General features: G+C 37.9%; 3 protein-coding genes across 3 annotated transcripts; all 3 read left to right on the top strand.

Moving 5' to 3' along the window:
• The first annotated feature begins 13684 nt into the window (after nucleotides 1-13684).
• Nucleotides 13685-14629, top strand: LOC131902277 (vomeronasal type-1 receptor 4-like). Its single transcript, XM_059253305.1, has one exon. The coding sequence runs from the start codon at nucleotides 13685-13687 to the stop codon at nucleotides 14627-14629; it is 945 nt and encodes a 314-aa protein (XP_059109288.1).
• A 23873-nt stretch (nucleotides 14630-38502) lies between these two features.
• On the top strand, nucleotides 38503-39456 carry LOC131902269 (vomeronasal type-1 receptor 4-like). The gene has a single exon (XM_059253294.1). The coding sequence runs from the start codon at nucleotides 38512-38514 to the stop codon at nucleotides 39454-39456; it is 945 nt and encodes a 314-aa protein (XP_059109277.1). The 5' UTR covers nucleotides 38503-38511.
• Nucleotides 39457-69163: 29707 nt separating this feature from the next.
• LOC131902586 (vomeronasal type-1 receptor 4-like) lies at nucleotides 69164-70102 on the top strand. The gene has a single exon (XM_059253607.1). The coding sequence runs from the start codon at nucleotides 69173-69175 to the stop codon at nucleotides 70100-70102; it is 930 nt and encodes a 309-aa protein (XP_059109590.1). The 5' UTR covers nucleotides 69164-69172.
• Nucleotides 70103-72089: the final 1987 nt, after the last annotated feature.

Below are 72089 nucleotides of genomic sequence, written 5' to 3'. Positions count from 1 at the left end.
ATACTTCAAGACCTAGAGAATATGGCTTTTTAAATGTTTTAAAAATTTAGATTTTCTGGACAGTGAAACATGTCTGCTCCTGGCAGCAACAATTTACTTCAGAGACAAGGATGGGCATCAAAGATATGCAATATAGACTTTATCTTCTTTTTGGCAAAAATAACCATTTGGGGCAAGAAATTGTTCTTGCCTGGACTGCTTGATCAACTGGACATGCAGGACCCATAGAAAAATGACTACTGAATTTTGCATGTCAAAATAGTCCTTCAGGTTCCTACTTCACAGAGGAAACTGCCAGACAGTCTATAGGACACAGAGAGATGTGACTGAGAGACTCTAGGCCTGTGGGCTGAAGACAGATGCCCCCACTTTACAGAGGAACTTTGGATGACTGTCCAGGCTGCCAGCTCTCTCTGTCTACTCTTGCAAGACTCCTGAAAGCTGCTTTTGTCCTTCTCCCATTTCTCACGTAATGTTATATCCTTCTGAGGTCTTTGATGTAGTTGAAGACTAGATAGTTATAATTTTCCTTAGTTATGATAAAAGGTAAGTTAGATATAAAACCTTAGACTCACAAATATAGAATAGATAGGTTAACTTCTTTACTTTTGCAAAATACAAATAGACTAGATGTTATAAAAAGACAAGATGTTGTAACTATAATTATTGTTTGATAATTGTTTTGCTATGTGTGATTTTACTATGTTAAAGTTAAAACCTTCCTTTGAAAAAAAAGAAAAAGGGAAGAGCTGGGAATGTCTTTTTGTATATTGTGAAGGCATTGCTCTGATTGAATGATAAATAAAACACTGATGGGCCAGTAGCCAGGCAGGAATTATAGTGTAAGCAGGATAAGTAAAGAGGAGAATTCTGGGAAGTGGACGGCTGAGTCAGGAGTTTTTGCCAGCCACTGCCACCATGAGAAGTAAAATGTAAAGTACCAGTAAGCCACAAGCCATGTGGAAACTTATAGATTAATAGAAATGGATTAATTTAAGATATAAGGACTAGATAGCAAGAAGCCTATCATGGACATACAGTATATAAGTAACATAAGTCTCTGTGTGTTTACTGGGGTCTGAATGGCTACAGGCCCTGGCAAGACTGGAGAAATCTCCAGCTATAATCTCATGGTTACATTTCAATCTTAGGGGCACATATATCTGTGGGTAGTCTGGAAGATGACCTTTCATTTCCTTGTATAGTTTATATATAGAGAAAATATATGAGGACATACTTCATAGCCAGATCCATTTTCACTTGATACTGTATCACTTAAAGCCTGCTTTGTTCCTTTTGCTCAGACTAACAGAGAAAATAATATTCTCTTTTCAGTCTAACACAAACTGTACACATTTAGCTCATTTTTACCACAGAGCAAGTTCAAACTAGACTAACGGAATGTGTAGATAGACCATAAGTTTAAAACTTTATGGTTATGAGCAAGGTCTGAGTAGCAGGTGTCTCCGCAAGTCTACTAACACAAACATCCTAAGAAAACCCTGCCAAATCTACAATCGCCAAGTCTGCTGACAAAAAGCTATGTCTCACAGTTTGTCACACTGAGCTCTGTGTTGCCTCCCTCTGGTCCTAAGACTTTGGAACCTTGTGTTATTATGTTAATGGATCTGTTCCTTATCGACTATGCTAGAAAAGTGCTATGGCCTTGTGGGTTTTGAAACTTTTCTCAGGATTGCAAGGAGTCTCCTATAGAAATGTAAGGATAGTCAGATAAGAGAGGAGCTGAGAATGAGAGCTGAATAGAAGCTACAGACTTAGAGATACAATAGAACTAAGGTAGAACAATGAGAGAAGAGCAGAGAGATAAAAGGCAAACAATTATCTTACTTAGAACAATAAAGTGATGGACTGCAAGAGCATGGTGTGTGTAGATTCGTTTGATATTCATAAAATTAGAAATCCCACCGCTTGTAAGGGCCTTCCCCAGACTCAAGGATAAAGGTTTTTGGAGCATGCAGCCAAAAAGCTTTTGGTAGAGGAAATCTGAAAGAGTTTGAGCCTGAGAAGGGAAAAGAAGAAGTGACAAAATTATATTTTAGTTAAATGTATTAAACATTTTAAGACCAAAAAGTGGTTATATGTGTATTTAAGATGAAAGTACATTTGATCCAAGTAGACTTTGTCTTCAGTTTGTGTATGTTGTTCAGAAATAAATTATAATTATAGCTAATGAGGCAAAAGAAGGTTAATAATGTAAATTAAAGCAAAAGATACCACTGACATATTTGATATATTTTAGAATATTTGAAAATATGTGACTTGTATAATAATAAAAAATAAGATGCAAATCTATTCATTAGTGTTGAAATTACATACAAGTTAGGTGGATTAGATGTTCATTACTGTATCTCTAAGCTCTGTCTTTCATAAACCATGCTCTTGATATTCTTCAGGAATTGATATATAGAGGTGCTTATTCTGTAAGATAGCATATAAAATTACAATAGTAAGTATTATACTATTTTAGTTAATGCATTTTGATCTGTTTTTATTTATTTCTCTTATGTACTTAGGGGAGATATCATGTGGAATATGTATGTGTCATAAGACTACTGGCAGGAGTTGGTTTCTTCCTTCCACCAAGTGGGTCTTGGTGCTCAAACCAAGTTTTCAGGCTTGGTAGCAAGTGCCTTAATCATTAGTCTATCACTACTAAATTTTTATATTTATAATGTTAGTGTACATTAATTACAAATATTTCTAAATCAGTATTCTGTTCAACTCTCTCATGCTGTGTAATTAAAGGGAAGATGTTAAAATTATTGAAAGAGGCCAAAAAACTAGTTTGGTTAATAAAAAAATCTAGGTTGAAAATCTATACTTTCAAAAGCGAGGATACCTTATTGCTGAGTTGTAACATGTATTAAAATTTTCAATAGACAGGAATTTGCCTTCATTGGTCTCTGGGACTCTGGCAATAGGGAAGAGACAAGCCATACACCTCATGTCTGCTAGGAAACCAAGCAAAGAGAAGGACAGAGGCCAGGATCCTAATGTCTTCTTCAAATATTCATCCTAAATGTCCCAAGTTCCCACTATTAGACTATACCTTGTGAAGTTTCCACTATCTCCAAATAGCACTGCAGGCTGTTTAGCACATGGTGATTGGGATCATGAGAGTGGGAAAAGAGGGGTTTTGGGGAGTGACTAGAAAGAGACGAGGGACAGGAAATTGTGGCTGGGATGAAATATTTTTAATGATAAATAATGAAACAAATGAATATTTTAAAAAGCAATCCAATATTATTCAAGAACTAGAGATCTTGCTCAGTGTATTCAAGACCTTGGCATTGATTTCTAACACTTCAAAATTAAATGAGGGTAAAATTGACATTTCCTTGTTTGCACAAGACAGGTGCAAATGCTAAAGAGATTGTGAAAGGAGGACCAAGAGATCAAGAGCATTTATGTCTGCACCGATCCTCGTTGATTTTGAAACACCATGAACCACATAAAGCTATCGTTAGCTATTATCAATGGGGAATTAGATGAAGAGAGTTGGAAAACAATTATCAAACTATGGGAGTAACAGCCAAAAACCTACTTTATAGCAATGTAAAATAAGAAATGTTCCATAGCATAACTAGGAAAATATTCAGAATCTTTTGATTAAGCGAGTTATATTTAAACATTGAGGAACATATTTATATACATATGTATGTATGCATACATACATACATATGTGTGTATATGTATATATGTGAGTGTGTATGTACCTGTCTGTATGAGTGCTGTAACAGTAAGTAAATAAAACCAGACCAATAATTTGAGGAATATGGAGGGTGGCCATGGGAAGGAGGTGAGGGGAGGAAAATGAAAGGGGAAATAATACTTACATTTGAAAATTTAAAAAATATTTATTTTTAATGATCTAACAATTTTGTTTCCCAGCATAGTCCCTATTTCTTCAATTTCCCATTATATTTTCATACCATCATTATACAATCCACTTGTATTTCATTGTGCTATGTATTCTAATGATCTGCACTACTCATTGTGACTTCATGCTTTTCCTTTTATTCCTACTTCGTTGGATAGTTTCCCCAAAATTGACTATTTTCTCTGCTGAGTACTCTAAACTGGATCAGTGTAAGGGCTTGAGAGTTAAGAAATCAACTGAAGATAACCAAGAACAATGTCAATAGCCTGCAATGTTAAGTAGTCTATGGTCCTTAGGAAGTACAACCATATTTCAGACCATACCATAAACTTGAGTCATGTACCATGGAGAAATCACACTGGCCCCTTTAACCTTACTCGATAGATTTCACAGAGCTAGAAGCAATCACCAATAGTACCCACATATGAACACTGAGAATCATGAAAAAAAAAAAAACTGGAAAAATAGTGTCATGAACATCATGGGAGTAACCAATTACTTGACCTCAAACTTGCTAGCACGTTCCTTACTACCTCAGTTAACCTTCAGTGATGTTGAAAACTCATGCTCCTTCAACACACCTTGACTCTTTAGAGATATTCAGAAAATCTCTTAAGTATCTTGCTTAATTATCAAATGGAGTATTTTTTTTTCTACCAAAACGATTTGGTCTCCCAAAGCCAGGTCTGTCATTCCTACTGTAGGTGAAATGAAAATTACAGTTCTGGAGGGAGGTGAGGTCACAGAGTCACACTACAGGCTTGAGCTGACGGTCACATAGCACTGTTTATTAAGAGTTAGGATCTGTGTAAGGAAACCACCACTCTGCAGAAGCCAAAAACCAGATGAGTACTTTGTAATTCAGTCTTAGCAGCAGATCCAGCAAAGAAGAGAAAGAAGCCTGAGTAAGTGCCAATGTCTAGCAATGGGAATCTAGGGCAAAAACAGATCTGTGGAACAGACAGAAGTTGCAGCAGAATAATTCTGTATCTAAGAGGTTAGTCAAAATTAGGCACAACTAACTTTGTGCTGGTCCCTGTCAGTACTTACTGTAATATAAATCTCTGACTGAGGGTGACTTTGGGTACCACTGGGGTAATGAAATCTATCTGTGAGAGTGATGAAGGATTGTGGTAACAGGTAAATGTGATAATTAACCTTCCTCTACATGATGTGTAGACTATCTTTGCAGTGGGATTATTACAGTTGAACTAAGCATAGTTTTATGCTCATAGTAAACAAACTAATAGAAATGTAAAAATCGCACAGCCCTGAAAGACATAGCTTGTGAATCTGTTTTTGGACTAAAGGGTATTCTTATGCAACACTACATGAATAAGTCAGAGAGTCAGGAACAGAGTCTGTATAGAAGACAGTGGTATAGTGACAGGCTTGAAACCTGCCTCTTAAACTTGGGAAAGTAACATTGAAGGGAATTTATGAGTTATATGTCAATAAAATGAGCATTGGAAATGACAGCCAGGAACAAATATGTCTTGGGTTATCTCTCCTGGTTGAATCATATTCTATTGTTAAGCACCAAGTGCTGCCATGCCTTCCCTCACTGGTTTATCCCTGTTGATATTAGAACAAATAAGTGTCATGTGCCATGGTAGGCCAGGACTCTACCCATAAGCTATGCTTGCATCCACACTCAGCTTATTTTTATTTCATATTGGTCAATGTTTACGTTCTGGCATTATTCAGGTTCCTTATTATCTCTCATGAATCCTTTATATTTGAGTGGAATACAATATTTATTATAATGGATTCATCAATATAAGAATTAGTAAGCAACGGCCGGGCGGTGGTGGCACAGGCTTTTAATCCCAGCACTCAGGAGGCAGAGGCAGGTGGACCTCTGTGAGTTCGAGGCCAGCCTGGTCTCCAAAGCGAGTTCTAGGAAAGATGCAAAAATACACAGAGAAACCCTGTCTTGAAAAAAAAGCAAAAAAAAAAGAAAAAGAAAAAGATAATTAGTAAGCAAATACAAGATTTAAAGGAAACATTTTAGTATTTTTATTTTCTTCTCAGCTATTTCAGAACACATTAACATCTTATGTCACACTTACACAGAGTAATAATGTTAGTAATTCATCTCTACTTACCACTCTAGCCTTCCCCCCTCATTAGAAACAATGCAGATTTTCAGTGGTATCATGAACATCAGGTTTCATCTTGTACTTGTGCAGTCAAACTGGGAGTTAGGACAGCTGTCACCTCAAGTCACTGTTAGATCACTGCATTTTATTAAAATCCCAAAAGCCTTTTGACTATGAAAGAAACAGTTATTTCAAAATGAGAACTAATTTTTTTTTCTTTGGTTTTTCGAGACAGGGTTTCTCTGTGTATCTTTGCACCTTTCCTGGAACTCACTCTGTAGTCCAGGCTGGCCTCAAACTCACAGAGATCCGTCTGCCTCTGCCTCCCGAGTGCTGGGATTAAAGGCATGCGCCACCAACGCCCAGCTGAGAACTAATTTTTACAGATATTTATTTACTTATCTACTTTTATTTTGTGTGTATGAATATATTGCCTGTACATATAATGCTGCACTATGAGACTACAGTACCTGCAGAGGCCACAAGAGCTAGTCAGAATCCCTTAGACCTGAATTTGGAGTCAGTTGTGAGCCAGCACATCATTGCTGAGATTCAAGCTCAGGTCCACTGAAATACCATCAAGTGTTTTGTATGACTGCACTATCTGTCTCCTCTCCCAAAGAAAACTTCTTCCCACAAAAACATTCAATAAAATATCAACAACATGTAAAACATGTCATGTGGGGCACACAAACTACATAAAAGACTGCAGTGTGTTTGAGAATATTTCTCATGGTTTTATGATCAGGAGGTCAGGTGACCGTGTTTTAGGCTTACTAGCCATGTTTTAGACCTTCCAGTATGCACTCTGACAAAAACAGCTTTATATTTAGGAGAGACACTAACCTTTTCTGTTTCTATGTTCACGTCTTAACCATTGAAGTAAAGCTACTGTACACATCAGACAGGTATAAAAAACCTAAAGAAAATGTTAAACTATCAGGCAAGCAGTGAGTTATAAATTGTTACTGCTGTTGGTAATTTCTACACTTAATTAAGAAAAATAACAACGTCTATTTCTTGTATTGTTCAGGGTGCAAGAGGAGAGAGTAGAGATGAAACAGAAGGAAATAACCATTAAGTAAATCTAAGCTTTGATGCATAGAAACCAAAAGATTTCAAATTGTTTATGGATATGGAGTCTTTATCACTGAAATGCCTGCACTGTGGAGTCCTCTAAACTATGAATCTATCAACAATCATGCCCAGCTCATCCTTCCCTCATCAACTCCTTTTTCTTCTCTGGGACATGGCCCCCAGAAATGTGGTACTAGGGATATGTTATCATTTCTGGCTTAAATGTCAGTGAATATAAGGTACTGGAACATAATAGGAGACAATTGGGCATGATTGAGGGTCCTGGACTCCTGAGATGCACTTTTGTTGTTCAGTTCATTGAGTGGAATAGGACTGTGTTCACTATTAATGGACCAGTCACATCAGTGGGATCTCAGCACTGACATTGGTTTTTAGTTTTGTGTTATTCCAGACCATTGCAAATGATCAAGTAAGAAAGGCTGTAGGTTTTGAATTGTACAGGGTGATATACATTCAATAAAATGAAACTTTTTTAAAAGTTAGATTTGCCATTATACATTTAAATCTTCACAAAATGAAATGAATTTTTATAAGTGGATATCTGTGAACATGACCTTTGTAACTGCAACACATTTTTTTTTTGCTGATGCTATTGCTATGAATACAAGCATGCATTTCATAATCCAGCTGACGGACTTCACAGACCTGAACACAAAATGCTCTCACACTGTGGTGGATAGTGGTCACTGTTTCTTTTCTTTAAAATTTTCTTCTTAGTTCACTACACTGAATGCAGGTGAATACCCAAATACTCAAATCTCAAGTAGTTGGTATAGATACTCCTTAGTAATTGTCATTCAAGCCATTACAAAGGCCACAGCAACTCTTAGGATGAAGCATCACATTAATAATTTAAAATTTTTCCATCCTCACAGATGTGGCAGGTTTGGTCCACTGGCATAATCTTCCTAGGAATTTGCCTGTCCTCTTAGTAAGGATAATTCCAAGCAGATAGAACGTTAAACATTTCCAGTTTTGTTGCAATTTTACTTCCTCCCTAATGGACAGGGTATAGCTTAAATGATATATTTCCTATGTATATATTATTGTTATATGAAACAGCAAATGCATAAATTAAAAACATGTTTTTATAGTGCTCTGAGGAACATTTCAGTGAACTCACACCACAGGTAGTATCAACATTCACTAACATTTGATGATGTTTGCTGGGATCATGGTTGGGAACCATGATTTTCTAAGTTTAATGTACAAATACCAGCTCCATACAACCAACTTTAACTAAACCTCACATCTATTTTTTTCTTCCTTCCTTCCTTCCTTCCTTCCTTCCTTCCATCCATCCTTTTTTCTTACCTTCCTTCCTTCCATCTCTCCTTTCTATTTTCCTTTACAGGTACTTTCTCAACTAATGAAACGAAAATCATAACCATACAACTAATAGGAATTTTACAAGTGAAGCATAACTTGGAAAACAGTGGAGAGAACAAAAACCTGTTGTGTAAAATGACAAAAATTCCCTTTAACTAATTAATTAAAACATATTTCTGTGGCACTGTTGAAGGGAAGAAACTTATTGGTAATTATTTCAGAGGTCTGACCACATTGTAATTGTGCAGGGCTTTTGTAAATGGAGTCCTCCATTAATAACTCTTGTACCTTTTCATGATTGTCTCAGTCCATATAATTTTGGGATCTATTATTGTCTTCTTCAGTACAGGCATGTGGAATTCTGTTTGAAAAATGATCTAAAATTGTTTATAATTAGAAAAATGCTAAAGAGTAACTCTTCAGAATGGCAGCATAAAGACAAACTACCAATGTGGAATGAATTGTTTATCATATAGTAATGTTTGCTGGAGCAATATCAGTTTCAAGGCAGATATTTTAATTACTATTTGTTTTGGAGGACTCTGATTTTGAGAAATGGCAATGGACACTATGTTTATATGTCACATGGCTGTCATCCAGATCCTCAAGGTCTATTGTTTAATTGGTGGTACTAGAGAGGGCCTGTCAATTCTACAAAATCATGCCCATCACCATGATTTGATGCTGAGTATATTGACTTAGCTGCTTTTACTTGCACCTACAGTAATGTTTTCTTTTTCCAAGGATGACCTTTCTCACTCCTGTAGTATCTTGTAAGCTTTCTTTTCTTCAGTCATCAGAAATAGAACAATTTAAAATATTTTCTTGAATTTCTGGTCAATTTCACCTTCATATAAAGCCTGATCCCTGTGGGTCACCTGTGATGGGGTGGAGGTAGCTTCTTTCTTCACTCTTGATTCCATTCCTCCTTCTTCTCCATTGTAACTGCTGCCTCCAGACAACTCTGTAAGCTTCTTTTTCCATTTCCTGTAACCTACTCCCTTTTTGTAGAAGAAAAAAGCACTGTGTCCCCATTTGTCTTTTCCTGAATGCCCCACCTAAGCCTCAACCACCAGCTTCTCCTGATTCCCTTTGTAGTTTCTAGATCTTTTAGTTCACGATTCTTGTAGCACTCCTGGCACTGAGTTTGGGTTTTTAGTTCTTCTTGGAGTTGCTTGGCTACCTGCAGATGATTCTGGACTAAATGATTCTGCTGAAGGTTTGATGCCAAATGACGCACAACTTCTTTTTTGCAGTGTGCTATGATGGTGTGGTCCCGCTTCACTGCAAAATCTCCATACACTTTCTCTGTGCTGTGGAACCATCAACGCCAAAATTAGTCATGATCTTTGTTGATTCACCTCTCCTTGGTGACCTCAGCCCGCACTCATCTCCCTGCTCAGTAGCAGTCTCTGTGGAGCCACTAGCAGCAATGTTAGAGATTCCTGTCAGAACAGAATTATCCTGTAAAAATCTAATCTGTGAGTATTCATTAATTGATCATAAGTTGTCACTAGGCATTCTGTGTGTTCAGCAAATTGAAACTCCCATGATTGTTACTGGATGATGTGAAAAGCAAATTTAGTTGTGTAGTTATTCTAATAAGCATGATTACTATGGCACATTTAGATTTCCCTTCCATGTTACTACATGTATTGATTCCTTTTTTAGGCAGCCATGTGGAGACTTTATGGGTGTAGCCTCCCTAACATTTTCAGTAGTTGTAGTTTCACAGCAGATATCTGTTCCTCTGGGTTCTTCAAACTTCCTACCTCCTCTAACACAATGTTCATTGAACCCAGAGGGCAGGACTTGTACTGGTTGTTGATCAGTTGTGGGTTTTTTTTTTTTTTTTGGTTTTTCGAGACAGGGTTTCTTTGTGTAGCTTTGCACCTTTCCTGGAACTCACTTGGTAGTCCAGGCTGGCCTCGAACTCACAGAGATCTGCCTGCCTCTGCCTCCCGAGTGCTGGGATTAAAGGCGTGCACCACCACCACCTGGCAGCTGTGTTTTTGTAAGGTTTCCTTTTTCAAAGAGAATTTTCTTTGCTAAGAGGTGAGAGCTACAGCAAGGTTTGATTGCTGAGAATGGAAGAAAGCAGTCTTCTCCAGGGAGGAATCCCCTAATTTGTTATCAGTACTAATATGTGAACCCTGAAATCAGGCAAATACAATTCACATTAAACAGACACACATACACACAGACACACCCAAACACACATATGCATGTAAAAACAATTAAAGCAAATGTCTGAGGTCATATATTTGAGAGGAAGTTTATGTGTTATTACTTGGAAGGGGATGGAGGAAAGAAAAAATGGTAAAATTATGATAGTTTCCAAAAACTAAAGACATTGGTCTATAGCCTAAATGTATTATTTATATTTGTACCACAAATTAAATTGTAATCATATAATGTATTTCTCAGAAAAATTAAGAAATGAATACAGTATTTAAAAATAAAAAAGTGTGTGAATACTGGTGTATAGAGTAATGTTAGCTCAACTTAAGCAGATATAACCCATTTTCAAATATTAGTTGTGGGACATTCACAGACTTTGCCATGGCTTATGATTTTTAGTTCACCCAAATGAATACCAAAATTTAATAATTTCATTATTTTCTTCATTATTTTTAATTGATGATTATTATATTTGGTTCATTTTTTATTCTCTATACTAAATTGGTTTAAAATTAGCAAGTTTCCTTAAGGCACTTTCTTACTTCCTGTTTTTTATTGGTCCAAAAATCTCCCTTCTACTATTCCATTGTCCTCTTCCAAGCTTATACTGTCCTGTGTCCATTATTCCTTCTTTCACTTCCAAAACCCGTGTATTGTTTTACACTACCCATCCCACACTGAGACCCTCTAATGGGCTCCTTTCAAGTTTCCTGGCCTCTATACACACTCACTCTTACATAAACACATATTTCTAAAAGTTAGAAGCTATGAAATTACATTTGGCCCAGTGATATTTGTCTTTATGAACCTGGATTACATCACTTAGTAGAGTAGTTTTCATTTCTTCTGTAACCATTCCCTAGGGTGTTCTACAATGCCAGTGAATGGGGAAGGGGAGACTGTAAATACATGGTAGCTCCTTAGGATCTCAGCTCATTTCCCTACTCTGCTTAAACTACTTTAAATCCCAAGTTCCACTGTTGGTTCTTTCTCAGTTCTAGCTGGCTGTCTCTACATGATTGTTGAGTGTGAAAAGGCAACAGTGCCCATCCTGGGGATGCTTGGTTCAGCCTGGTACTAATTCACAAATACACTGTCTGCTTCTGCAGGGGACCTTACCTGATTAGAGACTCCTTCCTTTATAGGAACAATGTATGATGTTTTTGTCCTACTGCACCAGTAGGTTGTCTCACCCACTGCCTTCCTTCCTTTAATTTCCACTGTAGACTTTGGAGAGGTGCATTATTATTCCATACACAGTTTCAATAGAAATATGAATCATTAACCTAGTAGCTATCATTTATTAGGTGTTATATTTATCTGTAACTTTTTTTGTATGTTTGTTTTTGTTTGTTTTTTCAAAACAGGGTTTCTCTGCAGCTTTGTGCCTTTTCTGGAACTCGCTTGGTAGCCCAGGCTGGCTTCAAACTCACAGAGATCCGCCTGGCTCTGCCTCCCAAGTGCTGGGATTAAAGGCGTGCACCAGCACCCCCTGGCTTATCTGTAACTCTTTTCCTCACATATTTTGTCTATTTTTGTTCAGTTATGCATTCTGTGTGATTTCATAAAACCAGACATCCCCACCTCTCGAAGATCCCTGACCAGATGTGTACATATGCATGTCTTGGCTATGTGCTGTGAATTATCATAATAGATAGCTCTTAAATTATTTTGATTTAAGTTTTCACTTGAATCCACATTCCTATGATTTGTGTTCTTTGTGTGTGTGTTTAGTTTTTATTTATCTTTATTTTACCTTTCTTTTTCCCTGCTTTTTTTAATTAAGAAAATTTTTTGTTCATTCTACACACCAATCAAAGGTACCCCTCTTCTTTCTTCCCACTCCCAAAGCCTTCACCTCCCAATACAACCCCCTCTCTCACTCACAAGAAGGCCTGGCCTCTCCTGGGGAGGCACATCCAGTAGAGGCAAGTCCAAGATGTTTTGCATTCTAAATATTTTTTCTTATATAAAACAATTGCAGGTTTGAGACCCGAAGACCATACAGGAACATCAAAGTTTAAATTGAGAGTCTGCATTAAGCAACTGCCTGAGGAGAAGGGATTCTCGCACAGCTGCCTCAAATGCATTGTACAGTGAGCTTTAAAAGACAAAGAACTCAGAAAATCTATATCCTCACTGGCAATTGGCAGGGGAAGTAAACTAACTAGCAGTTTAATATAATACAACAGCATTCAGGTACCTGCACATTATGACCACCAGTTTTTAGAAAAAGTTTGGCTTCTTTCCCAAGAGACTATACAAGAAGGTGGTAGGAAACAGAAGGTCAGTTTTGGGTTAAACCAAAAACGCCTCTACCTTAGACAAGATGGACTAATCTTTGTTCTGTCACAAGACCATAGATGTATTCCAAGTGGTATTATAAATATCTCATTATTTTTGTTTTAATTTTAGTTCAACTATATAATAAGAATTGATATATTTAAATTATATAGTCTTTATTGTAATCTTTTATATAAAAACTAGCAAATATCAGTATTTTCTGGAATAGTGTTTGTTTGTTTGGGCTATAACTTTTCTTTGTTTCTTTTCTTTCTTTTTTTTGTTTTTTGTTCTTTTCAAGACAGTGTTTCTCAGTGTTGTATTGGTGCTTGTCCTGAATCTTGCTTTGTGTACGAGCCTGGCCTTAAACTCACAGAGATCCACCTGGCTCTTCCTCCTGAGTGCGTGGATTAAATGTGTGGGCCAAGACCACCCAGATCTTTTCTTTGTTTCTCACAGGCCAACATCATATTGTCCTGAATGTTGGATTTTCTATGAAAACTAAATTTATTCTTCCATTAATATGTGCATCCTTAGGTATTGAGCAAATTCATAGTGACATGCACAGAAAACGATGACTTCTATCAAAACTTTTGGGATGAGATCTTTTTATGTGCTCTAGGCTGGCCTTGAATTCCTCACTTTAAATGACCTTCTGCTTAAGCTAATTGGAAGCTCCATGGATTAAAGGTGTCCTGTTTTTACCACAAGCTCTGAGCATTTGTTTTTGTTAATTTGACCAGAGAACTATCTGGGACATAAACTAAAGGAACTTGTTCTGAATCAGATAATGGACTTCTGGATTCTGGCAATCAGAATTACTTTCTTATCACAAACAACAATTGGAATTCTGGGAAATTTTTCTCTTATCTTCTATTATCTAGTCCTTTACTATAAAGAATGCATATTAAAGCCCACTGATTTGATTCTTGTGAACCTAATGACAGCCAATGCCATGATCATACTCTCTTTAGGAGTACCCCACACAATGGCAGCTTTTGGGCTGAAGAAGTTCTTAAATAGTTTTGGATGCAGGCTCTTACTATACATTCAAGCATTTGGTCGGAGTGTGTCCATTGGTACCACCTGTCTCTTGAGTGTCTTCCAGACCATGATCATCAGACCCAGGGAATCCTGTTGGAAGGGTCGTAAATTCAAAAGTGCAAATTATATTTGCTGCTCCATTTCCCTCCTCTGGGTCTTCTCCATGTTAATACATTTCATTTCATTTGTGTACTCATTTATCAAATTTAATAGCGAAAACATGACAAGAAAACTAGATTTTGGATACTGCAATAGTGTAGGGGGTGATGAAATCATTGAGTTATTTCATGTAGCATTTGTCATGTGCCCTGAAGTCTTCTTGTCTATGCTGATTACCTGGTCCAGCAGGTCCATGATTGTCATTCTGTACAGACACAAGAAGAGGGTTCAACACATCCGCAGTTTTCATGGTAACAATAAGACCTCACCTGAGTCCAGTGCCACCCAGAACATCCTGATCTTAGTGTCTACCTTTCTGGTGTTTTATAGTCTCTCCTCAATCTTAAGAGGCTGCATTACTCTATTTTATATTCACAGCTGGTGGCTAGTGAACATCACTCCCCTCATTTCTCTGTGTTTTCTGTCTTTTGGACCCTTTGTTCTTATGAATCGTTGTTCCATTGTCTACAAGCTTATCTTGATATGGATCAGGAATAAAAATAATTTAATCTTCTTTAAAGTACATGAATGATGGTATTTCTGTGGGAGATGCATTTTTTCACTTAAACATCACCTTCAGAAGGTCAATACAGAAACTTAAGTAGGTAGCATCTTGTCTTTCTAAGCTTAACCAAAATGAATATGCAAGTTTTGTCAGCTGGTTGAATTAGGAGCCTCCATGAGAGTAACAGCTACTACATTATTCACTTTGCCCACCTAACATGCACATGAACTAGGCAAACAAGAAATAAAACTAATCAAACTGCACTTCTTGGGGGTTTTAATCTTGTCAGGTCATCTTGACTGCTTGGTGATTTCACAGAAAACTTGATAGACCCACATTCTAACTGCAATGAAGACTGAAACCATGACTGACCACAAACTTGTGCTTCTAGAGACCCTGGTCCATCCACAAATACTTCCTCCTACACCAGCAACAGAAAACTTCTTTAGCCTTTTCTTCCCTGAAAGACTGTTTGTAGCTGTTCTACAGAAATACTTGTTGAGTTCTTTTGAACACCCAAAGCATTTGAAAGAGGCCTTTCCTTGTTTGTTAGTTCTTTCACTGATTAGAGTAGTATTTGTGGCACTTCTTAAAGTACCTTCCAGAATTCTGTGATGGATCTATGCAAATAGAAGATCTTTTTAGTTGAAAAAAAATTTTTTAATTACTACTTCAATCATTTTCATGAATTGGGATGCTATAGCTTTGGTAGTTTATGTTCAGGTTCTCTGTTCTGTTCTTCAGGTTGACTGTTTGGTTTTATGCCAATGCCAAGCTGTCATTTTTACTTTGACTCTGTAGTGTAATTTGATGTCAAGTTTTGTGATTTTTCATCTTGTTTTAATTCCTTAGAATTGCCTTCATTATTTAAAGTGTTTTGTGACTTCATAAAAATTGTGTTAGTTTTTTTCTATATGTGTATTTTGTCAGCAGAACTTTGATTGGAATTATCTTAAAATAATAAGTTAACCTTTTTGGAAAAAAATCCTGTTATTGAAAACAGATTTTATTGTTACTTAATATATACCATATATATTCCCTTCTTTATGCTTTTAACAGTTTTCCTACTTCCCCTCCCCTCCTCCAATCTGGATCCATTTCTGTTCTAACTCTCATTAGAAAAAACAGGCTTCTAAGGCATAATAATAAAATAAATGAGATAAAATCAACCTAACATATTATGGTTAGGGAAGACAAATGAACGAAAAAAAAAAAAAAAAAAAAAAACAGCCAAAGATCAGGCATAAGACTCAGAGACCCACTTGTTCCTACACTCAGGAATCCTCCAACAAAAACATAAAACTGAAAGTTATAAAAATACTCAAATACTGAGATCAGACCATTCACTTCTTGTGCACTCCCCCTAAGTCTCTGTGAGTTCATATCACCTATTTTCTTGGTGTGCTTGTTCAATTTTCCCTTCATTCTACTCACTTCATCACTGTCCTCTGTGCTAACCAACTTCTAATATTTTATGTCACTTAATATTTACTCTTTCTTAATTCTACTCTGATGTTAATTGTTCTTTTGATACTAGGTTTTTCTATATGTTCTTTGCTGTCCTTGAACTCACTATGCAGATCAGACCTAGCCTCAAACTCAGTCCTCCTGCCTCTTTCTCCTGAGGGCTGGGGTCAAATGTGTGTGACACCACACTTGGCCTAAATTTTTTAAAATTGTTTAGTATGTAGGGGTGGTCATGTGTAGATCAGCCTCAAACTCACTTTATTCAGGTCTCTCCCTTTAGGGTGTGGCTTCTCAGGATATAATTAAGTCATCAGGCCTGGTGGTCAGTGCCTTTACACACTAAGTTTGCTGACCAACCCTGTGTTTAACTTAACCACAACTTTTGTGAATACAAGCAATTTTCGTTCAGCATTTTAATTGTTTTCTTGAGACAGGATCTCACACTATAGCCCAACTGTAGTGGGTAGCCATTCCAGCTTTGATCTGGAAGTTCCAACCCCCATTGAGGCTTCTAAAACTGTCATGCCTACAAGGCGGGGCCAAGGGAGGACCCGAGAGACCTGAGATAAGGATGGGCCAACTCTCTCTCTGTTGCTGGACACTGGACGGTGGAGGTTGACCAAACAGAGCTCCAGAGAACACCGCTGGACTGTGATACCCCTTCCCCAGACCCCACGACCTACCTATCCCTTCATTTGTAAGTTACCCACTAAATAAATCTTCCTTTTAACTACATGGAGTGGCTTTAATAATTTCACCAATATCTCTCGCTCATGTGGGGCAAATTCTAAAGGCCTGGGTGGGTCCCACCCTCACCCTCCTCCCCGGCTGGTGGGTACTTAAACCTGCCTGCAAAGTATATATTCCTACCTCTGTTATAAATATCTTGTGTATTGTCACAATTTTGAAGTCATCGTTCTTTACCATATATTTGCTTACAGACTGTTTGCCTTGTTTACATGAAGCCTTAGTCCTTAGGTTATTTTGGTAGATAAGACTTACAGATTTATAGTCACCTATGCTTGTCATCTCTATATTTATGTTAGTTAGGTTATCCAGATTTACAGATACATAAGTCAGATGGATAGGTAATCTTCAAACACTTCATAGACCTAGAAAATATATCATTTAAATAACTTAGAATTCTGTTGATGTGAGACACAATTGCTCCTGGAAGCACCAATTTGAAACCAAGAGAATGTTGGGCTTCTAAGACATTTCCATTTTGAAGTTTGTCTTCTTGGCACAAAATGGCCTACTGGACAAAGAACTGCCCTTGTCTCGTCTGCTGACAGTACAAATGTAATGCTGTCCTTTCTGGATAAGCGGGACACAAGGAAAGCGATCACTGTACTCTGCCGAGACAGGGTAAGATGGTCTTTCAGAATTCCTGCTTCTGAAAATGGTCTATCAGATACTCTAGGTAAGCCTGTAGCCAATTTGAATGCACCAACAATGCTAAAAACATAAGGTGACTGTCCAGGCTGCCAGGTGTCTCGGTCTACTCTTCCAAGATTCCCGAAAGTTGCTTGCATCCATCTACCATTTCTTAGGTACCATTATATTCCTTCTCAGGTCTTTGATGGGATTGAAGACTAACAGTTATAGCTACAACTTAATATATATATATATATATATATATATATATATATATATATATATATATATATAATCTTAGCTACAACATATTAAGTATCAGATTCAGGTTCTTTAGGATAGGACACCTTTTGGAATGATCTTTGTAACATGACATTTATCTATGTTCTATACTTCTCTGGATTTTAGTATGTGTTTCTTACTTGATATCGTTCGCATTGGTTGTAGTTCCACCTTATCCAGGTCATTATCCCTCATTATTCCTGGACAATATTTCATAACCATTCCTTTGTATATAGTCTTGTACTAGGTTAGAACATTCTTATTTAGACAAATAGGGGGAGATGTAGTGCGTAGTCATTCCAGCTTTAATCTGGAAGTTCCAACCCACGTTGAGGCTTTGGCAACTGTCACGCCTACAAGGCGGGGCCAAGGGAGGACCCGAGAGACCTGATATCGGGATGGGCCAACTCTCTCTCTGTTGCTGGACCCTGGACGGTAGAGGTCGACCAAACAGAGCTCCAGAGAACACCACTGGACTGCGGTACCCCTTCCCCAGACCCCGCGACCTACCTATCCCTTCATTTGTAAATTACCCACTAAATAAATCTTCCTTTTAACTACATGGAGTGGCCTTAATAATTTAACCAATACTCAACCTGCCTTAGAACTCTCTATGTAACTCAGACTGACTTTGAACTCAACTATATCCTCCACCTTCAACTTCTGAGCACTAGAACTAAAGCCATGAGTTATTTTGCTTTTTTCAATTTCTTACTTTAAATTCAAAAAAATATTTATTATTTGAAATTATGAGTATTCTTGCTTTGCCTGAATGCATGTCTGTGCGCCACATGGATGGAGTGCCTGCATAGTCCAAAGCCTACATCAGATCTCCTGACACTGGAATTACAGAGGGTTGTTAGTCTCAGAATCGATGCTGGGAATCCAATTATTATCTGCTAGAAGAGAAGGCAGTGTCATTAATTGATGAGTCATCTCTGTAGCCCCTTTTTCCCATTGCTTGATGAGGTTTCTACAACTATGAACATATTTAAAACTTACTGATGATAGTGTATTGGTTAAAACAGTGAGGGTCATTATACCTACTCTGAGGGTTTGGACCATATTTTAACTTTTTGCAAACACTCTGTCCTTAACTGAGTAGTACTCACAAATAATCTATTGGGTTGTTTTTTTGAGACAGTTTTGTGCTCTGTACCCAACACTAGTCTTGAACTTATGATTCTTCAGTCTTTGGTCCTAGTTACAGAGATTACAGGCATGTACCACCAGCTTTGACTCAAAAAACAATCAAGTTTGAAAGGCAAGTCTTTAGCTTCATTATCACTTTAAAACTTATTTCTCCTGTTCAGTTTTCCATAATATTTCCTCAAGTGTGTGTGTGTGTGTGTGTGTGTGTGTGCTGTGTGTGTGTGTCTTTGTGTAGACATATGTATGCACAGTCCTGTAAAGGCCAGAGGTTGCTGTCCAATGTCTTCCTCATTCACTTTCCAATTTACATTTGGATCAGAGTGTTTCAATGAACTCAGATCTCTCCATTTAAGATAGGCTGGCTGGCTACTGAGCCTCTGGAATCCCATTATTTCTGTCATGGCATACCAGAAGATCATTGTGTACAAACCTTTTGTGGGAGTCCTTAAGATCCCAACTCAGGGCCTGCTGCTTACCCATTAACCTCTTTGGACCCTAAGACTCCTCCTCAGCCCACAAATGCAATTTTCATGGCATCTATGGAACAATTGTCAGGTAAAGTTGAGGAGACATACTCTGCAGGAAGGCAGAGTCTATTTGCATCCACATCCTTGGACCTTAGTCCCTTCTCACCAGAATACTAGCTTTGTAAGGTCCTATCCCAGGACATCCTCTGCTCTTCATAGAACAAGAGAGAAAATCACTTCCACACATTTATTCTGCCCCACCTCACCCTATGTTATGCTCATTACTCAGTTAAAAGTTTTTCTTATTTATTGATGGGAACAAGGCTTTCGCAGGGCTCATGTTGACTCCCTCTGGAGATATGTATTAGAGCCAGCCAGTGAGTCTCCTACGGTAGCTGAGTAGGGCATGAGGCTGAGGAAAAAAACAGAATAAGAAGAATAGAAGGAGACAGAAATTTAGTGCCAGGAAGGATTCTGTCAACACCCAGCAAGCCCCGAGTTTCTTTCACAGCCAGCTAATATAGAAACTGAAAGGCTAAAGTGGAACAAAGCACACACACAGCACAGGCATTCTAGCCTGTCCTTGAATCAAACATATGCCACCTGCTAACATCAGCAGCCTGCCAGAATTGGGCATTTGCTAATAATTAGTTCTTTCCCACAAAGCTAATCAGTACTTTCTCACAAACCCTGTACTTTTAACAGGAGCCTTACCAGAGCTTTCTCACAGCTTCTTAAGAGGTTAGAGCAAGCAAGCTTTGAACTCTTTGGGGTCATAATGGGCTTCACATTAATGCTGAGTCACAGTGGGAAACTGAGTCACTGTGGGCTTCCACATACAACCCCCACGAGATCCTGTCATTGTCTAGGGGGATAATCTTTGACAACATTCAGACTTTATCTTGGGGTTTGTCATCAAATTCATAAACCTATACGGTTGTGGCTTGCACTGACCTCTGAGTCCCCATTCAGCAATATCAGAGTTGCATCTTACCTTCACAGGTGAGTTGCTTTCTTTTAGGCACCCTGTTTCAGAGAACAAGACAGTCTCCAGCTGTCTGGTACACTACAGACTTCTGAGTTGGCCTCTTACTCTCTGTAGCTACTAGACGTCCACTGCATTTTACTTAGGGAGGCCAGACACTTACCTGTTCTTACAACTGGTTTGGGTTGTGCCTGCAACTATGTAGTCTGCTGTGGTCACAGAGGAGGGCTAGCCACTTGGATAATTACTAGGTATTGTGGAATAGGATAGCAGAGTGTGTTTTGAGGGAACAGAATCCAGGGGGTAGCAAAATAGCAGGAGTAGTGATGCAGCCTGGAGACAGGTCTCTCATCTGCTTACTGGCAGCTGGGGACTTGCCTCTACATCATTTTTAAATTGGATTATTTGGTTTATTATTGTCTAGTTTCTTGAATCTTTATATATTTAAATATTAAACCCTTTATTGGATGAGGAGATGAGGGAAATCTTTCCCAATCTGTAGGCTGACATTTAATTAGTTCTATTGACAATGTCCTTTGCCTTACAGATACTTTTTTAGTTCATGGGGTCCCATTTATTAACTGTGTCTGTAATATCAGTGTTCTGTTTTGGAAATTATCCTCAGTGTGGATCCAATTAATGTCATTCCTTACATTTTCTTTCATCATGTTCAGTGTCTGGTTTTATGTTGAGGTCTTTGATGTACTAGGGCCTGAGTTTTATTCAGAATGATGAATATGGATCTATTTCCATTCTTATACAAGCAGACAGGCAGATAAACCAATAAGATTCACAGAAGATGCCTTTTCCCTCACTGTGTATTTCTGATATATTTATAAAAATAATTTTAAAAATTTCTCTCTTCTACATTACATTCCAAGGGCAATTTCCCTTCCTTCTCTTCTCCCTGTTCCTCCCCATCATCTTATTCTTCCTACTGATTCTTACATAATTTCACATTGTTAGTCATTTCACATTTCACTTTGTTGGTCATTTCACTTATAAAACTCAGAAATACATGAAAAAATATAAATGTAGATTTAAAAAGGAATTGTTTAATTCTTTACAGTGACATCTATGTGCTGCTTTAAATCAGTGTGCACTGGAGGGAAGAATGCTTAAGGAGCAGGACATTTTTAATAAGCCTTCAAGTATAATTTCTGTGGAATGTCAGGTAGCTGAGAGAACATAGAAGCACCCATGCTGCATTTTCCATCCCCATGAAATGTGCAGGCAGAATTCCCTTCTCTTCCAAGCAAGCCATTGTTTTAGTTCACACAACTTCGGAAGTTAATGTACTATACTAAGAATAGTCTTCAGAAAAAAACAAGGAAGTTACTCCCCAGAGATACTTTATATCATTGTAGTAAGCCTAAGTATTCTCATTAAATTATGTAGCCTGGATTTCTTCAGCCTAGACTCCAGAATAGTCCACCATTTTTTATTTTCATTATTTTATTTTATTATTTTATTTGTGATTGACTTTCACTGTGTCACCTAGGTTGAACACAAACACACAATCTTTCCACTCCTTCCTCTCAAGAACAGGGACAAGAAGGTGTGTGCTACCTACTAACCCACTTGTGATCTCCCCCTCTCATTCTTCTTAATTTAAACAAACAATCTGTTGATTACATATGTAAATGTATCCAGCATTTATTATTTTGTATGCAGAGTCTACAGATCAATTTGATCACTTCATTTGAAACGTTATAAAAAACTGCATTTTAACCATGTTTTCCTATCTCATGGTTAATCTTTACTGAATTCTGAATATACTTTATATTTAAGAAATATATCTACTTCTACATTGTTTTCAATGCCTAACACTTCCATGATTCATTACTATCCTCAAGCTGTTCTTACCATTTTTATATTTTTCTACTGTTCTATTTTGCTAACAGACACCTACACTGACTTTCCAATTCAGGATGCAGAACTTTCCAATTCATGATGCAGATCTAGGTGCAGACCTGCACTGGTTAACTTCTGCATGGATTCTGAGGATTTTGTATGACATCCCATCCTCATGAAAGCCCACCTAAAGCATAATAACCCACATAGCCTCACAGCTTAATTATTTCTGCTACTATAGTATTCTCCATGGGAACAGCAAGTGGTGATTGTTTCAGCACTCACAACATACAGCAGGGATTGCCTGTATGTCAGGCTTAACTACAAACAGCATTTGAAGAATCTTTAAAGATATTTATTGTCTGCTCTGAAGGTTCATATTGACAGTATGTTCACAGAACAGAACTTAGCAGAAGAAACGGAAAGAGAGATGCAGACAGCACAGCTTTTAGAACTCTATGGCTACACAAGTACAGTGTGTTGCCTAGTGAGAACATATACAACAGAGACTGAAAAAGGAAATGAGGTATCAGATAAGCAGGAAAGGGCACACTGCAGGGAAGCATGCACCCATAGCTACAGAGGCGTTTGACAGCCACCTACTAGTTCCTTCATGGACAGACAGATAAGATGTAAAGACAATAGAGATTACGTGGAAGAACACAAAGCTGCTCACTAGTGTGAGGATGCTTTGGGTAACTCTGGTCACAGGTGATGACTTAGGATACAATGATTTGTAGATGTGTTGGAGCCTTTGCTTGTGTTTAAGCAGGATCAACACCATGTAGCCACTGACCCACATCACCAGTCCCCAAAAGATGACATCATGTAATGCCAACAGAATTATAAGAATTTTGATTATTAGACTTCCGGGTTCAATAACTTAACAGTATCCATAATATTTTATCCCATTAACCTTTCTTTTACTACATATACCATTTGTGTATGTAGAAATAAAGAGATATCACAAGATTTACAGAGTCCAACACAAGCCCAGGAATGGGCAAATTATCCTGGGGCTCTGACCTTGAACTGTGACCACTTGGAATTACAGGGACTCATGGTTATGTCCAGAAAGACACTCAGCAGAGATGTGGAGCTAAGGAATACTCCTCTGGTACCTCTGTGAAAATATAAGGAAAATTTACATGAAATATAATCTAGGTAGTAAGTCCGACTAAAAGCAGTCATTGTCTACTGGATTTCTTTACAGAGAATTATGAAGTTTGCCCAGGTCAGATGTTTGACAATCAGGTCTTTGGGCTTCTCCATGATTCCAGAGAAGTCAGCAAAGATAAAATAACAAAGCAAGGCTGAGTTTCCCAACATTCCTAGTACAGTCTGGGACAGGAAGAAGATCCCCACTGCCAGGTCTCTGGAGGTCATTCTGTCATGGCCCTGATTCAAAGCATAACAAATCCAGAGAACACTGGTTAAAAAAGTTGGATTATCTTCTAGCTTGTCAAACAATGTATTTCATAGGCACTATCTCTTTACATTCATAAGTTTTATTAAAATGTGTCTTTCTAGTAAGAATGAAAACATGTATAGCCACTTTGGAAATCAATATGGTGATACAATTATGAGTCTAAAAACCTCAATGAATAATATTCTCAGTGAATATAATTTCAAATATTATTTTTCAAGGAATATCTGATATTTATCTTCAGTGAAATAGAAGAGAAAGAGAAATTATTGACAGCACTATGTTAAGCACAGAGAAAATAACATCTAGACATCATCCCTCCCAAGATGGTGCTGAATATGAAGATAGAAAAGGTGAAACTTGATAAAAGTTTTGTTAAATTTTTTCCATAATTACATTAGAAAGGTTCAAAATATATGCGGTGGTAGCTCACACCTTTAATCTCAGCACTAGAGAGGCAGAGTCAGGAAGATCTCTGTGAGTTTGAGGTCAGCCTGTTCTAGAGAGTGAGATTCGGGACAGGTAACAAATCTACTGAGAGAAATCCTGTCTTGAAAAAACAAAAACAAAAACAAAAACAAAAAAATTTTGAAAGGCTCCAGGTCATGTAATTCAAAGATGAAGTCCCCCCAGAAGAACTGGTATAGCTAGTCAGAGCACTCATATACATATTCACTTTCCTCTGTTGTTAAGAGGAGTTTTCAGGCTGTGTGATGTGCCTTTTATCACTCTGAAGGGTCACAGAGTATTGAAGAGATAATTGAAGATGCAGAGGAAAATGAAGTCAAGTGTCATAAAGCAAGAGAGGATGAGAGGAAAGGAAAAAGTGGGGTACATGACGGAGGCAAATTCTGAAATAAACGTGAGTAAAGAGAGCAGGCTAGGGAGAGGAATCTTAAGTTTGTTATAAATCCTGTTCTGAATGACAAACTTGGAGTGATAAAGTGGTGGACTTGACTCATTCTGCTTGTAATTCAGGGCAGAAGTTCACATTGTGTAAGAGTCAGGATTTCTGCTGATCACATTGATGTGTAGAGAGCAGGAGGGATGAGTGACCTCGGTGACTCCCCTCACACAAGCATGGGAACCTGCTCACTCAGTGGGGTCTTGTGTTGAAATAATGGTTTCATTTTCTGAAAAAGTCCAGAAGACTGAAGATTAAATTCCACAGTAGAAAGACAATAGAAAAACGCTGCCCAAATTTAGTTACAAACCAACATATATCATAATGCTAGCACTGAATTGTCAAAATTCCTCCTTGGATTCTCTATTTCTCCCCATGACACCTCTCCCAAATCACCATTAAAAGAGTACCTGTGTTTTTATGGTACTTTTTCTTCTTTAACATGGAGAAATGAATGAGCTTTCTCGACCTATGCATAAATGTTACATTTCCCATAGGCAGACATAGTGTTCAAGAAGGAGCTGAGAGTTCCAAATGAGGATTGGCATGCAGCAGGAAGAAAAGGACAAAGGGCCTGGCTTGAGCATCTGAAACCTCAAAGCACACCCCCAGTGACATGCTTCCTCCAACTCAGTCACACCTACTCAACCATACCTACTCCCACAAGACTACATATATCTCATAATATTGTCACTACACCCAATGTGGAGATTTTTATTTCAGGATACAAGAAGGAAGTTAAACAACTCAAAACAGCTTCAGAAAGTCTAAGACACTGTTAAGGTGCATGAGTTTCCTTCCTTTCAGAGTAAGCAACAAAAGCTGAGAGTCTCTCTTGGAAATGTCAAGATGCAAAGAAGATCTTTGAAATAACACCAGCTCCTGGCATAAACAAAGGCCAGCAGAGTTAAATGGAGGAGGTTTGGTCCACCTGATTGACTTGGAGAGAATGTTCTCTAACATGTTGAACTACATGAAGGCTATGCCTTGTGTTCCAAGTGTTTAGCTCTTGTTAGTTGTCACCCATGCTGTGGCAAGCTATCATGATGCAGCTGTCTTTGAATCATTTCTGCTTCTGTAAGTAGCCAGTCACTCATAATTCTGTAAGTAACCCCAATAAAAAACAAAGCTCACCAAGTTGGTATTTGGTCATATCTGTAATTTGTTTACCATGGCATCCCTGTCTGGGATAAGTAGACATTTCTGTCATAAATCCCCACGACAATAATTGTTACACTACAACTGCCACCATGCAGATCATCATAATCCCTTACTAAGTATTATGTTTAGACACACAGATAAATAGAGGTAATAGCCCTTATAACATAACCTTCTACTTTCCTCATATGAAACCATCACAGAAAAACCATAACTGGTCTAAATGCAGAGGTCTACAAATAGTGGAGTGCCCAGTTCCAGTGGTTATATACATCACAGGTCTGGCATCTAAGTCTTAAGAAACACTTCAGAAGCGGGGAGGGGGGGGGGAACCAAAGGTTATAAGAACCTGGATACATAAAAGACTGCTGTGAGGCTGTGTCTCTCATAAATAGCTGTATAATAAGGTTCTGAAGAATGGCAATATCAATAGATATGTAAATGTGAAAGAGAGAAGATTTCATTCAGTCACACCCCTGGACAAGGAAGTATAGACTACTGGTAACTACAGTAAGAGGGAGAGTTTGTCTCTCCCAGGAACAATCTGCCTAACTGCCTAATAGAAACTAATCAACCCTGGACTCATATACAAAGAAACGACAAAAATAGACTGAAAAAGCTGAATTTATATACTTTTGTATACACATACACACACACACAAACACACTCACTCACACACATATATATGTAAAAATAGTAATTGAGGATGAAAAAAACTATCAATTTTGAAAGGTGGGGCATGGAACTTGTCAAAGAGAGGAGTATTGGGAGCTGCTAGTACAAAAGGCCATGGGAGTATACAGCAAGTGACAACTAGTGTTCAAAAGGTCAACCTATCAGAGCCAACACTTCTGGTAGAGAATTAAGCCATCACTCAAGGCATGTTGGAGTTATTGCCTTTTGAATGAATGGGCTGTTTATAATTGTAAACTCCTTATAGAATTATGGGAGGGAGACACCTATGATGTCTCCCCATTACAATGAATTTTCATAAAATGTATATATATATATATATATGTGTGTGTGTGTGTGTGTGTGTGTGTGTGTGTGTGTGTGTGTGTAATCTCATGGCTACATTTCAATTTTAGGGGCACATGTACCAGTGGGTGATCAGCAAGATGACTTTTCATTTGTCTGTATAGTTTTGATACATAAAAAATATACTAGGATATGGTTCATATCTACATCCATTTCCTCATGATACTGTATCACTTAAAGCCTGCCTTGTTCCTTTTGCTCAGACTAACACTGAAAATAATAATCTCTCCTTAGTCTAATACAAATTACACATATTTAGCTCATTTTCTTCTCAGAGCAAGTTCAAACTAGACTGAAGGCCTATGTAAATAGATTACAAATTTAAAACTTTATCATTATGCACAAGGTCTGACTAGCAGGTATCTCATCAAGGCTACTAACACAAACACCCTAAGAAAACCCTGCCAATTCTTCACTTGCCAAGTCTGCTGAGTTTGTCACACTGGGCACTGTGCAATCTTCCTCTGATCCTGATACCTTGAGACCTTGCATTAATATGGTAAAGATTCAGTTCCTTATTGACTATTCTAGGAATGTGCTATGACCTTGAGGGTTTTGAAACTTTTCTCAGGATTGCAAGGAGTCTCCTGTAGAAATCTAATGAGTCAGGCAAGAGAGGAGCTAAGAATGAGAGCCGAATAGAAGCTGTAGACTTAGAGAAGCAGTAGAAATAAGGTAGAACAGAGAGAGAACAACAGAGAGATCAGAGAATTATCTTACTTAGATCAATAAAGTGATGGACTGCAAGAGCATGGTGTATGTAGATGCATTTGATATTCAAAGTATTAGAATTCCTGCTGCTTTGTAAGCACCTTTTCCAGACTCCAGGTACCCAAAAAGCTTTGAATAGAGGAGACTTGAACGAGTTTGAGGCTGGGAAGGAAAAAGAGGAAGTGACAAAACTGTATTTTTGTTAAATGTACTAAACATTTTTAGACCAAAAAGTGGTATGTGTATTTAAGATGAAAGCATATTTGATCCAAGTAGTCTTTGTCTTCAGTTTGTGTCTGTTTTCAGAAATAAATTATAATTATAACTGAGGAAAGAAAAGCCTAATAAAGTAAATTAAAGCAAATAATACGATTGATATATTTGAAAAATTTTAGAATATTTAAAAATATATGACTTGTATCATAATCTGAAAATGAGATGCAATTCTATTCAATAGGGTTGAAAATACATGCACGTTAGGGGGATTAGATGTTCATTGCTGTATCTCTAAGCTCTGCATTTCATAAGCCATGCTCTTGATATTCTTCAGGAAATGAATATATAGAGATGCTTGTCCTGTAAGGTAGTATATAAAATTGGAAGTAGTAGGTATTATACAATTTTATTTATTACATTGAGATCTGTTTTTATTTATTTATTTGTTTGTTTGTTTATGTACTTAGGGGAGAAAATCATGTGGAATATGTATGTGCCATAAGAATATTGCCAGGAAACTTGTACAACCACTCTGGAAATCAGTATGGCGGTTTCTCAGAAAATTGGGAATAAGTCTTCCTCAAGACCCAGTTATACTACACTTGGGCATATACTCAAGGAATGCTCAATCTTACCACAAGGGCACATGCTCAACTATGTTCATATCAGCATTATTCATAATAGCAAGAACCTGGACACAACCTAGATGCCCATCAAATGAAGAATGGATAAAGAAAATATGGCACATATACACAATGGGGTACTACTCAGCAGTAAAAAACAATGATATCATGAAATTTGTAGGCAAATAGATGGAACTAGAAAATATCATCTTGAGTGAGGTAACCCAGACTCAGAAGGACAAACATAGTATGTACTCACTCATAAGTGGATACTAAATGGGAGGGAAGGGATGGCCAGACTTCAACCCACAACTCCAGAGAGGGAGCTAACAGGGAAAGAACCTAGGAGGGACACACGGATGACCCTGTGAAGGAGAAGCAGATGAGACCTACATGAGTGAACTGGGTGTGACAGGGTGGCAGCGGCTAAGGAATGGGGGATGAGAACATAGGGAAATGGGAGGGTCAAACTGGAACAGGGACAGAGTGGGAGGGAAAGGAGGAAGATACAATGACAGATGAGGACATCATGGGAATAGGAAGAGACAGGGTGCTGGGGAGGCTCTCAGGAATCCACAGGGTTGACCTCACCTTGTTCTTCTGGCAGTGGTCCAGAGGGTGCCTGGACCAGTCTACTCTAGTGACCAGCCTAGCAAATAACCTAGCTGTCATCATAGAGCCTTTGTCCAGTGACTGATAGAGGCAGATACAGAGATCCACAGCCAGGCACCAGGCTGAGTTCCGGGAATCCAATTTATGAGAGAGAGGAAGGATATTGCAGGTGAGGGACATCAAGATCATGAAGAGAAGACGTGCAGAGATGACCGACCACACTAGTGGAAGCCTATGAACTGTGGACTGTTGGCTGTGGAGCCTCCATGGGACTGGACTAGGCACTCTGGATATGGAAGACAGTTGTTTGGCTCGAATTGTTTGGGGGTACCCAGGCAGAAGGATCAGGTTCTATGGGCAGGCTTCTGGAACCCAGAGCCTGTGGTGTGACACCTTGCACAGCCTTGGTGCAGTGGGAAGGGACTTGGACCTGCCTAGGCTCAGTGTACTGGGCTCTGCTGACTCCCCATAGGAGACCTCAATTTGGGTGATTTGAGGATCTGGGTGGCTTGGGAAAAAGGGCTGGGGATGGGGGAAGCAGGGAGGGGCATCTGTGGATAGTAATGTGGAATGAGTAGAATATTTCATAATAAAGAAAAATGAAAGAAAAAAAAGAATATTGCCAAGAGTTGGTACTCTCCTTCGACCAAGTGTGTCTTGGTGCTCAAACCAAGTTTTCAGGCTTTGTAGCAAGTGCCTTTATCTCCAGTCTATCACTACTAAATTTTTATATTTATAATGTTAGTGTACATTTTCTACATGTGTTTCTATATCAGTATTCTGTTCAACTCCCTCATGCTGTGTAATTAAAGGGAATTAGAGTACTCCGCAGAGGAAATAGTCAATTACACAGTTAATGTGTAATTAAAGAGAATTAAAATTAGTGAAAGAGGCCAAAACACTAGTTTGGTTATTTAAAATTCTAGGTTGAAATCTGTACTCTCAAAAGTAAAGAGGACAGATTATTGCTGAGTTGTAACATATGTATTAAAACTTTCAATGGACAGGAATTTGCCTTCATTCGTCTATGGGACTCTGGCAAGATAGTAAATGGTCAGGAAAGAGAGAAACCATACACCTCATGTCTTCTAGGAAACAAAGCAAGGAGAGGGGCAGAGGCCAGGATCCTAATGTCTTCTTCAAATATTCATCCTAAATGTCCCAAGTTTCCACTAATAGACTATACATTGTGAAGTTTTCACTATGTCCAAGTAACACTGCACCCTGTTTAGCACATGGTGCTTTGGATCATGAGAGTGGGAAAAAGGGGGGTTGTGGGGAGTGACTAGGAAGAGACCAGAGACAGGAAAGTGTGCAGGCTGTAAATAAATAAATAAGTAATTTTTTTAAATAAATAATTAAACAAATGATTCTTGAAAAAAGCATCCCAAGTTTATGCAAGAACTAGAGTTCTTCCTGAGTGTACGCAATACTCTGGCATCAATTTCCAGCACTTCATAATAAAATGAGGGTAAAATTCACATTGCCTTGGTTGCACAAGACAGGTGCAAATGCTGAAGAGAATGAGAAAGGAGGACCAACAGATCAAGAGCATATGTTTCCGCACCTATCCCCTTTAATTTTGAAACACTGTGGCACATATAAGACTACCATTAGCTATTATCAATGGGGAAGGAATTAAATGAAGAGAGTTGGGAAACAATTGTCAAACTATGGGAGTAACAACCAAAAATCTACTTCATAACAATGTAGAGTAAGAAATGTTCCATAACACAACTAGGACAATATTCAGAATTTATGGATTGGGCAGTTGTATTTATGCATTGAGAAACACATTTATGTACTATATATATATATATATATATATATATATATATATATATATATACATAAATATGTATGTATAAAAGTAAGTTGTGTGCCTGTCTTTATGTGTGCTGCAAAAATAATTTAATAAAACCAGATTTAAAATTTGAGGACTATTGAGGTTGACCATGGGAAGGACGTGGGGGAGTAATAAGGAAAGGGAAATAATATTTACATTTCAAAAGTAAAAAAAAAATACTTTTAATCATCTAAAATTTTTTTTAGGATAGGCCATATTTCTTCATTTTCCCATTGTATTTTCATACCATCATCATACAATCCATTTGTATTTCATTGTACTAAGTGTTCTAAAGATCTGCACTGCTCATTTTGACTTTATACTTTTCCCTTTGTTCCTACTTCATTGGATAGTCTCCCTAGAATTGACTATTTCCTCTGCTGAGTACTCTAAACTGGATCAATGTAAGAGCTTGAAAGTTAAGCAATCAATTGAAGATAACAAGAACAGTGTCAATAGCCTGTGATGTTTAGTAGTCTCTGGTCCTTAGGAAATATAACCCTATTGAAGACCACACCACATACTTGAGTCATGGAACATGGATAAATGACACTGGCCCCTTTAGCCTTACTGGATAGATTTCACAGAGCTAGAAGCAATCATTAATAGTACCAGATATGAACCCTGAGAGTTAAAAGAAAAACAAGCCTGGTACAATTGTGTAATGAACAACATGGGATTAACCAATCACACGATGATTGAATTGTAGGTCCACATCACAGGATGGAACCCATAAAAGCACCTTTATTATGAACAAGAATATGTGGCTATAGAATTATATAGATTCCAGGGAAGAAGTTATCCTTATTTTACTAAATGAAAATAGTAATAAACCACACAAAATACTCCATTTTTTTATACTCAAAGTTTACTCTGTCCCTCCACCCTCCTCAGAAAAGGTTATTTTTTTCAGTTTATTGTGATTCACACACAGGCCCACAGTCATTCAAGCTGCTGAAAATAAGATATTCTGTTGAGGAAGTGGTTGCCCACACCTTTAATCCCAGCATTCAGGAGGCAGAGCCAGGTGGATCTCTGTGAGACTGAGTCCAGCCTGGTCTACAGAGAAAATCCAGGACAGGAAACAAATGTTCTGGACTGAATCTACCAAGTTGAACTCAATCCTCATGGGAGTCTTTGCCATGGAGGCGATGGGAATGGGGGGTGGGATGGGGGTAAGGCGGAGGGTGGGAAGGTGGGGGAGAACAAGGGAATCTGTTGCTGATACATAAAATTAAATTAAATTATAAAATATAATTTAAAAAAACTACACAGAAAACACTTGTCTAAAAAAAATGAAAAACAAACAAGAAAAAGATACTCTGCAGGTCCAAGCTAAAAATTGAAGACCCATATCACACCTTTCCTCCTCAATATTCAGGGTTCATTATGGAAGAAGAGGCAGTAAGAGTGTAAGAACCAGAGGTGATAGACAATTCCAAGGAAGCATGTTTTGTCCAGACATAACCAAGTACTTGCACATATGAATTCACATCTTAGGACAATATGCATAAATCTGCACAAGATCAAGGTAGACAAAATTCAAGCCAAGTGGAAGTCCGTGGTCAGGAAGTATCATTCCTACCTAAAAAGCTTTTGGCTGCAGAAGGATTTGGGAAACAAAGTGTCACATTACACAAAAGATCTGACTTTTGAGAACCTACCAGTGCTCTCAAAGATGCAAAAACACTAGGTACACACCAGCATCCTAAATAATCTCAGTGTTTTTCCTTTTGTTTGTTGGCTTTGATATTTTTAATGAACACATGACACTGAGAGGAAATTGTGGTGAGGGTTAAGATTTTCTAAAGGACATAGTGTGGGCTGGGCTTGACTAAAACACATATGCATGTATGTAAGAGTAAAAGAATCATTTAACTTGTAAATATTATACTTTTTTGAAAAACTACTAACTTTATTTGTGCTGGAAAGAATCAGAGAACACTGTAGCCAATGGAACATAGAAACTTCTGTAACTTTCTCATGAATCTGACCTCAAACTTTCTAGTATCTTCTGTATGACCTCAGTCAACCTTCAGGAATGATGAAAACTCAATGCCCCTTCAAAATATTTTACCTCTTCAGAGATATTCACAAAAACTCTTTAAGTATCTTTGTTAATTAGCAACTAGAATATGTTTTTTTTTCCTCCCCAAGTTATTTGAGTTCCCAAAGCCATTCCGTCATTCTCACTGTAGGTGAAATAAAAATTGCAGTTCTGAAGGGAGGTGAGGTCACAGAGTCACAGAACTATATCTCAGGGTTGAGCTGTCACACAGCACTGCTTATTAAGATTTAGGATCTGCCTAATGAACCCGTACTCTGCAGAAGCCAAATGCCACGTGAGTATTTTGTAATTCAGTCTTAGCAGCAGAATCAGCACAGAAGAGAAGTCTGAGTAAGTGCCAATGTCTAGCAATGGGAATCTGGAGCAAAAATCGATCTGTGGAACAGAGAGAAGTTGCAGAAGAATAATTCCATATCTAAAGGTTAGTCAAAATTAGGCACACCTAACTTTGTGCTGGTCCCTGTCAGTACTTAATATAATATAAATCTCTGACTGAGAGTGACTTTGGGTACCACCAGAATAATGCAATTCATCTGTGAGAGTGCTGAAGGATTTTGGTAAAAATAAAATGTGATAATTCATCTTCATCTACATGATGTGTAGACTGTCTTTGCACTGGCATTATTATAGTTGAATTTATCATAGTTTTATGCCCATAGTAAACATTCTAATAGAAATGTAAAAAATTAAACAGCCCTGAAAGATATAGCTTGTGAATTTGTTCTGGACTAAAGGGTATTCTTATGCAACACTACGTGAATAAGTCTAAGAGTCAGGAACAGGGTCTGTATAGAATGACAGTGGTATAGTGACATGCTTAAAACCTGCCTCTTAAACTTGAGAAAGTAGCACTGAAGGAAATTTATGAGTTATATGTCAATAAAATGAGCATTGGAAATGACAATCAGGAACAAATGTGTCTTGGGTTATCTCCCCTGGTTGAATCATATTCTAATGTTAAGCACAAAGTGTTGCCATGCCTTCCCTCACTGTTTTATCCTTGTTGATATTAGAACAAATAAGTGCCATGTGGCATGGTAGGCCAGGACTATACCCATCAGCTGTGCTTGTATCCACACTAAGTTTATTTTTATTTCATATTGGTCAATATTTCAGTTCTGGCATTATTCACGTTCATTTTCATCTCTCATGAGTCCTTTTTATTTGAGAGTTGATTACAATATTTCATATTATGGATTTATCAATATAAGAATTAGTAAGCAAATAGAAGATTTAAAGGAAACTTTTTAGTATTTTTATTTTCTTCTCAGCTATTTCAGCACACATTATCATCTTATGTCACATTTACACAGAGTAATAATGTTAGTAATTCATCTCTACTTACCACTCTAGCCTTCCCCCCTCATTAGAAACAATGCAGTTTTTCAGTGGTAACATAAACATCTGGTTTCATCTTGTACTTGTGCAGTCAAACAAGGAGTTAGGACAGCTGTCACCACAGGTAACTGTTAGAATACTGCATTTTATTAAAATCCCAAAAGCCTTTTGTCCATGAAAGAAACATTTATTTGAAAATAAAAACTAATTTTTAAAAATATTCATTTATTTATCTACTTTTATTTTGTGTGTATGAATATATTGCCTGTACATATAATGGTGCACTATGAGACTACAGTACCTGCAGAGGCCACAAGTGATAGTCAGAATTCTCTGGACCTGAATTTAGAATCAGTTGTGAGCCAACATGTCAGTGCTGAGATGCAAGCTCAGGTCCACTGCAACACCATCAAGTGTTTTATATGACTGAGCTATCTATCTCCTCTCCTAAATAAAACTCTTTCCCACAAAAACATGAAAAACATGTCATGTGTGGCACACAAACTACATTATAGACTGTGGTGTGTTTGAAAATGTTTCTCATGGTTTTATTATCAGGAGCTCAGGTGATCGTGGTTAAGTCTTACTAGCCGTGTTTTAGACCTTCCAGTATGCACTCTGACACAAACAGCTGTATATTTAGGAGAGGCACTAACCTTTTCTGTTTCTATGTTCACATCTTAACAGTTGAAATAAAGTTACTGTGCATATCAGACAGGTATAAAAAAAAACAAAAGAAAATGTTAAACTAACACGCAAGCGGTGACTCATAAATTGTTATTGCTCTTGGTGATTTCTATACTTAATTAAGAAAAATAACACCTTCTATTTCTTGTAATGTTCAGGGTGCAAAAGGAGAGAGTAGAGATGAAACAGTAGGAAACAACCATTATGTCTAAGCTTTGATGCATAGAAACCAAAAGATTTAAGACTCCTGGACTCCTGAGATGCACTTTTGTTGTTCAGTTCACTGAGTGGAATAGGACTGTGTTCACTATTAATGGACCAATCACATCAGTGGTATCTCAGCACTGGCATTGGTTTTTAGGTTTGTGTTGTTCCAGACCATTGGAAATGTTCAAGTAAGAAAGGCTGCAGGTTTTGAATTGTACAGGGTGATATACATTCAAAAAATAAAACTTTTTTAAAAGTCAGATTTGCCATTTTACATTTAAATCTTCACAAAATGAAATGAAGTGAATATTTGTAAATGGATTTCTGTGCACCTGACCTGTGTAACTGCAACACAGTTTTGGGTGTTTTTTATTTTTTTTTGTTTTTTTGTTTTTTGTTTATTTTTTCTGATGCTATTGCTGTGAATACAAGCATGCATTTCAGAATCCACCTACAGCAAGGTTGGATTGCTGAGAATGTAAGAAAGCAGAGAGGAATCCCCTAATTTGTTATCCAGTACTAATATGTGAACCCTGAAATCAGCAATACAATGAACATTAAACAGACACACATGCACACAAACATACACATTAATGTAAAAACAATTAAAGAAAAGGTCTGAGGTCATATATTTTAGAGGAAGTTTATGTGTTATTACTTGGAAGTAGATGGAGGAAAGAAAAAAATTGTAAAATTGTGATAGTTTCCAAAAACTAAATACATTGGTCTATAGCCTAAATGTATTATTTATATTTGCACCACAAATTACATAGTAATTATATAATGTATTTCTCAGAAAAATTAAGAAATGAATAGAGTATTTAAAAATAAAAAAGAATATGAATACTAGTGTGTAGAGTAACGTTAGCTCAACTTAAGCAGATATAACCCATTTTCAAATATTAGTTGTGGGACATTCACAGACTTTGCCATGGTTTATGATTTTTAATTCATCCAAATGCATACCAAAATTTAATAATTTCATTATTTTCTTCATCATTTTCAATTGATTATTATTATTGTTTTGTTTTTTATTCTCTATGCTTTATTTTTTAAAAATTAGCAACTTTCTTCAAGGCACTTTCTTACTTCCTGTTTTTTATTGGCCCCAAAGTCTCCCTTCTACTATTCCATTGTTCTCCTCCAAGCTTATGCTGTCCCATGTCCATTATTCTTTCTTTCACTTCCAAAACCCGTGTATTGTTTTACACTCACCATCCCACACTGAGACCCTCTAATGGGCCCCTTTCAAGTTTCCTGGCCTCTATACACACTCACTCTTACATAAACACACATTTCTAAAAGTTAGAAGCTATGAAATTACATTTGGCCCAGTGATACCTGTCTTTATGAACCTGGATTACATCACCTAATAGAGTAGCTTCTGTTTCTTCTGTAACCATTCCCTAGGGTGTTCTACAATGCCAGTGAATGGGGAAGGGGAGACTGTAAATATGTGGTAGTTCCTTAAGGCCTCAGCTCATTTCCTTACTCTGCTTAAACTACTTTAGATCCAATTTCCACTGTCAGTTCTTTCCCAGTTCTAGCTGGCTGTCTCTGGGTGATTGCTGAGTGTGAAAAGGCAACAGTGTCCATCCTGAGGGTGCTTGGTTCAGCCTGGTACTAATTCACAAGTGCACTGCCTGCTTCTGCAGGGGACCTTATCTGGTTAGAAACTCCTTCCTTTATAGGAACAGTGTATGGTGTCCTGAGACTTTTGTCCTACTGCACAGATAGACTGTGTAACCCACTGCCTTCCTTCCTTTAATTTCTACTCTAGACCTTGGAGAGGTGCATGATTATCTGACATAGTTTCAATAGAAATATGAATCATTAACCTAGTAGCTATCATTTATCAGAAGTTATATTTATCTGTAACTCTTTTCCTCACATATTTTGTCTATTTTTGTTCAGTTATACATTCTGTGTGATTTCATAAAACCAGATGTCCCCACCTCTCTAAGATCCCTGACCAGATGTGCACATATGCATATCTTGGCTATGTGCTGTGAATTATCATAATAGATAGCTCTTAAATTATTTTGATTTTTCACTTGATCCCACAGTCCTATGATTTGTGTTCTTTGTGTGTGTGTTTAGATTTTATTTATCTTTATTTTACCTTTCTTTTTCCCTGCTTTTTTAAATTAAGAAAAATTTTTGTTCATTCTACACACCAATCAAAGGTACCCTCTTCCTTCTTCCCATCCCCAAAGCCTTCCCCTCCCAATACAACCCCCTCTATCTCCCACAAGAAGCCCTGGCCTCCCCTGGGGAGGCACATCCAGTAGAGGCAAGTCCAAGATGTTTTGACTTCTTAATAATTTTTCTTATATAAGACAATTGCAGGTTTGAGACCCGAAGACCATTCAGGAGCATCAAAGTTTAAATTGAGAGTCTGCATTAAGCAACTGCCTGAGGAGAAGGGATTCTTGCACAGCTGCCTCAAATGCATTTTACAGTGAGCTTTAAAAGACAAAGAACTCAGAAAATCTATATCCTCACTGGCAATTAGCAGGGGGAAGTAAACTAACTAGCAGTTTAATATAATACAACAGCATTCAGGTACCTGCACATTATGACCACCAGTTTTTAGAAAGAGGTTGGCTTCTTTCCCAAGAGACTATACAAGAAGGTGGTAGGACACAGAAGATCAGTTTTGGGTTAAACCGAAAACGCCTCTACCTTAGACAAGATGGACTAATCTTTGCTCTGTCACAAGACCATAGATGTATTCCAAGTGGTATTATAAATATCTCATTATTTTTTTTTTTGGTTTTTTGAGACAGGGTTTATCTCATTATTTTTGTTTTAATTTTAGTTAAACTATATAATAAGAATCGATATATTTAAGTTATATAATCTTTATTGAATTTGTAATCTTTTATATAAAGACTAGCAAATATCAGTATTTTCTGGAATAGTGTTTGTTTGTTTGGGCTATAACTTTTCTTTGTTTTTTTTTCTTTTCTTTCTTTTTTGTTTTTTGTTCTTTTTCAAAACAGTGTTTCTCAGTGTTGTACTGGTGCTTGTCCTGGATCTTGCTTTGTGTACAAGCCTGGCCTCAAACTCATAGAGATCCACCTGTCTCTTCCCGCCGAGTGCGTGGATTAAATGTGTGGGCCACGGCCACTTAGCTCTTTTCTTTGTTTCTCACAGGCCAACATCATATTGTCCTGAATGTTGGATTTTCATTGAAAACTAATGTTTCTTCTTCTACTAATACGTGCATTCTGAGGTATTGAGCAAATCCATAGTGGCATACACAGCAAGTGATGACTTCTATCAAAACTTTGGGGATGAGATCATTTTATGTGCTCTAGGCTGGCCTTGAATTCCTCACTTTAAATGACCTTCTGCTTAAGCTAATTGGAAGCTCCATGAATTAAAGGTGTCCTGTTTTTACCACAAGCTATGAGCATTTGTTTTTGTTAATTTGACCAGAGAACTATCTGGGACATAAAGTAAAGGATATTGTTTTGAATCACAGAATGAACTTCTGGATTCTGGCAATCAGAATTACTTTCTTATCACAAACAACAATTGGAATTCTGGGAAATTTTTCTCTTATCTTCTATTATCTAGTCCTTTACTATAGAGAATGCATATTAAAGCCCACAGATTTGATTCTTGTGCACCTAATGACAGCCAATGCCATGGTCATACTCTCTTTAGGAGTGCCCCACACAATGGCAGCTTTTGGGCTGAAGAAGTTCTTAAATAGTTTCGGATGCAGGCTCTTACTATACATGCAAGCATTCGGTCGGAGTATGTCCATTGGTACCACCTGTCTCTTGAGTGTCTTCCAGACCATGATCATCAGACCCAGGGAATCCTGTTGGAAGGGTTGTAAATTCAAAAGTGTAAATTGTATTTGCTGCTCCATTTCCCTCCTCTGGGTCTTCTCCATGTTAATACATTTCATTTCATTTGTGTACTCCTTTATCAAATTTAATAGCAAAAACATGACAAGAAAACTAGATTTTGGATACTGCACTGTTTCAGTGTGTGATGAAATCATTGAGATATTTCATGTAGCATTTGTCATGTGTCCTGAAGTCTTCTTGTCTATGCTGATTACCTGGTCCAGCAGCTCCATGATTGTCCTTCTGTACAGACACAAGAAGAGGGTTCAACACATTCGCAGCTCTCATGGTTACAATAAGACCTCACCTGAGTCCAGTGCCACCCAGAACATCCTGGTCTTGGTGTCTACCTTTCTGGTGTTTTATAGTCTCTCCTCAATCTTAAGAGGCTGCATTACTCTATTTTATAATCACAATTGGTGGCTGGTGAACATCACTCCCCTCATTTCTCTGTGTTTTCCATCTTTTGGACCCTTTGTTCTTATGAATCGTTGTTCCATTGTCTACAAGCTTATCTTGATATGGATCAGGAATAAAAGTAATTTAATCTTCTTTAAAGTACATGAGTGATGACATTTTTGTGGGAGATACAGTTTTTTACTTAAAAATCACCCTCAGAAGGTCAATACAGAAACTTAAGTGGGTAACATCTTGTCTTTCTAAGCTTAACCAAAATGAATATGTAATTTTTGTCAGCTGGTTGAATTACTAGCCTCCATGAGAGTAACAGCTACTACATTATTCCCATCATCCACCTGACATGCACATGAGCTAGGCAAACAAGAAATAAAACCAATCAAACTGCACTTCTTGGGGGTTTTAATCCTATCAGGTCATCTTGACTGCTTGGTGATTTCACAGACAACTTGATAGACCCACATTCTAACTGCAATGAAGACTGAAACCATGACTGGCCATAAACTTGTGCTTCTAGAGAACCTGGTCCATCCACAACTACTTCCTCCTACACCAGTACCAGAAAACTTCTTTAGCCTTTTCTTCCCTGAAAGACTGCTTGTAGCTGTTCTACAGAAATACTTGTTGAGTTCTTTTGAACACCCAAAGCATTTGAAAGAGGCCTTTCCTTGTTTGTTAGTTCTTTCACTGATTAGAGTAGTATTTGTGGCACTTCTTAAAGTACCTTCCAGAATTCTGTGATGGATCTATGCAAATAGAAGATCTTTTTAGTTGAAAAAAATTTTTTTAATTACTACTTCAATCATTTTCATGAATTGGGATGCTATAGCTTTGGTAGTTTATGTCCAGCTTCTCCGTTCTGTTCTCCAGGTTTGACTGTTTGGTTTTATGGAATGCCAAGCTGTCCTTTTCACTTTGCCTCTGTAGTGTAATTTGATGTCAAGTTGTTTTTTTTTTTAATTTTCCAGCTTGTTTTAACTCCTTAGGATTGCCTTAGCTATTTAAAGTATTCTGTGACTTCATAAAAATTGTCTTAGTTTTTTTTTTCTATATGTGTATTATGTCAGCAGAACTTTGATTGAAATTATCTTAAAATAATAGGTTAACTTTTTTGAAAAAAAACCTTTTTATTGGAAACAGCTTATTTTTTTGTTACATAATATATCCTTAATATTTTCCCTTCCTTATGCTTTTAATAGTTTTCCTCACTTCCCCTCTAATCTGGATCCACTTCTGTTCTAACTCTCATTAAAAAAAACAGGCTTCTAATGCATAATAATAAAATAAAATAAGATAAAATCAACCTCACATATTGTGGTTAGGGAAGACAAATGAACAAAAAAACAAACAAAATAAAAAAAAACAAAAAATAAAACAGCCAAAGAACGGGCATAAGAATCAGAGACCCATTTCTTCCTACACTCAGGAATCCAACAAAAACATAAAACTGAAAGTTATAAAATATACTCAAATACTGGGATCAGATCCATGCACTTCTTGTCCATTCCCCCTAAGTCTCTGCGAGTTCATATCAGCTATTTTCTTGGTGTGCTTTAACTCTTGTGGCTCATATACTTTTTCCACCTCCTCTTTTGTAGGGTTCCATGAGCCTTGAGAGAAGGCATTTGCTAAAGACCTTCCATTTAGTGCTGTAAGGTCCCAGGGCGCTCTCTCTCTCTCTCTCTCTCTCTCTCTCTCTCTCTCTCTCTCTCTCTCTCCATAATATCTGACTCTGGTTACTTGTTTCCTTTTTCTGCAGGAGGAAGCTCCTAAGATAAAGACTGAACAAGGCTCTGGACTATAATTATAGTAGAATTCCCTTAGGAGTAATTTTATTGCTACTTTTCTTTAAAGCAATATTACTGGATTTTACCCTAGAAACCAGGTCTATTTAGTCTCTGGTCCTTAGCATTCAAATAAATGTTGTATATGGGTTCTATATGGCAGAATTGGCCTTAGGTTTAATCTGATATTAGTTGGTTATACCCAAAGCTTTGTACCACGATGGCCCTAGCATATTTTGCAGATAGAACATTATTGCATATCAAAGAGTTTGTGGCTGGCTTGGTGATTTCATTTCTCCTTTGGTAGCCTTCTGTGTATGTCCCTGTACCAAACACACTAGATCATGAAGGTGAAAGCTCTGTTTAAGCACTAGCTCAACCTCTCCATATTCAAAGTGATGTGTATGAGTTCTCTTCATAAGTGGAGCCTTACCATAATTTTGTGGAGAAAAACCTATATACTTGTCAAAATCCTGGTGTGTTTGGAGATTCCTGTGGAATCCCTTTGGCCACCAACTCAAATAGATACAATCTATTCATGGTAGAGGAGGCTTCATTTGGTCACAAGCAGTGTTCAGGTGGGACTCTGTCTTCTCTATTATTTAGTTATTTCACTTAGATCATCTTCAAATATAAAAATGTTTTCATCAAATGGCCCTTATTCCAGCTAACTTTCCCTATATTCCCTCTATTTCTCTGTTCATCTTTCTCTATCCAAACTTGATCCTCATGTCCAATATCCCTATCCATCCCTAATGATCTATTATATTTCTATATCATAATGAGTTATATCTTTACTCTCTGGATCATTATGTTTTACCATACTTAACCTCTGTGTATCTATAGATTGTAGACTTTGTTTCATTGGCTTAAAAAGTAATATCCTCATGTAAAATACTGCACACCAAATCTTCTGCGATTGGGATACCTCACTCAGGATGAATTTTTGTAGTACCATTCCATATACATGTGATTTACATGATTTAATTTTTTTATTGGCTGAATAATATTGCATTGTGTAAATATATCACACTTTATTCATCCTTGATTCTGTTGAGGGAATTCTAAGATTTTTCTTCTTATGTATTTCTATTAAATACAGGGCAGTAATGAATTTGGTTACACAAGCATCTCTGTGGTTTGATGAAGTATCTTCTGGTTATATTCTCATCAGTGGTATGTGGTAATTTGAAAGTAATTTGCTCCCATAATCTCATAGGGAGTGGCAGTATTAGTAGGTGTGGCTTTGTTGGAGTGGGTATGGCCTCGTTGGAGGAAGTGTATCGCTATGGGGCTGGCCTTTGAGGTTTCCTACGCACAGAACACTGTCCAGTGAGTCATTCAAATTCCTGTTACCTGAAAGACATAGGACTCTTAGCTATTCCTCCAAACCCACATAGTCCTGAATGCTGCCCTGCTCTCCCTCATGGAGATAATGAAGTGAACCTCTGAAACTGTAAGCAAGCAATCTCAATTAAATGTTTCCTTTGTAAGTGTTGCTGTGATCATGGCGTCTCTTACCAGCAATACAAACTTTAATTAAGACAGAAGTTGGTACCAGGAGTGGGGTATTCTTCTGAAATGTTTGTTCAGGCATTTATTAGGAGTAATATGGACTTTTAGTGTGTGAGTAGAAAAGCAGTTGAACATTTTAAGTGCTGCTTAATTAGCCATAATAACAGCATGAAATACAGTGTTTCTGAGTGTGAGTTGATAAACTATCTGGAGCTCACCCAAGAGTTTTCAGAAGAGATTAAATTTAGTGTGTTGCCTGGAGATCACTAGTGATATTTTGATGAAGAATGCTGCTGCTTTTTGCCTTTGTTTGAGGATTCTGCCTGAGACGTAATTGAAGAGTGTTGGAGTAATTCTGTTGGCAGAAGAAATTTCAAAACCACCTAACATAGACTGATTGTGTGGATATTAGTGGTAACTCTAATGAAGATATATAAAGAAAAGGAACAAGCTGAGCTGGGGAAAATTTAAAAAGTAAATTTTTAAAAGAAAAAGTCCACTAGGAAGTGGGGTGGAGCTAAATCTTGTGTTCAAGGAGGTAAATGGATTAAGAAGTGGAACCAAGGGAGTTGTGATCTCAGGGTGACATCTTCCCCAGCTAAGTTGTCAATTTATGGAAAGAAATTGAAGAGTTTAGAGCTGAGTGTGGTTTGACACACCTTTAATATCCCCACTGGGAAGTCCGAGGCTGGTGAATTTCTGAGCTTAAGGTTATAATGGTGTATGGAGCAAGATTCATGAGAGCCAAGCTCAGGCAGTGAAGGACTGAAAGCTGGTGAAGATGTCATTGAATGAGGGGTCTATATTGAGCCCCAGCAAGCAGAAGAATGTGGCAACTTTGGCTACACAGTTCTGGGATTAGATTTCAGGATAAAAGAATGGAGTTATGGAACAAAGTCACTGAGTCTATGAGTGTCCCGGAATGGAGGCTCAGAGAGGCCATTGTGTGAAGCTGTGAAGATGAAGACTGGATTGGTTTGGAGACCCTAAGATGTTAGAGATGCCAGAGCTGTAGAATACCTGCCAAGGAGAGCTGCTAACAGGAGTGGAACCAGCCCAAATGAAAGAAGTGTGTTACAGTCAACAAAACTGAATGGAGTTGGAAATCTGAAGAGTGTTTTGACATCACACATGGAGTTTCATGGTTTGCAGACTGTTAAGTTGATTTTTTTGTCTAGTTTTAGTCCCTTATATCCTCATTATGCTCCATCCTCTATGTTTTGGAATGGGAATGTATATAGTGGGCCATAATATTGGGGAAGTACGTGGTGTGTTTACTTTACTTAGATTTTATTGGGGATTACAGTTAAGAGATTGCATGAATCTCAGAAGAGACTTGGAACTTTTAAAAAAGGTTGAGACTGTTATAGATCATGGGGACTTTGGAACTGGCCTAAATACAATTTTCATTATGATATTATTACAATCTTAAAGGGTCAGGGAATGGAACGTGGTAGATTGAATGCAATTGGTTATCATAGTATCATAGGGAGTAGTCCTATTAAGATGTGTGGCTTTATAGAAGTGAGTATGGGCTTGTTGGAGGAATTGTGTAACTGTGGGAACTAACTTTGATATTTCCTATGCTTTGAATATCACCCAGGGAGTCAAGTCAATTTCCAGGTGCCTGAAAGATTCAAAACTTTCAGCTATTTCTCCAGTATCAGGTTTGCCTGCATGCCACCATGTTACCTGTCATGATGATAATGGGCTGAACCCCTGAAACTGTAAGTGAGCCACCCCAATTGAATATTTCCTTTCTAACAATTGCCCTGATCATGGTGTCTCTTCATAGCAATAAAACCTTAACTTAGACAACAGTATAAATTGATATTTTGGCAGATAGATTTAGTCTTCCACACAACTATGACACTGATTTCCATATTGGCCGTGGAAGTTTTCACTCTAACAGCAATGGATGAGTGTTTCTCTTACTCTATAACTCTTGTACATGAGCTGTTATGTTTTATTGACTTTAGCCATTCTGACAGGTACATGATGAAATCTCAAAATAGTTTTGATGTGCAGAGTGAATTCTGCCAGCACACTGAATGATATTACAGAATGCAGACTAGGTAAATCCAGGGTCTTCATGCTACCAGCTCATTTCACAGAAATTACACTTCCAGTCTCAGTTAAACCATCTGTCTCCCTAAGATCTCTCCCTTTACCCTCATTTCTTTAAATTGAAAAAAATGTCACTGCAAGTGTGTAATCCAACAACACACAATTCCTGTTTTCAATCTAAATATGTTTGAGTTTGTATATGTGTATATTTTATATTGAGAATAATCCACAATTGCTGGTATTTCTGTTTGAAGTTGTGAATTTACTAAATATACAGTGAGCAATAGTGAAAGAATAAAGAAATCAAACAGAACGAATGCAGTAAAGTTCCATATCAGACAGATGTTTATGAAATCCATTGGACACTGACCAGGAAATCCCAGAGCATAAAGCACTATGAATAGGATCCTGTGTATCTGGCTTCATGATGAAACAGTAGCTGGGTACTGTTATAAAAACCATGCCATTAATGCACAATGAGGGATAATTTTTCCCGCATTTTAATTCTTCTTCTTCTTCTTCTTCTTCTTCTTCTTCTTCTTCTTCTCCTCCTCCTCCTCCTCCTCCTCCTCCTCCTCCTCCTCCTCCTGCTCCTCCTCCTCCTCCTCCTTTTCCTCCTCCTCCTTCTTCTTCTCTTCCTCTCTCTCCCCTTCTTTCTGTTCTTCTTGTTTTTCTTGTTCTTGTTCTTGTTCTTGTTCTTGTTCTTGTTCTTGTTCTTGTTCTTCTTCTTCTTCTTCTTCTTCTTCTTCTTCTTCTTCTTCTTCTTCTTCTTCTACTACTACTACTACTACTACTACTACTACTGCTACTTCTCCTTCCTCTTCCTCTTCTCCTTCTTCTTTCTCTTCCTCTTTTCCTTCCTCTTCCTCTCCTCCTCCTCCTCCTCCTCCTCCTCCTCCTCCTCCTCCTCCTCCTTCCTCTTCATTCTCCACCTCCTCATTTATTATTTCCAAAAGGGATGTTTCTGTATAGGACTGGCTGGCCTGAAACTTACTCTATGGAATAGGCTGTGTGCAATCTCAGAGACTTATCTGCTTTTGCCTCCTGAGTGCCTGGATTAAATATCTTTACCATCTTGTTAATTTTGGGTAACACTTCCTTATCAGTAGGATTGTAGTTTTTATTGTTCAGAGCTGGGTAAGATTATTGATGCCTTTTCTCCCATAGCAGCCTGCCCAGAAATCTATGACACTATGAAAGTCAACAAGCATCAAGGAAATTTTTGGCTGAGTTACAGCTTGATCATACTATATTTAGCAATGAACGTGCAACTAAATACCCTGTCTAGACCTTGTTGTTAAAACAGCAATTACTTTTAGTAGATAATGATGTTACTCAATATTTGTTTCCTTTAAGGTGATATGTCTATAGAAAATTGCCGCAATTTTTTATCCACATCCTCAAACTTTTACAATTCTTATCTGTTTTTAAATGACAAGTTATGGTACAAAACAAATTTTTAAAATATTTTATCTTTATCTTGAAACTTTTCATATATACAATTTACCCTTGATATTTTTCAGTCTTATGATACAGAGAGTACAGAAGTATTAAAATTTAAAAAATAGACATTATATATACATACATATGCATATATATGTAGTGTGTGTGTGTGTGTGTGTGTGTGTGTGTGTGTGTGTGTGTGTTTTCCATATGCCATAGAGCATGTGGAGTTAAGAGGACATTGTGTGTGTAGGCTGGTTCTGTCCTTCTTTTCTTTAGGTTTCAGGAAATGGAACTCCACATCTATACCTGATGAACAATCTTACTCATGTTACAAATCTAAATTTAATGCTTTTACCCCAGTAATACAAGAACACTTAACATAATCTTATGAAACTTCTATATGTGAATATGGAGACATGTGTGTACCACAGTTAGAGGAAATTTCTAAGATTCATTTATTTTTATTTGATGCCTATGAGTGTTTGGCCTCCATGTTATGTCTTTGTAGCACATGTTTGAAATGTCCAGCTGAGCCAGAAGACGGAGTTGAAACCTCTGGAACTGAAGTTCCAAACTGCTGCTAGCTGCCTTGCTTGCTGGGAACTAAAGACACGTCCTTTGAAAGAGCAAGCAGGGCTCTCCACTCCTGGGCCATCTCTCCAGCCACAGAGAAAACACCTTTACAGCTGCCCAAGTTCCTTCACATCACTAATTGACTGATAAGTAACATATTTTTCTCATATGATTTTTTGTGAACAAAGAACATATTAAATACCTCTATTTAGAATAGTCACTTCCTACAAGTATCCTAGTCCAACTTTCCCTTCATTCTTCTCACTTCATCACTGCCCTCTGTGCTAACCAACTTCTGATATTTTATGTCACTTAATATTTACTCTTTCTTAATTCTACTCTGTTGTTAATTGTTGTTTTTGATACTAGGTTTTTCTATATTATCCTGGCTGTCCTTGAACTCACTATGCAGATCTGACCTAGCCTCAAACTCAGTCCTTCTGCCTCCTGAGTGCTGGGGTCAAATGTGTGTGCCACTACACTTGGCCTAAATTTTTTAAAATCATTAAGTATTTTGGTGTGGTCACGTGTAGATCAGCATCAAACTCACTTTATTCAGGTCTCTCCCTCTAGGGTGTGGCTCCTTGAGATACAATTCAAGTCATCAGGCCTGGTGGTTGGTATGAATACTCACTGAGTTTGCTGATCAACCCTGTGTTTAACTTGACTGCAACTTTTGTGAATACAAGCATGTTTTCATTTGGCATTTTAATTCTTTTCTTGAGACAGCATCTTACACTGTAGCCCAACCTGCCTTAGAACTCTCTATGAAACTCAGACTGGCTTTGAACTCAACTATATCATCCACCTTCAACTTCTGAGTGCTAAAACTAAAGCCATGAGTTATTCTAATTCTTTTCCATTTCTCACTTTAAATTCAAAAAAAGATTTATTATTTGAAATTATGAGTATTCTTGCTTTGCCTGAATGCATGTCTGTGCACCACATGGATGGAGTGCCTGCATAGTCCAAAGCCTACATCAGATCTCCTGATACTGGAATTACAGAGGGTTCTTAGTCTCAGAATCAGTGCTGGGAGTCCAATTATTATCTGCTAGAAGAGCAGGCAATGTCATTAATTGATAAATCATCTCTGTAACCCCTTTTTCCCATTGCTTGATGAGGTTTCTACAACTATGAACATATTTAAAACTTACTGATGATAGTGTATTGGTTAAAACAGTGAGGGTCATTATACCTACTCTGAGGGTTTGGACCATATTTTAACTTTTTGCAAACACTCTGTCCTTAACTGAGTAGTACTCACAAATAATCTATTGGGTTGTTTTTTTGAGACAGTTTTGTGCTCTGTACCCAACACTGGTCTTGAACTTATGATTCTTCAACCTTTGGTCCTGGTTACAGAGATTATAGGCATGTACCACCAGCTTTGACTCCAAAAAAAAAAATCATGTTTGGAAGACAAAGAAGTTGGCAAGTTTTCAGACAGCAAGTCTTAAGCTTCATTATCACGCTAAAACTTATTTCTCCTGTTCAGTTTTCCATATTTCCTCAAGTGTGTGTGTGTGTGTGTGTGTGTGTGTGTGTGTGTGTGTGTGTAGGCATACACATGCACAGTCCTGTAGTGGCCAGAAGTTGCTGTCCAATGTCTTCCTCATTCACTTTCCAACTCATGTTTGGAACAGGGTTTTTCAATGAACTCAGATCTCTTTATTTAAGCTAGACTGGCTGGCTGGCTACTGAGCCTCTGGGATCCCATTATTTCTGCCATGGCATAACAGAAGATCATTGTGTATAAACCTTTTGTGGGAGTGCTTGGGATCTCAAGTCTGGGCCTGCTGCTTACCCATTGAACTCTTTGGACCCTAAGACTCCTGCTCAGCCCACAAGTGCAATTTTCATGGCATCTATGGAACAATTGTCAGGTAAAGTTGGGGAGACATACTCTGCAGGAAGGCAGAGTCTATTTGCTTCCACATCCTTGGACCTTAGTCCCTTCTCACCAGAATACCAGCTTTGTAAGGTCCTATCCCAGGACATCCTCTGCTCTTCATAGAACAAGAGAGAAAAGTAACTTCCACACTTTTATTATGCCCCACCTCACCCTATGTTATGCTCATTACTCAGTTAAAAGTTTTTCTTATTTATTGATGGGAACAAGGCTTTCTCAGGGCTCATGTTTATTCCCTCTGGAGATATGTGTTAGAGCCAGCCAGTGAGTCTCCTAGGGTAGCTGAGTAGGGCATGAGCTGAGAAACAAAACAGAGAAAAAAGAACAGATGGAGACAGAAATTTAGTGCCAGGAGGGATTCCGGTCAACACCCAGTAAGCCCCGAGTTTCTTTCACAGCCAGCTAATATAGAAACTGAAAGGCTAAAGTGGAACAAAGCACACACAGCACAGGCACTCTAGCCTGTCCTTGAATCAAACATACGCCACTTGCTAACATCAGCAGCCTGCCAGAATTGGGCATTTGCTAAATAATTAGTTCTTTCCCACAAAGCTAATCAGGACTTTCTCACAAACCCTGTACTTTTAAAAGGAGCCTTATCAGAGTTTTCTCACACTTCTAAAGAGGTAAGAGTAAGCAAGCTTTGAACTCTTTTGGGTCATAATGGAGTTCAGCTTCATGCTCAGTCACAGTGGGAAACTGAGTCACTGTGGGCTCCCACAGAAAACCCCGAACAAGATCCTGGGGTTATCATTGTCTAGTGGGATAATCACTGAGAACATTCAGACTTCATCTTGGGTTTGCCATCAAATTCATAAACCTATAAGGTTGTGGGTTGCACTGACTGCTGAGTCCCCATTCAGCAGTATCAGAGTTGCATCTTACCTGCACAGGTGAGTTGCTTTCTTTTGGGCACCGTGTTTCAGAGGATAGGACATTCTCCAGGGGTCTGGTTCAGTACAGACTTCTGAGGTGACCTCTTACTCTCTGCAGTCACCGGATATCCATTGCATTTTACTTAGGGAGGCCAGACACTTATCTGTTCTTACAACTCGTTTGGGTTGTGCCTACAACTATGTAGTCTGCTGTGGTTGCAGGGGAGGGCTAGCAACCTGGATAATTACCAGGTGGGTGGGATAGGATAGCAGAGTGGGTTACATGAGGGAGGCAAATTCTGAAATAAACATGAGTAAAGAGAGCAGGCTAGGGAGAGGAATCTTAAGTTTGTTATAAATCCTGTTCTGAATGACAAACTTGGAGTGATAAAGTTGTAGACTTGACTCATTCTGCTCATAATTCAGGGCAGAAGTTCACATTGTGTAAGAGTCAGGATTTCTGCTGATCACATTGATGTGGGGAGAGCAGGAGGGATGAGTGACCTCGATGACACCCCTCACACAAGCATCGGAACCTGCTCACCCAGTGGGGTCTTGTATTGAAATAATGATTTTATTTTCTGAAAAAGTCCAGAAGACTGAAGATTAAATTCCACAGTAGAAAGGCAATAGAAAAACGCTGCCCAAATTTAGTTACAAACCAACATATATCAAAATGTTAGCACTGAATTGTCAAAATTCCTCCTTGGATTCTCTATTTCTCCCCATGACACCTCCCCCAAATCACCCTTAAAAGAGTACCTATGTTTTTATGGTACTTTTTCTTCTTTAACATGGAGAAATGAATGAGCTTTCTCGACCTATGCATAAATGTTACATTTCCCATAGGCAGACATAGTGTTCAAGAAGGAGCTGAGAGTTCCAAATGAGGATTGGCATGCAGCAGGAAGAAAAGGACAAAGGGCCTGGCTTGAGCATCTGAAACCTCAAAGCACACCCCCAGTGACATGCTTCCTCCAACTCAGTCACACCTACTCAACCATACCTACTCCTACAAGACTACATATATCTCATAATATTGTCACTACACCCAATGTGGAGATTTTTATTTCAGGATACAAGAAGGAAGTTAAACAACTCAAAACGGCTTCAGAAAGTCTAAGACACTGTTAAGGTGCATGAGTTTCCTTCCTTTCAGAGTAAGCAACAAAAGCTGAGAGTCTCTCTTGGAAATGTCAAGATGCAAAGAAGATCTTTGAAATAACACCAGCTCCTGGCATAAACAAAGGCCAGCAGAGTTAAATGGAGGAGGTTTGGTCCACCTGATTGACTTGGAAAGAATGTTCTCTAACATGTTGAACTACATGAAGGCTATGCCTTGTGTTCCAAGTGTTTAGCTCTTGTTAGTTGTCACCCATGCTGTGGCAAGCTATCATGATGCAGCTGTCTTTGAATCATTTCTGCTTCTGTAAGTAGCTAGTCACTCATAATTCTGTAAGTAACCCCAATAAAAAACAAAGCTCACCAAGTTGGTATTTGGTCATATCTGTAATTTGTTTACCATGGCATCCCTGTCTGGGATAAGTAGACATTTCTGTCATAAATCCCCACGACAATAATTGTTACACTACAACTGCCACCATGCAGATCATCATAATCCCTTACTAAGTATTATGTTTAGACACACAGGTAAATAGAGGTAATAGCCCTTATAACATAACCTTCTACTTTCCTCATATGAAACCATCACAGAAAAACCATAACTGGTCTTAATGCAGAGGTCTACAAATTATGGAGTGCCCAGTTCCAGTGGTTATATATACATCACAGGTCTTGCATCTAAGGCTTAAGAAATATTTCAGAAGGGTGGAGACCAAAGGTTGTAAGAGCCTGGATAGCAGAAAGACTGCTGTGAGGCTGTGTCTCTCATAAATAGCTGTATAATAAGGTTCTGAAGAATGGCAATATCAATAGATATGTAAATGTGAAAGAGAGAAGATCTCATTCAGTCACACCCCTGGACAAGGAAGTACAGACTACTGATAACTACAGTAAGAGGGAGAGTTTGTCTCTCCCAGGAACAATCTGCCTAACTGATTGCCTAATAGAAACTAATCAACCCTGGAGTCATATACATAGAAACCACAAAAATAGACTGAAAAAGCTGAATTTACATATTTTGCATACACGTACACACACACACACACACACTCACTCACTCACACACACACATATATATGTAAAAATAGTAATTGAGGATGAAAAAACTATCAATTTTGAAAGGTGGGGCATGGAAGTTGTCAAAGAGAGGAGTATTGGGAGCTGCTGGTACAAAAGGCCATGGGAGTATACAGCAGGTGACAACTAGTGCTCAAAAGGTCAACCTACCTGGTAGAGAATTAAGCCATCACTCAAGGCATGTTGGAGTTATTGCCTTTTGAATGAATGGGCTGTTTATAATTGTAAACTCTTTATAGAATTATGGGAGGGAGACTGATGATGTCTCCCCATTACAATGAATTTCCATAAAATGTATATATATGTATATATATGTGTGTGTATATATATATATATATATATATATATATATATATATATATATATAAAAATGTGTGTGTGTGTTTGTGTGTGTGTGTAATCTCATGGCTACATTTCAATTTTAGGGGCACATATACCAGTGGGTGATCAGCAAGATGACTTTTCATTTGTCTGTATAGTTTTGATACATAAAAAATATACTAGAATATGGTTCATATCTACATCCATTTTCTCATGATACTGTATCACTTAAAGCCTGCCTTGTTCCTTTTGCTCAGACTAACACTGAAAATAATAATCTCTCCTTAGTCTAACACAAACTACACATATTTAGCTCATTTTCTTCTCAGAGCAAGTTCAAACTAGACTGAAGGCCTATGTAAATAGATTACAAATTTAAAACTTTATCATTATGCACAAGGTCTGACTAGCAGGTATCTCATCAAGGCTACTAACACAAACACCCTAAGAAAACCCTGCCAATTCTTCACTTGCCAAGTCTGCTGAGTTTGTCACACTGGGCACTGTGCAACATCCCTCTGGTCCTGATACCTTGAGACCTTGCATTAATATGGTAAAGATTCAGTTCCTTATTGACTATTCTAGGAATGTGCTATGACCTTGAGGGTTTTGAAACTTTTCTCAGGATTGCAAGGAGTCTCCTGTAGAAATCTAATGAGTCAGGCAAGAGAGGAGCTAAGAATGAGAGCCGAATAGAAGCTGTAGACTTAGAGAAGCAGTAGAAATAAGGTAGAACAGAGAGAGAACAACAGAGAGATCAGAGAATTATCTTACTTAGATCAATAAAGTGATGGACTGCAAGAGCATGATGTATGTAGATGCATTTGATATTCAAAGTATTAGAATTCCTGCTGCTTTGTAAGCACCTTTTCCAGACTCCAGGTACCCAAAAAGCTTTGAATAGAGGAGACTTGAACGAATTTGGGGCTGGGAAGGAAAAAGAGGAAGTGACAAAACTATATTTTAGTTAAATGTATTAAACATTGTAGACCAAAAAGTGGTATGTGTATTTAAGATGAAAGCACATTTGATCCAAGTAGTCTTTGTCTTCAGTTTGTGTCTGTTTTCAGAAATAAATTATAATTATAACTGAGAAAAGAAAAGCCTAATAAAGTAAACTAAAGCAAATAATACGATTGATATATTTGAAAAATTTTAGAATATTTAAAAATATATGACTTGTATCATAATCTGAAAATGAGATGCAATTCTATTCAATAGGGTTGAAAATACATGCACGTTAGGGGGATTAGATGTTCATTACTGTATCTCTAAGCTCTGGATTTCATAAGCTATGCTCTTGATATTCTTCAGGAAATGAGTATATAGAGATGCTTGTCCTGTAAGGTAGTATATAAAATTGGAAGTAGTAGGGATTATACAATTTTATTTATTATATTTAAATCTGTTTTTATTTATTTATTTGTTTTTTTATTTGTTTGTTTATGTACTTAGGGGAGAAAATCATGTGGAATATGTATGTGCCATAAGAATATTGCCAGGAAACTTGTACAACCACTCTGGAAATCAGTATGGCGGTTTCTCAGAAAACTGGGAATTAGTCTTCCTCAAGATCCAGTTATACTACACTTGGGCATATACTCATGAAATGCTCAATCTTCCCACAAGGGCACATGCTCAACTATGTTCATATCAGCATTATTCGTAATAGCAAGAACCTGGAAACAACCTAGATGCCCCTCAACTGAAGAACGGATAAAGAAAATATGGCACATATACACAATGGAGTACTACTCAGCAGTAAAAAACAATGATATCATGAAATTTGCAGGCAAATGGATGGAACTAGAAAATATCATCTTGAGTGAGGTAACCCAGACTCAGAAGGACAAACATAGTATGTACTCACTCATAAGTGGATACTAAATGGGAGGGAAGGGATGGCCAGACTTCAACCCACAACTCCAGAGAGGGAGCTAACAGAGAAAGAACCTAGGAGGGACACACGGATGACCCTGTGAAGGAGAAGCAGATGAGACCTACATGAGTGAACTGGGTGTGGGAGGGGGCAGAGGCTGAGGAATGGGGGATGAGAAATAGGGAAATGGGAGGGTCAAGCTGGAAGAGGGATAGAGTGGGAGGGCAAGGAGGAAGATACCATGTCAGATGAGGACATCATGGGAATAGGAAGAGGCAGGGTGCTGTGCAGGCTCTCAGGAACCCACAGGGTTGACCCCACCTTGTTCTGCTGGTAGTGGTCCAGAGGGTGCTTGGACCAGTCTACTCTAGTGACCAGTCTAGCAAATAACCTAGCTGTCATCATAGAGCCTTTGTCCAGTGACTGATGGAGGCAGATACAGAGATCCATGGCCAGGCACCAGGCTGAGCTCTGGGAATCCAACTGATGAGAGAGAGGAAGGATACTGTGGGTGAGGGACGTCAAGATCATGATGAGAAGACGTGCAGAGATGACTGGCCACACTAGTGGAATCCCATGAACTGTGGACTGTTGGCTGTGGAGCCCCCATAAGACTGGACTTGGCCCTCTGGATATGGAAGACAGTTGTTTGGCTCAAACTGTTTGGGGGGTACCCAGGCAGGGGCATCAGGATCTGTCCCTGGTGCATGGGTAGGCTTCTGGAACCCAGAGCCTGTGGTGTGACACCTTGCACAGCCTTGGTGCAGTGGGAAGGGGCTTGGACCTGCCTAGGCCAGTGTGCTGGGCTCTGCTGACTCCCCATATTAGACCTCAATTTGGGGGATGTGAGGATGTGGGGTGGCTTGGGAAAAAGTGCTGGGGATGGGAGAAGTGGGGAGGGGCATCTGTGGATAGTATGTGGAGTGAGTAGAATATTTCATAATAAAGAAAAATGAAAGAAAAATAGAATATTGCCTAGAGTTGGTACTCTCCTTCCACCAAGTGTGTCTTGGTGCTCAAACCAAGTTTTCAGGCTATGTAGCAAGTGCCTTTATCTCCAGTCTGTCACTACTGAATTTTTATATTTATAATGTTAGTGTACATTATCTACATGTGTTTCTAAATCAGTATTCTGTTCAACTCCCTCATGCTGTGTAATTAAAGGGAATTAGAGTACTCAGCAAAGGAAATAGTCAATTACACAGTTTAATGTGTAATTAAAGAGAATTAAAATTAGTGAAAGAGGCCAAAACACTAATTTGGTTATTTAAAAATCTAGGTTGAAAATCTGTACTCTCAAAAGTAAAGAGGACAGATTATTGCTGAGTTGTAACATATGTATTAAAACTTTCAATGGACAGGAATTTGCCTTCTAGGTCTTTGGGACTCTGGAAAGACAGTAAATGGTCAGGGAAGAGAGAAGCCATACACCTCATGTCTTCTAGGAAACAAAGCAAGGAGAGGGGCAGAGGCCAGGATCCTAATGTCCTCTTCAAATACTCATCCTAAATGTCCCAAGTTTCCACTAATAGACTATACATTGTGAAGTTTTCACTATGTCCAAATAACACTGCAGTCTGTTGAGCATATGGTGCTTTGGATCATGAGAGTGGGAAAAAGGGGGGTTGTGGGGAGTGACTAGGAAGAGACCAGGGACAGGAAAGTGTGTTCAGGCTGTAAATAAATAAATAAGTAAATTTATTTTTTTTAAAATAATTAAACAAATGATTCTTGAAAAAAGCATCCCAAGTTTATGCAAGAACTAGAGTTCTTCCTGAGTGTACACAATACTCTGGCATCAATTTCCAGCACTTCATAATAAAATGAGGGTAAAATTGACATTGCCTTGGTTGCACCAGACAGGTGGAAATGCTGAAGAGAATGAGAAAGGAGGACCAACAGATCAAGAGCATATGTTTCCACACTTATCCCCTTTACTTTTGAAACACTGTGGCACATATAAGACTACCATTAGCTATTATCAATGGGGAAGGAATTAGATGAAGAGAGTTGGGAAACAATTGTCAAACTATGGGAGTAACAACCAAAAATCTACTTCATAACAATGTAGAGTAAGAAATGTTCTATAGCACAACTAGGACAATATTCAGAATTTATGGATTAAGCCAGTTGTATTTATGCATTGAGGAACACATTTATGTATATATATACATATATATATGTACATAAATATGTATGAATAAATGTAAGTTGTGTGCCTGTCTTTATGTGTGCTGCAAAAATAATTTAATAAAACCAGATCAAAAATTTGAGGAATATTGAGGGTGACCATGGGAAGGATGTGGGGGAGGAATAAAGAAAGGGAAATAATATTTACATTTCAAAAGTAAAAAAAAAAACTTTTAATCATCTAAAATTTTTTTAAGGATAGTCCATATTTCTTCATTTTCCCATTGTATTTTCATCATCATACAATCCATTTGTATTTCATTGTACTAAGTGTTCTAAAGATCTGCACTGCTCATTTTGACTTTATACTTTTCCCTTTGTTCCTACTTCATTGAAGAGTCTCCCCAGAATTGACTATTTCCTCTGCTGAGTACTCTAAACTGGATCAATGTAAGAGCTTGAAAGTTAAGCAATCAATTGAAGATAACAAGAACAGTGTCAATAGCCTGTGATGTTTAGTAGTCTCTGGTCCTTAGGAAATACAACCCTATTGAAGACCACAACACATACTTGAGTCATGGAACATGGATAAATCACACTGGCCCCTTTAGCCTTACTGGATAGATTTCACAGAGCTAGAAGTAATCATTAATAGTACCAGATATGAACCCTGAGAGCTAAAAGAAAAACAAACCTGGTACAATTGTGTAATGAACAACATGGGATTAACCAATCACTCAATGATTGAATTGTAGGTCCACATCACAGGATGGAACCCATAAAAGCACCTTTATTATGAACAAGAATATGTGGCTATAGAATTATATAGATTCCAGAGAAGAAGTTATTATCCTTATTTTACTAAATGAAAATATTAATAAACTGCCCAAAATACTCCATTTTTTTTATACTCAAAGTTTACTCTGTCCCTCCACCATCATCAGAAAAGATTATTTTTTTCAGTCTATTGTGATTCACACACAGGCCCACAATCATTCAAGCTGCTGAGAATAAGATATTCTGTTGAGGAAGTGGTTGCCCACATCTTTAATCCCAGCATTCAGGAGGCAGAGCCAGGTGGATCTCTGTGAGATCCAGTCCAGCCTGGTCTACAGAGCAAGTTCAGGACAGGAAACAAATGTTCTGGACTGAATCTACCAAGTTGAACTCAATTGTCATGGGAGTCTTTGCCATGGAGGCGATGGGAATGGGGGGTGGGCTGGGTGGAAGGGAGGGGGTGGGAGGGAGGGGGGAGAACAAGGGATTCCATGGCTGATATGTAAAATTAAATTAAATTATAAAATATAATTTAAAAAAACTACACAGAAAACACTTGTCTAAAAAAAAAAAATGAAAAAACAAACAAGAAAAAGATACTCTGCAGGTCCAAGCTAAAAATTGAAGACCCATATCACACCTTTCCTCCTCAATATTCAGGGTTCATTATGGAAGAAGAGGTAGTAAGAGTGTAAGAACCAGAGGTGATAGACAATTCCAAGGAAGCATGTTTTGTCCAGACAGAACCAAGTACTTGCACATATGAATCCACATCTTAGGACAATATGCATAAAATTTGCATAAGATAAAGGTAGACAAAATTTAAGCCAAATGGAAGTAGTCAGGAAGTATCATTCCTACCTAAAAAAACTTTTGGCTGAAGAAGGATTTGGGAAACAAATTATCACATTACACAAAAGATCTGACTTTGAGATCAAAAGTGCTCTCAAAGATGCAAAAGCACTAGGTACACACCAGAATCCTAAAGTAATCTCAGTGTTTTCCCTTTTGTTTGTTGGCTTTGATATTTTTAATGAACACATGACACTGAGAGGAAATTGTGGTGAGGGTTAAGATTTTCTAAAGGAAATAATGTGGGCTGGGCTTGACTAAAACACATATGCATGTATGTAAGAGTAAAAGAATCATTTAAGTAGTAAACACTATAATTTTTTGAAAAACTACTAACTTTATTTGTGTTGAAAGGAATCAGAGAACATTGTAGCCAATGGAACATAGAAACTTCTGTAACTTTCTCATGAATCTGACCTCAAACTTTCTAGTACCTTCTATACGACCTCAGTCAACCTTCAGGAATGATGAAAACTCAATGACCCTTCAAAATATCTTACCTCTTCAGAGATATTCACAAAAACTCTTTAAGTATCTTTGTTAATTAGCAACTAGAATATGTTTTTTTTCTCCCCAAATTATTTGAGTTCCCAAAGCCAGTCTGTCATCTCCATTGTAGGTGAAATAAAAATTGCAGTTCTGGAGGGAGGTGAGGTCACAGAGTCACAGAACTATATCTCAGGCTTAGCTGTCACACAGCACTGCTTATTAAGAGTTAGGATCTGCCTAATGAACCCACTACTCTGAAGAAGCCAAACGTCACGTGAGTATTTTGTAATTCAGTCTTAGCAGCAGAATCAGCACAGAAGAGAAGTCTGAGTAAGTGCCAATATCTAGCAATGGGAATCTGGGGCAAAAAATCGATCTGTGAAACAGATGGAAGTTGCAGAAGAATAATTCTATATCTAAGAAGTTAGTCAAAATTAGGCACACCTAACTTTGTACTGGTCCCTGTCAGTACTTACTGTAATATAAATCTCTGACTGAGGGTGACTTTGAGTACCACCAGGGTAATGCAATCCATCTGTGAGAGTGCTGAAGGATTTTGTTAACAATAAAATGTGATAATTCATCTTCATCTACATGATGTGTAGACTATCTTTGCAGTGGGATTGTTATAGTTGAATTTATCATAGTTTCATGCCAATAGTAAACATTCTAATAGAAATGTAAAAAATCAAACAGCCCTGAAAGACATAGCTTGTGAATTTGTTTCTGGACTAAAGGGTATTCTTATGCAACACCACATGAATAAGTCATAGAGTCAGGAACAGAGTCTGTATAGAATAACAGTGGTATAATGACAGGCTTAAAACCTGCATTTTAAACTTGGGAAAGTAGCACTGAAGGAAATTTATGAGTTATATGTCAATAAAATGAGCATTGGAAATGACAATCAGGAACAAATGTGTCTTGGGTTATCTCCCCTGGTTGAATCATATTCTAATGTTAAGCACAAAGTGCTGACATGCCTTCCCTCACTGTTTTCTCCTTGTTGATATTAGAACAAATAAGTACCATGTGTCATGCTGGGACAGCTATGCTTGCATTCACACTCAGTTTATTTTTATTTTATATTGGTTGATGTCTCAGTTCTGACATTACTCACGTTCATTATTATCTCTCATGAAACATTTCTATTTGAATGGATTACAATATTTATTATAATGGATTTATCAATATAAGAATTAGTAAGCAAATACAAGATTTAAAGGAAACATTTTAGTATTTATTTCTCTGCTCAATTATTTCAGCACACATTATCATCTTATGTCACATTTACACAGTGTAATAATGTTAGTAATTCATCTCTACTTACCACTCTAGCCTTCCCCCCTCATTGAAAACAATGCAGATTTACAGTGGTAACATAAACATCTGGTTTCATCTTGTACTTATGCAGTCAAACTGGGAGTTAGGACAGCTGTCACCACAAGTCACTGTTAGAAGACTGCATGTTACTAAAATCCAAAAGAATTTTGTCTATGAAAGAAACAGTTATTTCAAAGAAAACCTATTTTTAAAAAGATTTATTTATTATCTATTTTTATTTTGTGTGTATGAATGTTTTGCATGTACATATAATGGTGCACTATGAGACTACAGTATCTGCAGAGGCCACAAGAGTTAGTCAGAATCCCCAGGACCTGAATTTAGAACCAGTTGTGAGCCACCATGTCAGTGCTGAGATTCAAGCTCAGGTCCACTGAAATACCATCAAGTGTTTTGTATGACTGAGCTATCTGTCTCCTCTCCTAAATAAAACTTCTTCCCACAAAAACATATACAACAAAATATCAACAACAAGAAAAACATGTCATGTGTGTCACACAAACTACATAAAAGACAGCAGCGTGTTTGAAAATATTTCTTACAGTTTTATGATCAGGACCTCAGGTAACTGTGTTTAAAACTTAATAGCCATGTTCTAGACTTTCCAGTATGCATTCTGTCACAAACAGATTTTAGATTTTAGAGGGGCACGTACCATTTCTGTTTCTATGTTCCGGTCTCATCAGTTGAAATAAAGCTACTTTTCACATCAGACAGTTATAATAAAACTCAAAGAATGTGCTAAACCAACAGGCAAGCAATGACTCATAAATTGTTACTGCTGTTGGTGATTTCTACATTTAATTAAGAAAAATTACGCCTTTTTTTTCTTATAATGTTAAGGATGCAAGAGGAGAGAGTAGAGATGAAGCAGTAGAAAACAACCATTAAGTCTAAGATGTGATGCATAGAAACCAAGTGATCTAAGACTGATTATGAACGTGGAGTCTTTATTAGTGCCCAGTACATAAAATTATAAAATTAGGGAATTCTCTGTGTCTGAGCTGCCTGCACTGTGGAGTCTTCTGAACTAGGAAAGAAGGAGTCCTTTTAACCTGGCTGATAGGGGTCACTGAAAAATGGGTCTGATGTGATCAGTATGAGAGCTTTGGAAGCAGAGAAGTTGAGGAATGCATTTACCTCATCTCCTTAAGAGGAACTGTGCAATTATGATTCAATATAAGATAAATAAATCACTGACTGCCTGGCTTTTATGCATGAACACCACCATAACTGATGGGAATGGGAAGAGTCATAAAGCCAGCACAGCTGCTTGACAAAAATCTATTAAACCTGAGCCATGTGATGACCACTGTGTCACATTTGGTTTTGATCTCCAGTTGCTGCATGCTTGGAGGACTTCTAATATTTGTACAATTTTGAATATTGGATTGATGGGAACTTCTTATGAATGTACCCTCTCACAGGAGTGCTGCTACTAACCCTCCTTGGGAAAGTCCTGAGTGTTGACCCCCCTGCTGTTACAGGTAAATCATTATTAACTTGAAGGTCTCCTTCCACTTGGAAGTTGTGACACATGTAAAAAGGGCAGAGGTTGACTTATGAGGCTCTAAGATATTCTTAAAACATCTGCCCCTGTACTTCCTCAGGAACAAGATAATCAAAATAAAGTAAACTTAAAGATGTCAACAAGATTCAGTGTGTTAGAAGAGTTAGCGACAGATCAGATTACAAGACTCTTACTATATTACATTTCAGGTGGTTATGTGAGACATATAGCAAAAAGTTAGATTAGCTGAAGTTATCTGTGCCCTGCACAGTCACTTATATTGATGGACAAAGAATGACATAAAAAGATGACAAAAAATGAGGTGTTCAGACCTCCCTATCTTAGATAAATTAACTCATGCAGGACCACTGTGGTGTCTAATGACCAAAGAACAAAAGAATGCTAGGATTAGAAATAAAAATAAATTCTACATGGATACAAAATATAAACTTCACATTATTCAAGGCTTTGAATATTGACTGCAACAGCTTTGACATGAGGATTTTTCTTGGGTACTCTAACCATTAAGAGTTAATAATAAACTGCTTATGACATGACAATCTGCCCAGTCTGGCTTGGAGATATTTTTTTGGCCTTCTGACCCTGGGGTTACAAATGCTACCAAACAGAGAACAGGCTGTCATATGCTCCTAGATTCTTAAAAATTTGTTATGGTTATGATGAGTAAAAATGGTTATAATACATAACTGTTGTTATTGATGATTAAAATTGAGGGAAAGTGATTATACAAGTTAACTTGATTCTGTAATACTTTATCAATAATAACTAAATTTATGACCATGGATGTGCAGGAGAAAACAGTTGAACACATGTCCAAAACTAAAAATGATATGATCTATGTTTTGGAACAGTATAAATCTTTTCATGCTTACTGAATTCTATGTAAGTAAAGGTAGCACTCTACCTGCTAGTAAGTCAAACTGCAAAAATCTCTTAACCATCATGCCCACCTCATCCTTCCCTCATCAACCCCTTTTTCCTCTCTGGGACATGGCTAACTCTGTGCTTGGCCCCCAGGAATGTGGTACTAGGGATATGCTATCATTTCTGGCTGAAATGTCAGTGAATATAAGGTACTGGAAGATAATAGGTGATGATCAGACATGGTTGAGGGTCCCGGATTCCTGAAATGCACTTTTGTTGTCCAGTTCACTGAGTAGAATAGGAGTGTGTTCACTATTAATGGAGCAATAAAATCTGTGGGACCAGAGTCCTGGTATTTGTTTTTAGGTTTGTGTTGATCCAGACCATGAGATATGATCAGGTAAGAAAGGCTGCAGGATTGGAATTGTACAGGGAGATATACATTCAATAAAATAATTTTTTTTAAAAGTTAGATTTGTCATTATACATTTAACTCTTCAGAAAATAAAGTGAAGTGAATATTTACAAGTGAGAATATTGGATTTCTGTGCACATAATCTGTGTAACCGCAACACAGTTTTGTGTGCTGATGCTCTTGCTTTGAGGACAAGCACACATTTCAGAATAGAGCTGAGGGACCTCACAGATCTGAACACAGAAGTGCTCTCACACTGTGGTCTATGGTGGTCAATGTTTCTTTTCTTTAAAATTTCTTCTTAGTTCACTACACTGAATGCTGGTGAATACACAAATACTCACATCTCAAGTAGCTGGTATAGATGGGTCATTGTCATTTCAGGAGTCCCAAAGGCCACAACAACACTTAGGATGAATATCACATCAATAATTTAAAACTTTTCCATCCTCACAGATGTGGCAGGATTGGTCCACTAGCATCATCTTCCTGGGAATTTGCCTGTCCTCTTAGTAAGAACAATTCCAAGTAGGTAGAACTTTAAACATCTTCCTGGGTTGTTGCTCTTTCACCTCTTCCCTGAAGGACAGGGTATAGCCTAATGACATTATATTTCCTATGTATATATTGTTGTTTATGAAGTAGCAAAACCATAAATTAAAAAACGTGTTTTTTTATAGTACACTGAGGAATATTTCAGTGAGCTCACATCACAGTTAGTATCAGAAATCACAAACACTGGATGATGTTTCCTAGGATCATGGTTGGGAACCATGATTTTCTGAGTTCAATGTACAGACATCAACTACATACAACCAACAACTTTAATTAAAACTCACTTCTATTCCTTTTCTTCTTCCTTCCTTCCTTCCCTCCTTCTTCCTTTCCTCCCTCCCTCTCTCTCCCTCCCTTCCTTCCTTCCTTCTTTTATTCCTTCCTTCCCTCCTTCCTTCCTTTCTTTCTTTACAGGTCCGTCCTCAACTAATGAAACAAGAATCATATCATACATCTAATGGGAATTTTAAAGTGAAGCACAACTTGGAAAAAGGTAGAGAGAACAAATACTAATCTGTAATATGACAAAAATTCCCTTTAAGTTATTAATTAAAAGAGATCTCTTGACACTGTTGAAGGGAAGAAACTTATTGGTAAATATTTCAGAGGTCTGACCACATTGTAATTGTGCAGGGCTTTTGTAAATGGAGTCCTCCATTAACAACTATTGTACAGTTTGATGTTCGTTTCGGTCCATAAAATTTTGGGATCTAGTATTGTCTTCTTCAGTACAGGCATGTGGAATTCTGTTTGAAAAATGATCTAAAATTATTTATAATTAGGAAAATGCTTAAGAGTAACCCTCCAGAATGCCAGCAAAAAGACAAACTACCAATATGGAATGAATTGTGTATCACAGTAATGTTTGCTAGAGCAAGATCAGTTTCAAGGGGCAGATATTTTAATTACTATTTGTTTTGGAGGACTCTGATTTTGAGAAACGGCAACTGACACTATGCTTATTTGTAACATGGCTGTCATCCAGATCCTCAGGGTCTATTGTTATAATTGGTGGTACTAGAGAGGGCCTGTCAGTTCTACAGAATCATGCTCATCACCATGATTTGATGCTGAGTATGTCTACTTAGCTGCTTTTACTTGCACTTACAGTCATGTTTTCTTTTGTCCAAGGATGACTTTTCTCACTCTTGGGGCATCTTGTAAGCTTTATTTTCTTCAGTCATCAGAAAGAGAACAATTCAAAAATATTTCTTTAACTTCTGAGCAATTTCACCATCACTCAAAGCCTGATCCCTGTGAGTCACTTATGATGGAGTAGAGACAGCTTCTTTCATCACTCTTTGTTCCCTTCCTCCATCTTCTCCATAGTAACTGCTGCCTCCAGACAGCTCTGGAAGCTTCTTTTTCCTTTTCCTGTAACCTTCCCCTATTCTGTAAAAGATGCACTGTGTCCTCATTTATCCTTTCCTGAATTTCCCACCTCAGCCTCAAACACCAGCTTCTCCTGATTCCCTTTGTAATTTCTAGATCTTTTAGTTCACGATTCTTGTAGCACTCCTGACACTGAGTTTGGGTTTTAGTTCTTCTTCTTTGAGTAGCTTGGACATCAGCAGATTAATCTGGACAAAATGGTTCTCCTGAAGGTCTGATGCCAAATGATGCACAATTTCTTTTCTTCAGTGTGCTATGAGCCTTGGAGTGGTCCTCCTTCACTGCAAAATCTCCATGCACTTCCTTCCTGCTCTGGAACCATCAGTGTCAAAATTGGCCATGCTCTTTTTTATTTCTTCTCTCCTTGGTGACCTCAGTGCATACCCACCCACCTGATCAGTCAGCCATCAGCAGCAATGTTATGGAATCCAGTCAGATCAGAATTGTCATGTAAAAGTCCGTTTTGTGAGTATGCATTAATTGATCACAGGTTGCCACTAGGCATTCTTGGTGGTTAGCAAGTTGAAACTCCCATGAAACTCCATGATTAGATGATGTCAAAGTAAGTTTAGTTGTGTGGTTACTCTTGAAATCATGATTAATAAGGCCCAGTTAGATTTCCCTTCCATGTAAGCATGTGTTTTGGTGTCCTTTCTTAGGCAGCCAAGTGGAGACTTCATGGGTGTCGCCTCTCTGACATTTTCAGTAGTTGCAGTTTCACAGCAGATATCTGTTCCTCTGGGTTTTTCAAACTTCCTACCTCCTCTAACACAATGTTCGTTGAGCCTACAGTGCAGGACTTGTACAGTAGATAGCTCAATTGGCACTTGGCACAACAGCATCATTGTTTCCTGGTTGGTGTATAGTTTTGTTTTTTTTTTTTTAAAGTTTCCTTTTTCGAAGAGAATCTTCTTTGCTAAGGAGTGAGAGCTACAGCAAGGTTGGATTGCTGAGAATGGAAGAAAATAATCTTCTCCAGGGAGGAATCCCCTAATTTGTTATCCAGTACCAATGTGAGAACCATGAAGTCAGGTAAATTCAAGTAACGTTATACAGACACACACACACACACACACACACACACACACACACACACATAAACACGTACTAATGTGACAACAATTAAAGAAAAAGGTCTGAAGTCCTGAATTTGAGAGGAAGTTTATATGTTGGTACTAGGAAGGGGTTGGAGGAAAGAAAAAGTGGTAAAACTATATGTTAGCTTCCAAAAACTAAAGATCTATAGCCTATAAAAAGTATATATATTTATATCACAAATTAAATTGTAATCTTATAATGTACTTCTCAGATGGTGGCGCATGCCTTTAATCCCAGCACTTGGGAGGCAGAGGCAGGCAGATATCTGTGAGTTCGAGGCCAGCCTGGTCTCCAAAGCGAGTGCCAGGAAAGGCGTAAAGCTACACAGAGAAACCCTGTCTCGAAAAACCAAAAAAAAAAAAAAAAAGAAAAAAAGAAAAAAGAAAAAAATTTAAAAATGAATAAAGTATTGTAAAAATAAAAAAGACTGTGAATACTGGTGTGTAGGGTTATGTTAGCTCAACTTAAGCAGATATAAACCATTTTCAAACTTTTGTCGTGGGACATTCACAGACATTGCCATGGCATATGATCTCTAGTTCAGCCAAATGCACACACGAATTTAGCAATATTAGTATTTCCTTCATTATTTTAAAATGTTGATTATTATGTTTGGCTTGTTTTTTTTTTTTATTCTTTATAATACATTTGTTTAAAAAGCAACAAGTTTCCTTAAGGCATTTTCTTACTTCCTGCTTTTAATTGGCCCAAAAGTCTCTCCTTCTACCATTCCACAGTTCTCTTCCAAGTTTATACTGTCGCGTGTCCATTATTCTTTCTATCACTTCCAAAAACATGTATTATTTTCTCTCTGCATCCCACTCTGAAACCCTCTGATGGGCTCCTTTCAAGTTTCCTGGCCTCTACACATTCTCACTTTTACAAAAGCACACATTTCTAAATATTAGAAACTATGAAATTACTCTTGGCACATGATACCTGTCTTTATGAACCTGGATTACATCACCTAATAAAGTTGTTTCTGTTTCTTCTGTAACCGTATCCTAGAGTGTTCCACAATTCCAGTGAATGGGAAGTGGAAAATGTAAATATCTGATAGTTCCTTAAGGTCTCAGTTCCTTTCCCCACTCTGCTTAACCTACTTTAGATCCCAAGTTCCACTGCGGTTCATTCCCTATCTGGCTGTCTCTGCATGATTCTTGAGTGTGAAAAGGCAACAGTGCCCATCCTGGGGATGCTTGGTTCAGCCTGGTACTAATTCACAAATGCACTGCCTGCTTCTACAGAGGACCTTATCTGATTAGAGAAGGGTTAACAGACACCTCTTTTACAGGAACAGTGTGCAGTGTCCTGAGAGTTTCCTCCCACTGCACTGATGGGCTAACAGTCTGCTCTCCTTCCTCTCATGTCCACTCTACACTTTGGAGATGCGCATGATTATCCCAGACACAGTTTCAATAGAAACATGAATCATTAGCACCGTAGCTATCATTTATCAGATATTACTTTTATCTGTGACCCTTTTCCTGGCATATTTTCTCTATTTTTGTTTTGTTATACGTTCTGTGAGATTTCATAAAATTAGCTGTCCCCACCTCTCCATGAGCCCTGACCAGATGTGCAAATATGCATGTGTTGTCTATGTGCTGTGAATTGTCATAATAACTAGCTCTTAAATTATTTTGATTTAAGTTTTCACTTGAACCCATATTCCAATCATGGTATGTACTCACTCATAGGAGGATACTAGATGTAAAACAAAGATGACTAGACTGCTACTCACAACTCCAGGGAGGCTACCTAGAAAACAGGACCCCAAGAAAGACACAGGGATTGTTCAATGACAGAGAAATGGATGAGATCTACATGAACAACATGGATGTGAGTGGGATTAAGGAAGGGCAAGGGTCGAGGGAAAGAGAGCTCAGGGGAGCAGAAGATCCCAGCTGGATCAAGAACAGAGAAGGAGAACAAGGAATAAAGACCATGATAAATGAAGACCACATGAGAATAGGAAGAAACAAAATGCTAGAGAGGTCCACAGAAATCCACAAAGATACCCCCACAATAGACTACTGGCAATGGTCGAGAGACAGCCTGAACTGACCTACTCTGACGATAGGATGGCCAAACATCCTAATTGTCGTGCTAGAAACCCCATCCAATGACTGAGGGAAGCAGATGCAGAGATCCATAGCCAGGCCCCAGGTGGAGCTCCGGGAGTCCAACTGGTGAGAAAGAGGAGGGTTTGTATGAGCGAGAATTGTTGAGACCAAGGTTGGAAAAAGCACAGGGACAAATAGCCAAACGAATGGAAACACATAAACTATGAACCAATAGCTGAGGAGCCCCCAACTGGATCAGGCCCTCTGGATAAATACGACAGTTGATTAGCTTGATCTGCTTGGGAGGCATCCAGACAGTGGGACCAGGTCCTGTCCTCAGTGCATGAACTCGCTGTTTGGAACCTGGGGCCTATGCAGGGACACTTGGCTCAGCCTGGGAGGAGGGAACTGGACTTGCCTGAACTGAATCTACCAAGTTGAACTCAATCCTCAGGGGAGTCTTTGCCCTGGAGGAGATTCGAATGGGGGTTGGGCTGGGGGGAAGGTGGGGGGGGGGGGCGGGAGGGTTGAGAACAAGGGAATCTGTGGCTGATATATAAAATTAAATTTAATAAATAAATTAAAAAAGTATTTTGATATAAATCTTCACTTGAAATCTCATTCCTATGTTTTACACTCTTAATATTTTTTCTTTTTTTCTTTTTTCTTTTTTTCTTTCTTTTTTTTTTTTTTTTCTGGTTTTTCGAGACCGGGTTTCTCTGTGTAGCTTTGCGCCTTTCCTGGAACTCACTTGGTAGCCCAGGCTGGCCTCGAACTCACAGAGATCTGCCTGCCTCTGCCTCCCAAGTGCTGGGATTAAAGGCGTGCGCCACCACCGCCCGGCTAATATTTTTTCTTATGTAAAATAATTGTGGGTTTGAGATCCAAAGACCATTCAGGAACATCAAAGTTTAAATTGAGAGTCAGCATTAAGCTACTGTTTGAAGAGAACCACTTCTCACAAAGATACCTCATATACAATTTTCAGTGATCTTTAAAAAGCAAAGAACCCAGAAAAGCTATATCCTCACTTGCAATTGGGAGGGGGAAGTAAAGCTAACTAGCAGCTTAACATAATAAAAACACATGCAGTTACCTGCACATTCTGACCCCCTGTTTTTAGAAAAGGGTTGGCTACTTTCCCAAGAGAATATACGTGAAGGTTGTACGAAAGGGAAAGTCACTTTTGGGTTAATTCAAAAATGCCTCCACCTTATACAAGATGGAGGAATCTTTATTTTGTCAGAAGAATGAACATATATTCCAAGTAGTATTATAAATTTTCCATTACTTTTGTTTTAATTTTAGTTAAGCTATACAAAATGAATCAATGTACTCAAATTACGTAGTCTTTATTGAATTTGTATTCTTTTAAATAATGATTAGCAAATATCAGTATTTTCCGGAATAATGTTTGGTTTTATGGGATTTAACTTTTCTTTGTTTCTCACAGGCCAACATCATATTGTCCCGAATGTTGGATTTTCTATGAAAAATAAAGTTCCTTCTTCCATTAATATATGCATTATGAGGTATTGAGCAAATTTATAGTGGCATACACAGAAAGTGATGACTTCTATCAAAATTTTGGGATGAGATCTTTTTATGTGCTCTAGGCTGGCCTTGAATTCTTCACTTCATATGACCCTCTTCTTAAGCTAATTGGAAGCTCCATGGTTTAAAAATGTCCTCTTTTATACCACAAGCTATGAGGATTTGTTGTTATTGGTTTGACCAGAGAAATAGCTGAGACATAAACTAAAGAAAGTTGTTGTGAATCACAGAATGGACTTCTGGATTCTGGCAATCAGAATTATTTTCTTATCACAAACTATAATTGGAATTCTGGGAAATGTTTCTCTTATGTTCTACTATCTAGTCCTTTACAACAGAGAACACATATTAAAGCCCATAGATTTGATTCTTGTGCACCTAATGACAGCCAATGCCATAATCATACTCTCTTTAGGAGTTCCCCACACAATGGCAGCATTTGGGTTGATGTGGTTCTTGAATGATTTTGGGTGCAGGATGGTAATATACATTCAAACAGTTGGCCGGAGTGTGTCCATTGGCACCACCTGCCTCTTGAGTGTCTTCCAGGTCATAACCATCAGACCCAGGGAATTCTGTTGGAAGGATCATAAATTCAAACCTGAAAATTATATTGGTTGTTCTATTTTCCTCCTCTGGGGCTTTTACATGTTAATAAATTTTATTTTCTTTGTGTACCCATTTATCAAACTTAGCAGCAAAAATGTGACAAGAAAACGAGATTTTGGATACTGCTCTATTGTAGGGGGGGATGAAATCAATGACTCACTCTATACTGCATTGCTGGTGTGTCCTGAAGTCTTTTTTTCTGGGTGCATTGCCTTGTCTAGTGGCTCCATGATTGTCACTCTGTATAAACACAAGAAGAGGGTTCAACACATCCGAAGATCTCATGGTTACAATAAAACCTCACCTGAGTCCAGAGCCACCCAGAACATCCTGGTCTTGGTGTCTACCTTTCTGGCATTTTATAGTCTCTCTTCAATCTTAAGAGGCTGCATCGCTCTTTTACATAATCACAATTGGTGGCTGGTGAGCATCACTCCCCTCACTTCTATGTGTTTTCCGTCTTTTGGACCCTTTGTTCTCATGAATCGTTGCTCCATTTTCTACAGGTTTACCTTGATATGGATTAGGAATAAAAATAATTTAATCTTATAAGAAGTACAATAATGATGATATCTGTGGGAGATCCAGCTTTTTACTTAAACAACACCCTCAGAGGTCAATGGAGAAAATTAAGTAGGTAGTACCTTGTCTTTCTAAGCTTAACAAAAATGAATATGCAAGTTTTGTCAGCTGGTTGAATTAGGAGCCTCCATGAGAGTTACAGCTACTAGATTATTCCCATTGCCCATCTGACATGCACATGAGCTAGGCAAACGAGAAATAAAACCAATTAAACTGCACTTCTTGGGGGTTTTAATCCAAGGGCACCTTGACTGTTTAGTGATTTCACAGACAACTGGGTAGATCCACACTCTAACTGCAAGAAAGACAGAAACCAGGATTGGACATAAACTTGTGCTTCTAGAGACCCTGGTCCATCCACACCTACTTCCTCCTACACTAGTATCAGAATTTTTTTTAGCCTTTTATTCTCTGAAAGACTGCTTGCAGCTGTTCTGAAGAAATTTCTGTTCAGTTCTTCTGAACATCCAAAGAATTTGGAAGATGCCTATTGGTGAAATTATTAAGGACACTCCACGTAGTTAAAAGGAGATTTATTTAATGGCATAACTTACAAATTAAGGGATAGGTAGGTCGCGGGGTCCGGGGAAGGTGTATTGCACTCCAGCGGTATTCTCTGGAGCTCTGCTTGGCCCACCTCCACCGTCCAGGGTCCCGGACCAGAGAGAGCACTGGCCCATCCAGATCTTGGGTCTCCAAACGCCTCCCTTGGCCCCGCCTTGTAGGCCTGACAGTTCTCAACGGGGGTTGGAACTTCCAGATCAAAGCTGGAATGGCTACCCACTACAGATGCCTTTCCTTGTTTGTTTGTTCTTTCACAGATTAGAGTAGTATTTGTGGCACTTCTTAAAATATCTTCAAAATTCTGCTATGAATCTATGCAAATAGATCTTTTTAGCTGAAGCATTTTTTTTAAATTACTGCTTCAATCATTTTCATAAATTGGGTTGCTATAGCTTTTCTAGTTTATGTCCACATTCTGTGTTCTGTTCCCCAGGTTTGACTGTTTGGTTTTATGCCAATGCCAAGCTGTCATTTTCACATTGGCTCTGTAGTGTAATTTGATGTCACATTTTGTGATTTTCCAGCTTGTTTTTACTTCTTATGTTTGCCTTAGCTATTTAAAGTGTTTTATGACTTCATAAAAATTGTGTTAGTATGTTTTCTATATGTGTATTATGTCTTCAGAACTTTGATTGGCATTATCTTAAAATAATAGGTGAATATATTTATTTTAGAAAAAATTCCTTTTATTGAAAACAGACTATTTTTTTGTTACTTATTATCTTATGATTATGGTTTCCTTTCCTTATGCTTTTAACAGTTTTCCTCACTTCCCTTCCCATCTGGATCCACTTCTGTTCTTTCTATCATTAGAAAAAAACAGGCTTCTAAGGCACAATAATAAAATAAAATGAGATAAAATCAACCTAACATATTGCAGTTGGAGAAGACAAACAAACAGAAGGAAAAGAGCCAAAGAACAGGAGTAAGAATCAGAGACCCACTTGTTCCAATACTTAGGAATCCTACAAAAACATAAAACTGAAATTTACAAAATATACTCAGATATCTGTTTCAGACCCATGCACTTCTTGTGCATTCCCTCCAAGTCTCTGTGAGTTCATATCAGCTATTTTCTTGATGTGAACTATTTCCTATGGCTCTTCTACTTTTTCCACTTCCTCTTTTATAGGGTTCCATGAGCCCTGAGAGAAGGCATTTGCTAGAGACATCCCATTTAGGGCTGTAAGTTCCAAGGTCTCTCTCTACATAATATCTGACTGTGGGTATTTGATTCCTTTTTCTGCAGGAGAAAGTTTGTGTGATAAAGATTGAGCAAGGCACTGGACTACAATTATAGCAGAATTCCATAAGAAATAATTTTATTGCTACTTCTCTTTAAAACAATATTACTAGATTTTACCCCAGATTCCAGGGCTATTTTGTCTCTTGT

This window comes from Peromyscus eremicus, chromosome 1, assembly GCF_949786415.1.
Source record: "Peromyscus eremicus chromosome 1, PerEre_H2_v1, whole genome shotgun sequence".
Taxonomy (NCBI): domain Eukaryota; kingdom Metazoa; phylum Chordata; class Mammalia; order Rodentia; family Cricetidae; genus Peromyscus; species Peromyscus eremicus.
The sequence above is the reverse complement of the archived record's forward strand: the minus strand, read 5'-3'. Positions and strand labels throughout refer to the sequence as shown.

Coding starts and splice junctions, on each gene's coding strand:
- LOC131902277 (XM_059253305.1), top strand. CDS start 13,685: ATGGACTTCTGGATTCTGGCAATCAGAATTACTTTCTTATCACAAACA.
- LOC131902586 (XM_059253607.1), top strand. CDS start 69,173: ATGGACTTCTGGATTCTGGCAATCAGAATTATTTTCTTATCACAAACT.
- LOC131902269 (XM_059253294.1), top strand. CDS start 38,512: ATGAACTTCTGGATTCTGGCAATCAGAATTACTTTCTTATCACAAACA.